This window comes from Cricetulus griseus, chromosome 2 (genome assembly GCF_003668045.3).
Source record: "Cricetulus griseus strain 17A/GY chromosome 2, alternate assembly CriGri-PICRH-1.0, whole genome shotgun sequence".
Taxonomy (NCBI): domain Eukaryota; kingdom Metazoa; phylum Chordata; class Mammalia; order Rodentia; family Cricetidae; genus Cricetulus; species Cricetulus griseus.
In genome coordinates this window covers 81,590,403-81,662,491 of record NC_048595.1, presented here as the reverse complement: position 1 = coordinate 81,662,491, position 72,089 = coordinate 81,590,403, and the positions used below count along the sequence as shown (strand labels likewise).

Here is a 72,089-nt window from a genome sequence, read left to right as displayed (position 1 = left end):
ATAAAAGTTAACCTACCAAACACCACTGTGTGTTCATGTGAGAGGCAGTGTCTAGTAGAAATACCACCATTGTCTCTGTTCATCTTCTGGTATAAGCAGATTGAATGAAAAAATACACGGAATGTAATTAGAAGATTAATGTGAGTCTGATATGAGAACCCATGTTTTTAATCCCAATTTCTAAGACAAAGAGACAGAGGATCATGTATTAGATAGTGTTTCTATTGCTGCAACAAAACACCATGACCAAAAACCAAGTTGGGTGAAAATGATTTATTAAACTTACATTTCCACATTGCTGTTCATCACTGAAGGAAGTCAGGGCAGGAACCTGGAGGCAGGAGCTGATGCACAGGCCCTGGTGGTGTGAGGGGTGCTGCCAACTTGCTTGCTTCCCCAGGATTGCTCAGCCTGCTGTCTTATAGAACTCAGGACTACTACCAGCCGAGGGATGGCACCATCCATAATGGGCTGGTCTCTCTTCCATTGATCACTAATTAAGAAAATGTCTTAGCTGGATCTAGCAGAGGCATTTCCTGTCCTGTCTAAAGATTCTAGCTTGTGTCAAGGTGTCATACAAAACCAGCCAGGACAAATCAGCAGTTAAAAGCCATCCTTACCTACATAGTGAGTTTGAGGTCATCCTATCGCAAACAAACAAAAAACTATACAGAAAACACAAAAGAAAAACACTTTTAAAATTATCATTTCTTCTCTTCTGGACCTAAAGAGAATTCTTTATCTTGAGATTTTTCACTACATTTTTTTATTCAGTTTAAGCCAGGTGGTGGTGGTGCACAACTTTAATCACAAGATGTGAGTTTGAGGCTAGCCTGGTCTACAGAACTAGTTCTAGGACAGACTTCAAAGCTACATAGAGAAACCCTGTCTCAAAAAGAAAACAAAATATTCCAATTATTTATTCAGTTTGTGTTGGGGGATGAAGAATTCATGTTCCATAGAGCACACATGGAAGTCAGCAGACAACTTTGGAAAATTCTTTCTGTCCTTCAGCAATGAGGTTCCTGAGGATAGAACTCAGATTGTTGAGTTCGGCAGCAGGTTTAGCAATCTTGTCAGGCTCCAATAGATTCCTCTAACCTTGTATTATTGAGTAATGATTCTCTGGCCACTTAATACCTGATGTGTTATCTCTTATGAAAAATATGCCTTGTGCCCATTTCAAACTATAATATAATTTTTGTTTTGGTGATTATACTCAACCTAAAAAACTTCATCATCCACTACATTTTCTCCTTTCTTTGCTTCATGGAGCCTTTTGTAGGTAAACTGTGAGAGTGTTTTCATTCCTTGATCAGTTGCTATTCTTTTCCTTTCCACACTTTACAATTCAGAGGTGTAGAAAGCTGATTCATTAGGGAGTAAAATAGAGTGAAAGATGAGGAAAATGAGCTGCATGGACAAAGGTCTTAAGATGAAGATGATTTTGATCTTATGTGAGTATCTTCTGCATTGGAAGATACTTAAATGTAATTCCCTGTGCCCAGGAAGAGCCCTCTCCCATCTTACTGTTGGAAGATTGGCCTTATGCATGAGGCTTGGATGAATGTACTGTCTCTGGCTGGTCACTCACAGGGCCACCAGCCCTGAACAATCTCTTTGGTTGCCATTAGCCTTCCTGGCGCCTCTCTCAATAAACCCTATTCAGTTGACTGCTGCTTAGCCAGATTGCTCTGGCACTTGGCTCTGTTGTCAGTGGGCATGCAGTGACTTCCAAATAGGTTCCACTTAGCTGCCTGAATAAACCCCCTTCTCTTTGGATTTCTCAGGCATGTTGAGCTGGTCATTAACAAGTCACTCAAGTATTTCCCATATTCATAATGTGGCTTTTTGATTTGTTGGTTTGGAACTCTTATGGGAGATTAAGGTAGGACTCAAAACCTACATCAAACACAATTCTCTAATGTGCATCTTAAATAATTTTGGAATTAAGCTAATACTTGACAAATCAGTATGCCACCTCCTTTGTCAATAATGTTTAGATAGACAAGTATCCTTTTGAAATGTCCCAGAAACACCCATCAAACACTTCTATAATCTTACTTTTCCTTATTTGATCACTTAATGTTCTAAGCTGTGCAAGATTCTGGAGCTACTAAAATTCAACAGGCGTAGTCAACAATTAAATGTACCTTTATCAACAGAGTGTGACAGAAAGTCATTCTGTAAAGAGGCAATGTGGGTTAATTCATCAAGAAGTCAGATGCTTTCTCAGAGGCCTAGTTGAAAGGATAAAGAGAATGTTAGCTCTGCATCCTTGCCTGGGAAGACTTGGCAAGGTCTGGTCTGGGACCAGAGTGGGGCCTGGGCCTCTAAGAAGTTAAGGTTTGCTCCTGGGAACCTAGCTTACTCCCTTGAAGAGCTGGGATTATCAGTTCCAAGTATCTGAAGTATCCAGTGTTCTCCTTGCCAACACTGTCTGACTTAGTTCTCTGCTGACTTTGGTCCTGCAAATAGAGTATAAGATTCTATATATCTTAATAAACTTCCTTGGCATAGATATCAGCTATCTGTCTTCTTTATTTCTCATTCCCAGTCCTCCTAGGATACCTAGCTGTTCAGGACCTATATTCCTATGTGTTCAAGTCAGGGTCCTGTGGCAATTCTATGGAAAGTGTGTATAACTCTTTCTTGTAGAATTAGCTGAGGCTTTTCCAACAGAAGGTTTGTGTAAACTAAGATATAAAAAACAATAGAAGTTGATAATTCTGAAGAGTTTGCATAGGGGGAAGAATTGATTGGTGGTAGGTATTTGAATAGCTAAGAAGGAAGAAGTCCTGATGATGCAATTCTTAAATCCCAGCACTTGGGAAGCAGAGGTGGGTGGATCTCTATGAGTTCAAGGCCAGCCTGCTCTACAAAGTGAGTTCCCCGACAGCTTCAGCTGTTACACAGAGAAACCTTGTCTCAGAAAAAAAAAAGAATAAAAGAAAAGAAAATACGGGAAAGAATACAATCTATTCTAAACACTAAAAGGAATCTACTTTGGTGAAATATTTACTAAGAGTGTTGAGGCTGGAGGGTCTAATGAGATTAGAAGGGAGATTTAAACCAAACCATAAATGTCTTGGAGAAATAAAATGACATGCTATTTTTACAGAAGTGAATACTCATAACCCACGTACCATCTGAGGAAGATCTGTCTGTATTCACTCTCAGAGGCACCATCATCTTAGAATAGTTAGAATTCGAAGGGATTTTTGAGGGTGGAAAGGCTTCTTAAGCATATCTATCACCTATTTTTTCATTCATCCATTCATTTGACAATCATATAGTGAGTCTGAACCCCTAGACAAGTCCTATGCAAGTCCAAATGGATCCGTTTATTAATGAGATATGGTCTGTGCATCAATTCTTGTGGGAAGAGACAGAGAAGGAAATCAATGTTTATAATTTAAATTCTTTTTTATTAATCTCTATTATAGCTGGACATAAATATTGTATAACTGCCTTTCTTTTTTCTCCATTTTTTATTTAAATTAGAAACAAGATTGTTTTACATGTCAATTCAAGTCCTCTCTCCCTCCCCTCCTCCCCTTCCCCCACTAACACACTACATATCCCATACCCATTCGGCTCCCCAGGGAAAGTGAGGCCTTCCGTGTGGGGGGGTGGTCTCTGGAGTCTGTTGTATCCTTTGAGATAGGGCCTAGACCCTCCCCATGTGTCTAGGCTAAGGGACTATCCCTCTATGTGAAGTGTACTCCCAAAGTCCATTCTAATACTAGGGATAAGTACTGATCTACTACAAGAAGCCCCATAGATTTCTGAGACCTCCTCACTGACACCCACATTCATGGGGTCTGGATCATTTCCATGCTGGTTTCCCAGTGATCAGTCTGGGGGCCAAGAACTCCCCCTTGTTCAGGTCGGCTGTTTCTGTGGGGTTCACCAGCCTGGTCTTGACTCATCACTCCTCCTTCTCTTCAACAATTTAAATTCTAATTTTAAAAGAGTCTGGTATTCTAAATTCTGTAGTAAATGGTTCCTATGGGAAGATAAAGGAGGGAAATGGAGAACATGCAAGAATAAGATAAAACATATTTGTTGTAATATGGAAGAAAATTACTTCAAAGAGAAGGTAATATGTTGGAAGTGGATGGGGAGTAGGTGATAAGAAAATGGGTGATGGGCTAAGAAAAATACTGTGGGCAAAGGGCACATTTATGAAGAGATAGTAAGCACATGAAGATATGGTATGCAATATTATGTAAAGCATATGATGTTTTTATTAACCAAAGACAGAATGGCTTTATGTGTGAGTTATAAGAGATATGGATGGGAGGGGCTGGAGAGATGGCTCAGAGGTTAAGAGCACTGGCTGCTCTTCTGGAGGTCCTGAGTTCAATTCCCAGCAACCACATGGTGGCTCATGACCATCTGTTATGAGATCTGGTGCCCTCTTCTGGTGTGCAGATATGGAAGCAGAATGTTGTATACATAATAAATAAATAAAATCTTTAAAGAGAGATATGGATGGAAAGGTAATCAACAATGGGTGATTGATCAGGAAACTCCCTGTTTCTTACTAATAAGTATAGACAGTCTTAGTTAAATTCTGTGAGGTTGATAGACTCTGTGATTATAGGAGGTATCTTCCTGGATATATTCTGTATTTAGTTGCAGGAACTTGTAAGGAACATTTAGCTTGTGGAAGATTGGCAGTGATGCGATGCTAGGACCCCTAGGAGCATAGTGAACTCAAAATTTTTCAGGAGTAACTTGCTATATAAAGGGATGTAGTGGGAGGACAGAACATGTTCACTACCAAGAGATGTAGCTCACTGAACTTAAAGTTAGCTAACACTAAAATGAGTGAGGCTTTTGAAGACAAGGAGAAACAAGAAACTAGAAAAAATATATTGAATTTCTCACATTTGTTCTTTCAAGAGTTGATGTAGGAAGGGTTAGCTCTGAGTTGTAAACCCAATGGTTTGTTAACCAACTCAGTGGTCTCCAAACATTCTCTCTTAGTTCATGGCTGCTGCAACAGAAACTTCACTTTGGGGAGGTTTTTTTTTTAATTTAATATTCTCTTGGATTCCAGAATAATATCAAGTGTTTTAAAGGGGAAGGCCTTGGTGGATTTGATTCTACCTTTTAATTATATGTACTTCAGTGTGTAACTATATGTATATATGTATATATATATGTATATATATATATATATATATATATATATATATGTGTGTGTGTGTGTACATAAATTGTGTGTATACATATACTTAGATTACTATGGAGGTGGATAGATAGATAGATGTGTGTAATATTTAAAAAGAGGAAGATTACCGTTCTATCTTTTCAATTCTATACAAGAAATATAGTTGGTGAAGACTCACTTAAGTGTCATGTTGACCTGTTTTATCTTAACTTTCTATTTTATGATTCACGATCTTAAATGACTATACACAGGTTTCTGAGAATGACTACAGTGGGTTAAGTTCCAGACATTTGGATTTACATTTCCCATTAAAGGCAGGTTTATCCCATTATGAAATGAAATATATATAATACTTTAATGATGAGTTGAAAAATAGAGTTCTTAACATCTCACAACCTTCCTCTTCTTGTGTCAGTTTCCCAGTCCAGATTTTCTGAGCTTTCTTTTCTGTGCCTTTCCTTTGACAACACTTCAAGTAAGCCTCCACATTGGGAAGTGATAAAGTGAAATCCGATGGATGGCTGACAAGCCTTTTCATGATGTCTGTCCCTGAAAGCTTTTATCCTTGCCATAGAGAGGGCCAAACTCACTTGAAAGTGATGAGAAATATCTATCTAAAACATGAAATTGACTTTAGAGGCCCTGTCATTTTCCTAAAATAAGTCAAGGCTACCACGGTTCATGTTGACAGAATGTGACAATAACTGTTATGTGGCCTGATAGAATTTCTCAGTGGTTTCTCTCTATTCAATCTTATACTTTCATTTTTCCAGACAGGGTTTCAGGATTTCTCTGTGTAACACTGTTGTTTGTCCTGGAACTTTATACTTCGATTTTGATCCATGTTTAGCTGGCAGAATTCTTTGCTGTTGTACCAGAAGACTAAATGCTATATGCTACCTCATGGTGATCTTTGATTTTGTTATTAAACAAAATTCCACACTACTCTGAGAAATAGTTTAAGTGGTATATGTTAAGAACTCAGCACAGACTAAGTCCCCTTTTGAACCCAGGCACCTAAGAATGCTCAGCTGGAGACAGCCTGGACTGTGGAAGCATGATCAAAGAATGGATATATGGTGGGCAGAGGGACACACAGCAGTGCTAGCCATGAAGACTAGGAGAGGATGGTGGACACTAGGCAGGATAGTCCCAAGCTGAGATTCTCCACACCCTTCTCAGAATCTCCAGAATAGGTGTATATGTTTTCTTAAAAGAATGGGGAACCATCTGGAGCCTGAGGGTCATGCCATCAGAGCCATGTTGATCTGAGCGGCCTGTGCTGCTATGGGGGAACATAGGCTAATGCTAGGCTAATGCTGAGGGTCATGTCTGGGTCCATGGGCTTTCAGCACTCAGGGTCTGTGTTAACTTCCATGGCTTCAGCAACCACTGACTGCTGTGTCAATGATCAGGCTCAGGTCAGACACTTGAGTCCATGTTGGTGTCTGAAAGTCCTAATGCTGCAGCACTATGCTAATCTGAAAGGCCTCTGTTGTTATCTAGGGCCATGGTGATATCCAAGCATGGAATGTTATATAGGGCCATTCTGGGTTTGTAGCCCTGCCACAGCCAGGGGCAGGATTGATGTATGTGGTTCCTGATACCATTGAAGGCCATGCCAATGCCAGTGATGTGGGCCACCACCTGGTGCCCTGTTGGTATCTGAGGACCATGCTGGCATGGGTGCCATGTCAATCTGAGTGGTCTGGGCTGCTAGCTGGGGCCAAGCCTAGGCTGCTACTGAGGACTGTGTCTGGGTGTGTGGTCCTACCGCAGCCAGATTCTGCACTGGTATCTGTGGCCCATGGTACCAACAAACACCACCCCTATGCCCAGGGTATGGATAGCTACCTGAGACCGTGTTGATGTCCATGTTGCTGTTGCTGTGGGCATACTGATCTGGGGAGCCTATATTGCAATTTGGTTCATGGTGATATTCAAGCCCAAGCTGCTGCTGAGGAAATGTCTAGGTCCATGTTCCTGCTGCAGCTGGGGTCTCTGATGGTGTCCCAGTTACCACTGGGGGTAATAGGAGCCATGAATGTTGAAATCCAAGGTTAATCATGCTGAACAGGTCCTGCCCCTCTCTGACCCTGGTATAGCTGGCCTTGCCCCTCTGTGACTCTGGGATAGCTGGCCTTGCCCATAGTGGATACTGCTGCAAAAGACCTGCCCCCCCCATGGGACAGTAGGTCCCTGCACTCAGTACAGATGTCCCCATCCTTCACTACAAGGGAGAGAAAGAGCTGGCTCTGCCCATTGCCTGAGGGGTGGTCACAGTGGCCTGGACTAGCCAGCTCTGCTACCAACCAGACTCACATCCTGGGCCTTGGGTTTGCCCACGCTAACATCTACCCCATCTATGACCTTCTGCAGTGGGTTAAGGGACTGGTTCTGCAGAATAACTGCAGGTTCTCCATGACTTGGGACAACAGCAGGATATCTGAGAGCAGTTTCAATGAGGGTCCAGTGATGATGATGTGCTAGAGGGGGGTGGGATAGGGGGGGTCGGTGGGGGGCATTGTAGGATGGGAGGGAGAAGGAACTGTGATTGGTATGTAAAATAAGATTGTTTCTAAATTAAATAAAAAAGATTTCAAAAAAGGGAATACATCTTCAATAAACAAGATCAAGAAGAAAAAATAATTTCAAAGGTGGAAGACATGATATGGACAATAATATATCCTGGCATGAATAAAAAAATAATAACTATGACAAAAGCCTTCAAGAACTCTAAGATATAGTCAAGAGACAAGAGTTAAGATTTCACAGGATAGCAGCTGTTGCTGCTATTGATGCATAGTATACTGCTATTATTGGTCTTTTTATATAAATATATACACATACATAATTTAAATTTTTGGAAACTTTAACTGTGCTGTCAACTTTGGAAAAAAGTATCCCAGTTTACCGTGTTGAGTTGGTATTATACAGAAATTAACAGCCATATTGGTCTAGAAATGTTGAACTTAATATTTTTCCATTTGTAGAGGGAAATATGTAAGGATTTATCTACGTGGATTTGATTACAAAAACTAATAAAGTATTCTCTGAACAAAAAAAAGATTTCACAGGATAAAAGAAGTATTAGATAATGTCCAAAGTCATAGATAATTCATTCAAAGAAATTATAGGATAAATTTACCAACTCCCAAGAAGGGAGGTTAGTAATAATGAGACATTTAGTATTTGAGAAAATAACCTTTTAAAATCATATTCCAGTAAAGGTGAAAATGGTAAAGCAAATAAACAATATTAAATCTATAAGGAGAAATAACCAATTTGTCTGCAAAGGCAAACTCATCAGAATAATAGCACAAGTCTTGTCGGCATACTTAAATGTTGGAAAAGCAAGCGGTGGTCTGTCTTAAGCCTTTAAAGGAAATGACTCACAACCAAGAGTGTTATATCAAGCAGAGTTATGTTTTGAAATTGATGGAGAAATAAGAACACTCCAAGGAAAAAAAATCAATTCATAATAGTCAAGCCAACACTACAGAAAACACATAAAGACGTGCTGTACACAGAGAACTAGAAAGACAATCTCATGATAGAACAGGGATAAAGCATTTCATGAGAGAGATAGATAAAGGACACTTGCTCAATCATGCTCAATGGAGTAAATCAGCAAAAACAAAAGGAAAGGAGAAAACATGAATAGTAATCCAACAAATCAGACCAACCATAAAACCATAGCAGTAAGCAAACCATTCTCAGTTGTAATCTTAAATACAAATGGCCTCTATCCATCATTTAAAAGATTCAGACTAGCTGGCTATTTTCAAAAGTACATCTGATTTTTCGTCTCCCCCCCAAAAAAAAACCCCACTTTACTGACAAAGACATTCACAAGCTGCGAGTTCAATTACAAAGTTAATAATATTGAGTAAGTAGAAATGAAAATCATTCTAATATCTGAAAAAGTAGACTAAAAGCCAAAACTAACCAGAAGAGATAAAGAAGTCCACTGCATATTCACGGAGGGAATTATTCATCAAGAATAAATAACAACTAGCTATATATGCATACCAAAATTTGGTGATTCCAATTTTATAAAGCAAATGCTAAATGCTCAAAATATGGCAGATTGTGATACAGCAATTGTAGATGGCTTTAATAACCCACCTTCATCTTGAAATAAGTCTTCCAAACCAAAAGGCATTGAAGGAACTGCAGACTTAAGTGATATCATAGAGTAACTGGATTTAACAGGTATCTACAAAGGATTCAATCTAATAGGTATGGGCTAGTCTCACCTCTAAGAAGCTCAAAGAACTTTCTGTAAAATCAGCCACATTCACTGGGGAAAAAAAGACAACTATTTCAACAAAATGTGCTGGGAAAGATAGGTATTTACATGTAGAAGAACAAAATTAGATATGCATTCCTCACTCTGAACAAAAATCAATTAAAACGGATCAAAGTCCTAATCTAAGATCCTCTCTCCATTGTCTGTCCTTTTCCCCTCTATGCCCTCTTCATGTTTTATCAAATTAGGTGTGATTCTTCAACTTTCCTACAAAAGGAATGTTATCAGATTCAGAAAATTATAAAGCTCACCTGCATTTAGTAACTATTTTTTCAAATTTCTTAAGGTCGGACAGGTGTTTATAATACTTATAATAAAATTAGAGGGATCAAACACAAACTTTTGATATATTTTAAGGTTACATTATTTCAAGAGTGCAAAACTTGCTTTGTGATTACAAACACAAAGGGATCTAATTTCAGGTTCTGTTACAAAAATCAATGTGGAATGGTTCTTATACCCTGATGCTAAAAGAGTTGCAGACTTTATGGTTTTCTTTAAGATTTAATTGTACAAACCTTCTGAATTATCTGTAGTTACTATTCTTCAGATTTAACAATGCTGGCAGTAATAAACCATGGGCAAACAGCATGGGAACCTGAGTAAATTCCTGCACTAGAAGTAGAATGAACTGATAGCATTTTCCCCATTATATAATTCAAAAGGAAAAATTCACAGATCTCATTCATTAACAAATAATTGCACAATGATCAGTGATGCTATTTTAGCCTATTGTTTATTGTAACATACACTGTCTGAGATTGGTTACTTTGCAAAGAAAAGTTTATTTCATTTACTTTCTTAAGACCAGAAGTCCAAAATTTAACTGTCACTTTTGCACAAAAAGTGCAACTGCACAAAACTGCACAAAACTGCACAAAAAGATTTTGTGCAGGACAGAGGAAGACCAATGATCACAGGGAGAGAGAAGGAAAAGCAGAGAAGCAATTGTGCTGTATGACAATTCATTCTTAAGAAAATACGTCCTCCCAGAAGAGTGTTGGCAGCTCATCTCATCATTTAAATCTTTTGTGTCTTAACATCACCATTGTAATTGATTTTTAACATGGCTTTCCAGGGGCACAAAGCATATTCAAACCCTAACAGATACTATCAAATATCTAACCAGGAATGAAGTGTTGGTACATGGAGATTAGCCAGATACTGCCCCTCTTATTTTAATGGATCTGAAAATTCATGTAAATTGGGTGACAGAACAGTCCCAGTGAGTGAACTATTTTGCTCAAGGTCTAAGGGTTCATGCACAGGAGATGCAATTTCATAGCAAATTCTCCTAATCATAATTTTAATACTGAGCAAGGTCAGGGCTTATTTCATAAAAGTCAATGGCAACTTCAGTTATGACAAAGAAACACTAAAAATGTCATCTTGGAAAATTCAAAATCTGTGAAAGGGAAATTTGGTTGAATGACACCTCTCTTTTTTCTTCTCTTTCAAGTTCCTATGTCTACTTCTTTCTCTTAGATCTCCAAGTCTCCATGGCCACTCAAAATTTGATTATATTGTTGAGACTTTGGACCTAGTGAAGGGAATTTCTCCTGTCTGTGAACATAATTGTGGCAGAACAGTACATCTCCTCTTCATTGGGGACAGACTTGGAATCTTTCACTTCTTGTCATCCACAACCCACATTGGACTTGCCTAGAATTTTGTGGAGGCAAAAGGTTACCACAGAAAGAACACTATAGAATTCAACTGGGAGCCATTCAAATCTCCTCATTCTTAGATCCACCTCCAAAGAGACCCAGACATCAAGGGTATGACGTAGTCTTGCTTGTCTGCCAAATCAGAGAAAAAATGATGAGGAAGAAGTTTTAGTTGGAAAGAGACTGCTTGAAGAATCAATTTTTAACTTTGTGAAGCAGAGTTCTGAGACAAAGCCTTGTTGGATTGTAGCTTGATGTAGGAATGTCCAACTCTATTCAGACAAGGCACAATAATAAAGAAAATAAAACTAATTCTTGGAATTTTGGAAGGGATGAGGGAATTTTTGTGCCTATTGCCTTATCATTTATATTTGAAGTAAATGCTGGAAGGAAGAGCTTGGGCTAAGAAACAAGCACATGTGTTATACATTGAAACTGGCCTACAGATTTGTACTGAATAATTGAAGATGTAGGAAGTTTGTAATTCCAGAATATCTGATGATTATTTGTATTGATAACAATGAAGATGATTTAGCTGAGGCTTTTTTTAGGGAAACAGATTTCCTCTATGATCCATCTGTTGTGCCAGAAATTGCTATTGCTGATTAAGATAAAAGTGTCCTTGATACTTCCCAGCATCACTTGCACTTAGCTGGACCATGTGGCCTTTGACAATGGTTTGTGAGTACAGGTCTTGCGGCAACTTCCAAGGGAGGCATTTAAGTATCTGATGTGTCTGTCTGTACTCTTCAGCTCCCTCCCTCATCCCTAATGGTTAGAAAGGAATACATATGGTGGAGGGGAAAGAAAGGATAGAGATCTGTAGTTTATGAATTATTAAAGCTTGACTGAGGATTCAGACAAGCAAAGTCAGTCACAAGCCTTAGAAACCAGGCACACACCTTTAATCCCAGAAGTCAGAAGTTAGGAGGCTGTGGTACACTCATTTAATCCTAGGACTCAGGGTTAAGAGATAGACTGATCTCTCTGAGTTCAAGACCACACAGATCTACCCAAGATTAAATCAGTTTAAAAGAGAGGTATAGCTCAAACCTTTAATCCTAACATTAGGGAAGCATATAAGACAGAAGCAATGTCTCAGGGGAGACATTCATTCTCCACCCACACTGAGAAAAGGTTACAGCCTGAAGCTTGGTGAGAGCTCATGGAAACAGGACCAGCTCATTCAGCCTGAGGTAGAGGTAAGAAGTTAGTGACCAGCTGCTTTGCTTTTCTAATATTCAGCTTAAAGCTTGAACCCCAATATCAGTCTCTGGGTCATTTATTCACTCGTGTTATAGAGATACTTCCTTGGATCATGCCTGGGAAGAATCATCCAATAGAGCTCCCTGCTCTGTGGCACAGCCTCAGAGAAGAATAGACTGTGGGATAAATGAATGTTTAATTGTTAGAGGAAGCAGACTTTTATCCATGAAAATGAAGTGTCTGAAATATGTATTTATCAAATTATATTAGAATTTATAATTTGCACATTATAGATACATATAATCCTGCCATATTCCTTTGGTGAATTGCTTCATTGAACATATAAATATGGAAATATATGCACGGTTGAAAATAATACTGAACAGCAGCAAAATCCAAACTACCACCATTTGTGGTTAGATATGGCAGCTAATGACAATATGGGACCACTTATCACTTTGTCCCTTTTTTGTATACACCTTTAAGGTCTTCAGCAGATGTTGTCTTCTTCCCATTGGTCCCTCCTTATACACTTCTTTTACTAGTTACTAGTTGAGGGGTGGACATGGACTTGATGATGAAGCTCTAAACAAGTTTGTTTGTATTTAGGGAGATGTTATAGTTTTAACTTGTTTTCTTTGAGTACAGATTGGCAGTTGAAGGGAGAGGAGAATGCGACAAAGGACTTTAAAGTGATGAAAAGGATTAGGCCATCTTATTTGTCTAGACAAAATTTTACAGTACTGAATGCAGTTGATTGGAGACCTAGACATGAAAATAAAATGAAAGAAAGATGGAGAGGTCTCCCCCAGTATGCTATTGCGTGAAGGGTTAAGCTGTAACTATTCCTGAAGGATAAAGACTTATGACCTTTTAGGACAGCAATATCTGACCCTTAATCTTATCTGACCCTTGTGCTAATAAAGATCTCTGTGCCTTAGGTAGACTTGAGTGTGACAACAGGAAGATGAGACACCATAGTAAGCTAGAAAAGGACAAGAAGCTGTCAGGTTAAGAGTCATTAATGGAAACCTGAGAGCCGTGAAATCCCTGAGTGAAAAACAAAAGGAATATTATTCTTGTAGGTCTCAAAATTTTGTCAGGCATGGCACCTAATACTATTTGTAAATATAACAAAAATGACTGTGGAGAACGCTATCACAGCCTTTTATGCCTGACTTAGTTTGAAGCCATGGGTTTGCTCTTACAGGTTTCTTTTCCTGAAATGATTTATTCTACAGATGTTCTGAGTTCCTGAGGATTCTTATAGTAGTTTTCTTAAACATATTTTTATCATTTTTTCAGCTTGCTAAGCAACATACATGTTTATAATATCTTTTCTAGGATTTGGAAATATATTACTTATTTACTATGACTTTCAAGTGTGGGCCAAGTTGCCTAATATATAAGATGAAGAAGATGCTCACGCCAAAGTCTCCAGATTCTCGGGATGGATGATTGACACAAGCCCTTTATCACTGTTCTTCAGATATGCTTATTAGTACAGGAACATTTGCACCAGGACAGTATGATGGCCCTATGTTAGGGGACAAGGCACTCTTGCACTTTGAGCAGTCACGCTTCATCAGTATTTAGATGAAAAGTGGCAAAGGCAACTTTATCTCCCAGAAAAATCTGCATCAGTTTTACTTAATCTTGAATTAGACTGATTCTGTGAGCTTAAGAGCTGAGAGACAACACTGTTGGAAACCCCAAGAGAGTCACCCACACAGACTTGTCGTTTCTGTACTTGCAGCTACTCGCCCACAATTCCCATCTGGCTGAGGCTTTGGTCAGTGTGGGAGAAGAGAGATGACTCTGTCCAGCTGAGTCATGATTTAAGGCTAAAATGGGAATAAAGCCAGTTATGGCCCTTTTATCTGTGGTGTGGTCTATGACACAGAGGGACTGCAGGGCATGGAATCCCAGTTTCACTTCTCTTGTCAGTTCCAAGGCATTGGAAAGAAAAGAAGTGGGGTTTAGGTTATGGAAGAATTAGGCACAGGCAAAGGGCTAGCTGACTTAACTTCAAATTCAGTCTCCACCAGAAACATTCTATTGCCAAACAAAATGACAGGATTCCCAGAAAGTCCACTCTACCCAAAGCCAAAAGCATGTCCCACCTTCCTGTCACCACTTACTGTCCCCAAAGGTCTATCTAGCAAATCTGGTCAGGAAGCTTAAAAATAGTTGAGTGTGTGGTGACAAGCTGTGTGAATTCCATTAGAAAAAATATCCTGAGCAAAGAAATAGGACTTTCAGAGGTTTATTTTTCCTCTCCCCCAGAGTACAGCTCCCACTTTATGCTGCCATAAGCATCCATGGGTACCTTGTAAATGGTGGGAGGGCTGTGCTGTGCAGGAAGGTCAGGAACTCAAAGATTGGATATGGATTGCTCAATGTAAAATAAACATATATTGGTTGGTGGATCAAAGGCAATGTGGGTGGTAACTCAGCATCAGAGAGACACAGTCCTCACATGTTTGCACAACCTGTATTCAGAAGGAAGCATGACTCAAAGCTTGAGTGGTTTGACACCAAGGACTCTTGCAAGCCACAAAAAGGTATGATATAGATTAGATCTTGGTTGCATCCAGGTTGGACTTGCTATGGCATAATAAAGTTCATTACTAGGTTTGGTCCTGTCACTTCAGGTGATTCTTCATGCCTTTACAATGCTCCTACTTCTAGGATAGGTCTTGTAAGTCTAGACTCTCATTACATCAACCTCCCATACAATGTATTTAGTTATTAAAATACAGCTACAGGGTCTGATGAGATGGTTTAGGAGCTAAAATCTTCACTGTGCAAAAGACAGTAAGTCCAGCATGACTGTACACACCTGTAATCCCAATGCAGGAGAGTTAGAGGCAGGAGAATCCCTGAATCCTCATCTAGCCAAATCTTGTCTGAAAACTGTGTAAAGCAACAGAAGAAGGCACGAAGCTCTGGCCTACAGCACACACACACACACACACACACACACACACACACACACACACACACACACACACACATACACACACACACACACACCTTCAGCCTAGAAGCCTTTTTTTTTCATAAAAACACTTCCTCATTTCTCTACTGTGATGGTTCTTAAACAACCATTGTGCCATCGCTGAATTTACCACATGGTGCAATGTTCACTCTCAAGGCTTGTGTTTTAGCCATCTTACTTTTTATAGACTAAGGCAGCATCTGGCAGGGGTAATTACTGCCTAAAAAACTAATGAATGAATTTAAGATGGCAATATTTCTGCTACAGAAGAGAAAAAGCCCAAATCGCCAGGATTCTGGCATGTTGCATAAATCCAGGTCCCTGTAGAGTTGATTTTATGAAATGCTCTGCACCATCCTCACTGTTACTATGACATTACTGATAGCTGTCATCCATGAAGAGCCACTACCAATAGGTATGGCAGCATGGTGACTCAGAGATCAAGCTCTGGATTCAAATCTTAGGTCTCAATTAGTTGCTACATGGCCAGCACTTATAACTTACAAGTGCCTCAGTTACCTGTCCTTAAATGAATGGCATAAGAATTATACATAACTCATAGATTTCAATAAGCTAATACCAAGGAAGATATTTTCTGATTATTGTTAAATATTGCATGCTAGTTACTTCCCCTTGAACCACCATTGCAATACTAACTCAAATAGATACCAGCCATGTTTTACCTGCAAAACAGCTCCATCTTACACATACATATTTTTTCTAGTGGGTGCTTTGAATTCACATCTTTCTGGATTTAGAGTTTGATGTGTATTTTTTCTTTTGATAGAAAAATACCTAACTAAAGCTTTTCCTCTGTGGCTAATGAAAGCAGTGTTTCCTTGAGATTTGCTGGGGTTCATCATGTGACTAAAGCGATCTATGGGTTGTAGATGGCAAGATTGAAGAGCTGGGGTTCCTTGAGCTTTTGTCAGCTTCCTGAGTCAGAAGTGATGCCTGCTGCTGAATGGGACAAGGGTGCATCTGAGGGACATACAAAAGCTTGGGAGGTAGAATGAAAACATTTAGAGCCAATACATCTGGTTTATTAATGAGTACTTGGGAGACATTTCCAAAGCTGACAGGCCTATTGAAATTGCATAGTGATATTACTTATTGGTTTGAAAGCAGAGTATGCTTGTAGGGTAAGAGGTGTACAGATTTACATGGTATCATCTGGCAGTGTGGTGAGGGTGCCATCACTTTCAGTTGGGAGGGAGCAAATGGGTAGGGAGTGAGGCCAGGAGTATCTGAACCTCAACCTTGTAGAATAGAAACTTGGCTTTGTGGAAAAAATAGAGTCACCCTAAGTCTTGTCAGCATCCTGTTCAGAAGGAAAAGTTCTTGCTGGACCACCCATCGAGTGTGAGTGTGTTAGATGCCTGTGCCCTGAGCTGAATCAGGCAAAGTGGGGGAAATGTGGTTAGTGCTTCCCTTCCCTGAAGGGTAAGTCACGGCCATAAATGGGAGAAAAATGAACCCTGAGCTCAGAGAAAGAAACCATATACAACCTGTCAGGAAATAGAGTCCCCTGTAGGTCTCAAGTGGCTCTGAGAAGGGAGTGATGAATGAAGTGAGGGCCTGGCAGCTCTGAGCACAGCATGCCTGCTGCTCAGTGTGGCATGACCTGGTCCCTAGAAGGTTCCCTTCGCCTTCACAAACTTCACATCTTCTGAGCCTCTCCAGGTGTATCTTTCCATGGCATGCTCCTGGAGTTTCTCTTAGCAAAAGTAGGGATTGTGGGTAGGGAAGGGAAGAGACTCCCTTTGGAAGAACATCTCAGTCAGACCATTGGTGCCTACACCATCCAGTTCAGTGGCCAATGCATTTCTTTACATTTTCCACCAGTGTCTTATCTGAAATATAAGGAAGGGAATGAAAATGTTACCTATGCTTTATTCTCAGGTGGCAATTTTCCATAATTTGCCAAACTGATACACCCTCTCATTTGTCCCATGGTTGCCTTTCCTGGTATGCATACAAATACAAGCAAACATTTCTCTGCCTACATTCATGTTTGAATCCCACACAGCCAATGAAGAACTGCCTGACAGCAACCCCTGGACACTCCGAAAAGAAAATATACCACACCTTATCGAGTACACTGGATCCAACTTGCTTTGTTTCAACTGACACTCTGGCCAGAGCTTAGAGTACTGACTTCAATCAACACAAGGACTTCAACTAAGTTAAGGACTTCAACCTAGATCTTTAATCAAGCAAAATCCCATCAAACACGGACTAGATGCAATCCACTCAAATTTTTCATTATACTAACATTTCTTCCTACAGGACCCCACGAGGCTGTCATTGTTCCATTTCAGCAAGAAGTAACCTAGAGGATTGATGGGGAATTTACTGTGTATGTTTATCTTATTGATTGTTAAATAAAATACTGTTTGGCCAATGAGACAGCAAGTAGACGGGACTAGGAGTCAAAGAGGATTCTGGGAAATGTAGTAGAGAAGTGTGATCCAGGCAGGAAATGACATAGCAAGGAAACTCATATTTAAGTGAAGAAGAAACAGGAAGGGGCTCTCTTTTCTTCTCTGCTCCTGCTCCAGCAGCACGATGTGATCCACCAGCAAGGAGGGACGCCAATAAGGCATCTGATCAGATAAGTCTTATAAAATATATAAATGTATGATAGTTAAGACTGAGCTAACAGATGAGAATCCTAGTCATTGGCCAAGCAGCTTTGAACCTAATACAAGTTTCTGTGTATTCATTTGGGCCCTAAGTCGGGCGGGCAGCTTGCATAAAGCTCACACGTGGCGGTGGGGCTAAGGTGGCTTTTGGCAGAAAGATTTATCATAACAGAGGATACTAAGCCCCCTTTCCCCATTGTTGTCACTAAGGATAATGTACATCTAGTTAAGGCTACTTTTCTATTGTTTAGGGTTGGGATTGGAAGTAGGTGTTCAGGTTTGGTCACTTCTTTCAGATGACTTTAGGGTTTAGTTAAAATAGACATAGTTAGGATGTGTCATAGCAGATTATTGTATCTTCTTGTATTTCACCCTTATGATTGTTAATTATGGATACTTTACACATTTAAGTTTTAATCCTCTTTTAGACAAAAGGGGGATTGTAGGGGACACCCTAACCACGCCTCCTTGGGGCTGGCTACAGGTGTACCTGGCCACGCCCCTAGGGCATGGTCAGGGTGACATGTGAGGGAGTTTTAAGAGTGAGAGGCATGTGGGACCCCCTTCTTCCCTTCATCTGCTTGCTCTACTTACCTCATTCCTGCTGGCTGGCTAGGTTGCTCTGAGTAAGGAAGGCACTCCCTAATAAAATCCTAATATCTTTACCTGACTCCATATTGGTAATTCACCCTTTACCTAGACCTGGAGAAGAAGAGACAGGCAGGTCTTTGGGACTTGCTGGCTAGCAAGTTTAGCTTGCTAGGTAAGCTCCAGAGTAAACAGAGACCTCGACTCAAAAAAAAAAATGAAGAAAGGAAGGAAGAAAGAGAGAGAGAGAGAGAGAGAGAGAAAGAGAGAGACAGAGACAGAGACAGAGACAGAGAGAGAGAGGAGGGAAATGAAAGGAAGGAAAGGTCCACTTGTACCAAAGGAATGATGATACTCAAGATTTTCCTTTGATCTCCATGGATGAATGCACACTTGTGGTGAACACATACCCACACGCATGAGTACACACACACACACACACACACACACACACACACACACACACACAAATAAAATTTGTGAACTAAGCTTTATCTTATTTTTAAATACATTAATACATTTATTGGTATTTTCAACTGTAAAGTGAATACATGTATAGCAGAGTACAATTAAAAATAAATTACTTTTATTTTTCCTTCTGAGGATAAAAGAACCAGAAGCTATTCCGATTATTTTTTGAAGAAATGTTTGGGGCAGAAGTTTTGCTCCCTTTCAAATTATGGAAACCTATCATGTTGTCTACTGGGACTCACTGTTAGGAGGAAGGAGCCTCCTAAGCGTGTACCTTTGTGGAAGTGGTCTGGATTCTCCAAGAGCTGTGGGGATGCCCTAGGCTGGAGAGGAAGGGTGTATATCATCTGCGGGCAGATGCTGAGATAGGAATGAATTCTGACAAGACACAGCTGGGTGGGTTGTCCTTGACTTTGGATGGGGCTGAGCAAATTGAACTTGTTGGTCTCTGGTCCTGGAAACTCAAGGACATTGTGACCTCAAGCTCAGCACTCAGTAAATAGCCTGTGTGTGGACACTGGATCAGTAGCAGCCTACATTAATTTCCTTAGCTCAGTGGCAATAATCAGTAAACATTCTGGGAAGGTCATGCTAGAAGAATTCTTTGGGCTTTGTGGGGTGGGCCACATGGTCTTTGTCAAATGACTCAGCTTTGCTACTGTGGGATGCTAATACACAACAGAATGGATGTGACTGCTCCTAAATACTGTTTAAAAATAATTAACTCTTTGGATGACTTGTTGACAGTTGGCTTAGGTATTCACAGGAGCAGAGTTACTATGTTAACAAGTATACACACATTTCTAGACTTTTTTATATGCTATCAAGTTACTCTCCAGAGTCTTATTGTCCTTGCATGTGAATTACCTGTTTCAGTCCATGGTCCTAAATATTATGTGTTTCTATTAAAAAACAAAAACAATACAAGGAGGGATATTTGAAGCATAATTTTCCATATGGAAAATATGAAAACAATGTTATTTGTTTCTCAGCGAAGTCCTAAAAGTAAGAAATTGGCAAAATTATCTTTAGTACCTAGAACTTTTAAATTCAAATTATATTAATATCATTGGGTGGATATTCTCTGAAACTACATGTCTTCCACTGTTTGTGAATGAGGTGTGTGTGTATGTGTTTGGTATGTATAAATATGTGAGTGTCTGTTTGTGTGAGTGATATATGTGTATGTAAGTGAGGTGTGTGTGTGTGTGTGTGTGTGTGTGTGTGTGTGTGTGTGTGTGTGTATGGTGAGGTATGGGTGTGTATATGAGTGAGGTATTTGTATGTGAGTGAGGTGTGTATATGAATATAAGTGAGGTGTATGTGTGTGTGAGAGAGAGAGTGAGGTGTGTGTGGCGCATCTGAGTGAGGTGTGTGTATTTATGTGAGTGAGGTGTATGTATGTGAGTGAAGTATGTGTGTATGTGAGTGAGGTGCGTGTGTGTGTGTGTGTGTGTGTGTGTGTGTGTGTGTGTGTGTGTGTGAGTGAGGTGTGTGTGTGAGAGAGTGAGGTGTGTGTTTGTGAGTGAGGTTAGTGTGTGTGTATGTGTGTCCCAATAATAGAGGGGCTGCTCACAAAATTATGTTGATAATAACATCTGACTTCAAGCTCCAAAGCTACAGAGAAATACTGTCTCAAAAGCTTCCCCTCCCAGGAGAAGGGGAAAGGGACAAGATCTGAGGAAATTGGGAGCATGGGGAAGGGTGGAGGGAGTTTGGAGAATGAGGAGGGGAGGAAAGGAGGGAAGAGGAGTACATGAGGGACCAGAAAGATTGAGTCCTGGGGATGAAAAGAGGAGAGCAAGAATAGAAATACTTTAATAGAGGGAGCCATTATAAATTTAAAGAGAAATCTGACACTAGGGAAATGTACAGAGACCCACAAGGATGAACCCAACTAAAAATCTAAACAAGAGTGGACAGACTGTCTTAAATGCCCTTCCCTTATAATGAGATTGATGACTACCTTAAATGTCATCCTAGAACCTTCATCCAGTAGCATATGGAAGCAGAAGCAGACATCCACAGCTAAACACTGAGCCAAACTCCTGGAATCCAGTTGTAGAGAGGAAGGAATGATGAGCAAAGGGGTCAAGACCATGCTGGGGAAACTCCACAGAAACAGCTGACCTGACCAAGTGAGAGCACACAGACCCCAGTCTAACAGCTGGGGAATCAGCATAAGACCAAACCAGGCTCCCTGAACATTGGTGTCAGTTAGAAGGCCTGGGCAGTCTATGAGGCCTCTGGCAGTGGAACCAGTATTTATCCCTAGTGCACAAATGGACTTTGGGAGCCCATTCCCCCTAGAGGGATACTCTCTCTCAGCCTAGGGGAGGGGCTAGACCCTGCTCCAAATGATGTGACAGTCTTTAATGATCCCCCATGGAAGGCCTCACCCTCCCTGGGGAGTGAATGGGGATAGAATGGGGGTTTGTGGGGGGCACAGGAGCATAGGAGAGATAGAGAACTGGGATTGATATGTAAAATAAGATTGTTTCTAAATTAAATAAAAATATAATAACAATAAAAAAGAAAAGCCCCCCCCCCAAAAAAAATAATACCTCTGACTTTTTCCAAATTTAATGAGCAGGTAGTTGGTTAAGACACATCAGAGGACTATGACTTGGGACTCTAATTAATAACTGTCTCCACCTTAAGTGAATTCTCTGAGCTGTTAAGAGAGTTATGCTGCCTGGTTAATGTGTGAAAATCTTGTCTTGGATTTAGTTGTCCATTTCATCTACTCCATATCTGATCCATAAGAAAATAGGGTTTTTCACTGAACCTTTCAGGATATATGATAATGGGAGGAATATTGGCTCAACATTTATGATTCTTTTGTACTTCTAGTTTCAGCTATGACTAGCTGTAGTTGTGTAATATCATATAATAGTTTGTGCCCCTTGGAAGCATACAAATCTGGTTTGAATCCTGTATTTGTCATCTATGGTCTTAGATATGTTCTCTCTGCTGGTCTTCTAGAATATAAAATAAAGTAATATCCTCCACATATTATGTTTACAAAGTGTGAATCATTGCACATTTTTATCTAATTAAATGAGGTATATCATTTGTCTAACCCCAGGACATTGATCATTATTCTGCTATCTCGGTTATAAACAGTAGGCTAGCAGGGCGATCAGAAGGCCTGGTTTGCACTGAGCTATTTCAAGAAGCCAGTGATTGAGTCTCTGAAATAGAGTTCTATAGGAAACAACCTGCTTAGAGGAACTGCTTCTATTTCAAAAAAAGTAGTATGATTCAACAAACAAGCTTCAGTACTTGGGATGACAGGGCCTGTTGTTTTATTCATGAAGTGAAAACATTAATTAGAACTTAATTATAATGCCTGGGAGTCATTTAAAATAAAGATCCAGGCAATGATGTGAAATATTTTTAGTATTTTAGTATTTCAATATTTAAAATATAATATGACAAAATGTTCAACGGGGAAAATGATAGGTGTGCCAAAGAGGAAAGTGAAACATATCTGTGACCTGGATAGCTGGTATTGGGAAGAGCTCCTTTTGTGGGTATTTTAGACTTTAAGTTTTTGAGAATTAATATATAGGGTTTATTTGAGTTTAGAGGCATGTAACAGACAGCATATACAATGAAGCATTTTTTGCATCATAGGAGACGTAAGGTGGAAGTTAGAAAATAGCAACAGATGCTAATGAAGGGTAATAGGAGACAGTGATATGATCAGGTTCCTACTTCCAGTAATTCATCAGAGCAGTGGTGTCAGTTGAACTATGGAACTGACAGTAAGAAACAGAAAGGGAATCTTTGCAAACTACAATAATTAGTAAATCTGTTGACGTTGGACAAGGGCAGAAGTTAGTATATAGCAACAGTCATGTGCCAGAGACTGATCTGATGACCAGGTGGGTTGGTGCAGTTATTCCTTGATCTAGGAATTGAGAATATATATTAGGTGTTTAGAAAGAATAGAGACTCCAACCAAGGAGTTCTGAATTGGGACTCAGGCTCTCTAGCTTCTAACTCTGGCTGAATCCAACTCATTCTTCCTCTTCATGTTTAATATACCCACTTCTATCATAGGTACAATGTCCCCAAGGGAACTGTACATACATGCATCATGGTCTCAGAATTGTATAGTCTGATTCAAATGACCAACATCAAATCCAAGAATCTGTGCTTTCAAAAATTTCTAGAATGGCCAACAAGCTTGGAGACCCATGGAACACAACATCTCCGTGGGTTTTATATCTAAAATATCTCTGAATGCACTCTCCCAAAACTCTGTCCTTCATCCTGGTTCTGCAAATGGGACCTGGCACACAGTATGTCTTCCATAGTCACTTCCAGAACGAACTAGTATCCACAGTATATCTCCACTGTTCTTTGCTTCCCTCTTCACTCACCACACAGGTTAGGTTGGCAGAAGAAGCCAAGATAGCTGCCCTGTATAAAGTGGGCTTTGGAGGTGACTCTCTGCTGTGCCTCCTATACTCCCAAGAATATGTGGCTGACCTTTCTCCAAAATATCCTGTAATAAATTTGTAACAGCTTATGGAGATGGAGGGTTGCTTTATATTTCAATGTGGTAGTCTATCATGAATAAAATGTGGCATTCTTAAACTCAAAATTTTAGTAGACAGAAGCAACCCAAGAACTGAGCTTTGTTTTCTTTTTCCTTCCCAGCTCTGCTGGGAGGACACGTTACATACTCTGTCTCTTGGTGTTTCCACAGATCCCACTTCCTGATTCAGATGAGCTCAACAGACCCTGCATGTAGACACATGCAGAGAAATCATCCAATATGTCTGCAAAACACATCAGTGCTTGGCCGTCAACACTGAGGCATTAGGTGTGACTTCTTACAACTTGCAAGCAGCATTAATTGCACTGAGACCTCCAGGCTGGACCAAGAAGGGGATCCACTTACACCACACATGAGGACTCTTGGCTGGAGTTAGACAGTGCTGGCCTTTCCCTTGCTGCAGGGCTATGATCAGTTCTTGGCACCCAGATATAGAAGGGATGTGGAAATCTGGTAGGACTGCAAAGGCCTGGAATAGAAGACTTATGTGCAGAGATGAAAGGCAGCAGGCTTTTTCAGCCTCGAGGGATTGTGGGATGGCTTAATTATAACTTCCCACTGGTTCTTATATCTCTGATGAGGATGAGGTAAAGCTGCTTCTGGAGCCCAAGACATTCTATAACAGACACATCTTGTTTATCTTTCACAATCTCCACTGTGTCTGGGATAGATCTGTGAATGAGAGGTATTTGGGGAAGCTGATTCAGCAACTGTATTCCCACATCTTCTTACTATAGAAAGAGATGAACTGAGATCATTCAAACCTGGGTTTGAATTTCAGATAAAGTGATTAGAATCCTTGGGTAAGGCACTTCAACTTGAGCATTTTAATTTCTTATAAATTAAGTGAAGTTAGAACACTTGCCACATAAGACACTTTTGGGGAATAAGAGATGGAATTACCTTGCACTTCTAGAGGACTTCCTGGTACAGTTTTAAAAATTTGTTGGATGAAGAAATAAATGAAACTTTGGAGTATATTTGAATGAACTATTGCAAACAACTAAGTGGGGTTATTTGAAGCCTTCCCAACAGTGCTGACTTAAAGTCAAGCAGATAAGAAAAGATTGAGGGTTGAAGGGACAAGGTAAATAGGTGATTCATCTCTGCACTTGGAAGAATCTAGCCCTAAAGGTTTGGCAAATTAGTGCTATGGGTAATGTACTCTGTCTCTGTTTCTGTCTCTTTCTCTCTCTCTCTCTCTCTCTCTCTCTCTCTCTCTCTCTCTCTCTCTCTCTGTGTGTGTGGGGGGGTACATGATTTTATGCAAGTCTGCACATGTGTGATACCCTATAGCTACTATCCTGTTGGTAAATTTTGATGTCTCTAGCAATGGCTAATATTTGATTCATCTCTGTGGTTTTCATTCTCTCTTTAATAGTAGACTGGTGCAGGGAACCAACAATGATTAATACCTTCTGTAATCTAAGAAGGGAAAGGAAAAAGACAACCAAGCAAAGACCAAAGAATTTTCCCTTTCTCCTACTTGAATTCTAGTAGAGTCAGATTTTCACGTTAGAACCTTCTGGTAACTATACATTTTGAAATTAATTTATAATGCAATTTATTTATTTAAAAATATTGATCATTGTGAGCAATGATGAAATCTTTTTACTTCTACTATTCTCCCTTCCCCAGAACCAACTAGCAGCAATAATTTGAGGCCCCTAATTCTATATTTATTATTAGATGTAGCCATAGTAACACATATAGTTTCAGGGATTTAAAAAAAATACTTTTATACACTAATCTCTTACTGTGTGTTGTTAAATAAATTTCTTTGCAACACCAGGCATGGTTTCTCTGTTGTTGAGATGATTTTAAGTTTAATTAGAGAGCTGTGGGTTGCTTCCAAGTTATGAGTGCCACTACTACACTCTTAGGGTTATTATGCCATGCTGTTCATTGATGTGGTTTATAGGCATCACAGCTGGATAGGACTGTTGTTTGCTTCCTTTCTTTGGAGTTTTACATGTTGCTTCTAGTATTATGAAAACTAGTCCCGAGGGAGGAAGCATTCATGGTAGTTTCAGATCAAGGGCCTTTGGATTCTAGATCTGAAGTGCATGGTGTCGACAGGTCTCAATCTATACAAAAGAGCTACAGGCAACTAAGAAATTCTGAGAGTGGGAAAATTCATCTTTCCTAGAGGAATGGCATGCCAATTGGTTGTCCAATACCAAATACTGCTGGAAACATGCATACAAGTAACATTATATTGACTGAGTGGGTTATATCAAGAATATGCATGTATATTCATATAAATATGAAATAAAATATATTGATGTAGCAGCAACTAATGAAAAAAAGACTATGAATTTGAAAGAGAGCAAGGAGGTGTATGTGGGAGGTTTTGGATGGAGGAAAGGGAAGGGAAGATGATATAATTTTATTTTAATTTCAAAAATAAAACAAATAAATCTAACAAATGATTTTCTTTTTCTTTAAAGCTCAATATTGTGTTCTTGAGATTTACCTGTAGCTAATTTATCTTGCAATCTCTTCTACTATAATAAATTGGATGAATACATGACGATTTATTTTACCATTCCCTGATGAAGACATAAAATTGGTTCCCATTTTTTTCTCCATTGTAGACAGTGCTAGAGTGGGCAGTCAGTTCCCTTGGCACACATAGGACTTTTCTAGAGTATAATTGTAAGTCATTGGTAGGCACATTTTAAATTTCACCGCCTTCAGACAAATTGTTTTCCCATGTGATTACACTGATCCACACTCCCACCAGCAGAGTCTGGGGTCCAGCTTTCCCAGGGCTTTACCAATAGTTGGCAATGACAGATTCCTTAATTCCTGTCAAATGATTTTGTGTGGAATGTTGGTCCATTGTTTCTCGAGTTGCACTTCTATTATTCTGGTGACGATAATGGTCCTTTCATTTGCTCCTTGGCCCTTCTTCATTGTTTGACTACACCCTTCTTCAACATTTACCTTATGTTGTTTGTTGCCTTCCCTACTCATTAAGGAGCCTAATCTCTGTGGGTCTTCCATATAATAAATATCTTTCCTAAGCCTGTCCTTTTCTTCTATTCAGTAGTTCTATGTTGTGTTTTGTAATGGAGAGCTTTTTATACTGGTGCCATTTTATCAATGATCCCTGTAAATTATTGACTTCCGAAAGAAAAGATGCTATTTTTCTCATAAATATAGTCTCCCCATTTTGAAAACTAATTCTCTGAGAATTTAATACACTGTTTTAAATTTATACCAAAATAAGACACAAACCGATGTGTCCAAATTCCTTGACTTCCCATGGAAAGCCTTACTCTCTCTGAGGAATGGAAGGTGGAGTGGGGTAGGGGGAAGGGGGGAGAGCTGGGGGAGGGGAGGGAGTGGGAACTGGGATTGGTATGTGAAATGATAAAATATTGTTCAGACCTTTTCACTTATTTATAATAAAATCATTCAAAGGTTTTTCTTCTAGGCTTTTGAGAGATACAGCATACCATTTGTAAAAAACTGGGCAGGAGAACATTTTTAATCTTTGTAACTTAAACTTAGTGTTTCTTTCTTTACTCTGGTAACCATTATTCTCTTCTCAACTCCTGTAACATGAAATGTTTTACACAAGCAAGAGATCATGTGGCACTTTTCTTCGTGTGTCTGGCTTATGACAGTTAACACCGTGATCTCCAATGCTGCCCAGCTTGTCATCAATGGTAGCATTTCATTCTTCTCTGCAGCTGAACAGAAGCCCATTTGTGCATATGTGCCATTAATTTGGGTATTAATTTGTTCCTTTGTCTTGGCTGGTTTAAAGAATACAATTTTATTGTAATGTGGGGAATAGCTCTGAAGCACACTGGTTGTCTTTGGTTTGGATGCATGCATAGAGTGAGATTGAAGTGGTGATTTTGACATTTGAGAAACCTCTGCATTGGTTTCCATAACCGTCACATGGTTTCCCATGAACTGCATGCAACTGTTCCCTTGTTTTTTATTAGCTCTTTGTATCTTTTGTGTTTTGATTCATTATTTCATATGCATGTGTGAACAAATATCTGGAGGTCAGAGAACAACTCTTGGGATTTTGGTCTTCTCCTGCCACCTGTGGGATTCAGGGATAGAAATCAGGGCTTCAGGCCTGAGTGCAAGTGTCTCTATCATAAGGATCACATTGATGGCACCATCCTTCATACTGTAGATAGCACCCAGTTTCCCTATTATGAAATGATCTATCATTATTATGTCTATGTTCCTCTAATGAACCTCACAAATGTAAATACACATCTTCACTGTTAAGCAGGCTTGCTCCCCATCCCCATGTATTTGGACTATTGTGCTCCCATGCTAGGAAGCTTGATTCTTTGATACCCATGAGGTCTTGTCTAGTGGTTTTTGCAGTGAGAGAACAAGAGGCTATGACCTGCCTGGGATGCATCTTCATCCTCATCTTTTCTAACAGGCAATGTGCCTAATGTTGTCAGCAAGTTGTAGTTTCCTTGGCTGGGTAGCTATAAAACAGAACACAAAAGATGAGCTGCTTGCTGACTGGTGAATGTTTTTTCTGTTTCTGTAATTTATTTTCTGTCAATTCTCTGTTTTCCTTTGTGATGCTTAATTGAAATCACAGCCTAATGAGGTCTGGTCTATTTCTCCCTTTGGTTCAAGGCTTGATGTTACTGCCAGCATGTCCAAAATGGGAAGAGAGCAACTTCTGGAGAAAAACAAAACTTGACAACAATTAAAGGTCACCAGAAATCTGTTTATGTGATGGGTTCTTTGCTTAGCTTTTAACAGATTAATTTGCCACTAAGCTGATGTTTTCTTCATCAATAATGAGTTTTATGTGACACTCTTGGAACTTCTCTGGGAAAACAAATGCAGACAATGAGTTTAGATATTTGTTGGTTAAAGTTCAGATCTGTGATCTCACCTGAATTTGCTCATGGGAGTATGCTCAGAAAAATTTAAATTGTGCTTTTACATTTCATTTTCTCTTTCCAGCTCAATTTATATACCATGCCTTTATGAATCATCCTCTAATTTCCAAATTGCAATCTTTTTCCATCACTTGGACATTGGTGGCAATTCTATTTGGGCTGTTTCAGTCTTGGCTGTCTGCAAGGAGACACAAGGTGGCTAAAGGAGAGGATGGAATGTCAGACCTGAACAGAAAAGGTTTTCTGTTCTGTGTTATGTGTTTACTGGTTGAGTTTGGCACTCCATGCTTTCCTGTTCTATGAAATTTGATAAGACCAATCTAACTGCTATTAGAATTTAATAAATACTTATGTACATTAAACTTGATGTCCAGAAGTAATCAATAACAATTATATTCCCACTCTTCTTTCTTATTCCTGCTATGGTAATTACAAGTCAAGAACAGTACTGTACAACTATGAGTCTGTCTTTTTATAATCTAAATATCTATCCTAAGACTGTTCATCCAAAATTTCCTTATCATCTCATATTCTTGTTTCTGATACATAGCTCAACCAGTAGACTTTATTAAAGTTAACTGTATGAAATATTGCTTTGTCTCACACAGGAGACTCTTTCAAAAAGTTACCTAATGACATATTTTTAGAACTAAATCTTATTTTATAGACATCTGGGGAGCTCATTATTAAAGTGAATAATGAGTTTAGGCTTTTGGTACTGGGCCTGAGGATGTGGAATTGAGGGTTTGTTAGTTATATTTTAGACCTGATAGTGATCCTTAGTTAAACAAATAAGCAAACATATCATACCACATACTCATACACACATTCACACACATTTACATACACACATGACACACACATACTCACACACATGCATACTCATATACCCACACCACATCACACACACACACACACACACACACACACACACACACACACACACACACACTCTATACATTCACATATATACCACATACACACACCCTCACACACATACATACTCAGACAGACATATGTACTCTCTCACACACAATTATACTTACACAAAACCAAATTACAACAGCAATAACAACAACAACAACAACAACAACAACAACAAAATGAAGTAAATAGTGTTTGCAGAAACTGAGGAACCTCCTGGTAGTTACCATATTAATACTCCCTCTTTCTGAGGGAGGTGCCCAATTCATGTTCATATACATAATAAATACTCTGTACAGTCTTTTGGTGCAACACTATCCACTGACTTAAGTCAGGATTTGAATTAAACTGTTGGATATCAATTTCTTCTTCATAGTACTGGAAGGTGCTATACACATTTCTGGAGAATAAAAGTAATCACCTATCTTACCCAAATATAAACCCTGAGAGCTACAGTAGTAACTGGTATGGAAAGACATTTCCACTTGTACAATAGTGGCAAATCATCAGAGAAGTAACCAACCACTTTCTGATTGGATTTAAGATCCACAGTAATTACTATAGCTGGACAGGTCATAGTCCCTAGGAGAGAGTCTACTGTTAATATTTTGCTAAATGGACCTAGCATTAAGCCAACTTCTCATGGCTTATCATCATTTTGACCATAGATTAATGGATTTCCCAACTTTCATTAGAGAGCCTTCTATGTATTATAGATGCTATATAATACCCACAACTGGTCACAGTGTAGAAAACAGGAAACTGCAGATCTCTCAGCCTTAAAGGCAGCATTCATCAAACACACACACACACACACACACACACACACACACACACACACCACATCCCTTCCTTCCAAGGATAGGGATCATTGTAGAAGAGCACTCAGGAAGAGTATAAAAGCCAGAGATGGCAAATGACTACAAGGTAACAGTGTCTTCTAGATATAGCAGGACAGCAGCACATGTCACCTCATATTGGTTGTGATAGCGTTCACATGACCTGTGCAAGCCAAAGTCAGATCAAATCTGAGTCTAGAGAGGGGAGTTAGGTGTGAAGTATCACTCTTGCCCAACTATGTGTAGTTGGTGGATTCAGGGAAAGGAATAATCAGTTTTCTCTGGGAGTATACCCTGGTAAGTTAACCATGTTCCTGAGAAAGGCTATACATTCAAAAATAATTGGTCCTTACAAAAATTGATTTTTATAAGTTTGCAAACAAGCAAAAGGACACAAAACTGGGTGTGTGGATAATGGGAACAGTCAGAAAAGAGTTGGGAGAGGACAGTGAAAATCATAAAATCACATTGTATGAAATTCTCACAGACTTAGAAAATTACAAAATACTAATTCCAGTAAAATAGTCTTTCTCGGGAACAGAATATTAAATTTAGGCATGTAGTGAAAGATAAGAATTGTGTAGCATTTACATTAGTTTTTTTTTAACAAAACATCTTTTCAGGCATTTTCTTGATGTCTTGTATTTACTTTAGTGAGAACATGGATTTACACCTTTGCTCTGAGGCTAGCTTCTTTGACAGGTTGAAGGCATTTAATACTTTCCCTTTTTTGATGGAAGATGAAACATGGACTGTAGTTGAAACCCACAAAGCTGAGTATTTATTAAATACACTAATTTCTCTTTCATCTAGCAGTCCAAATGTTTCCAGGCATAATCTAATTTCCATTAAAAACTTTCCATGGATCAGGATGGTGGTTCCAAATCTAAAATGCTGAGGGAATCACTTAATGGCCAGTGGTGAGTTCCTATGAGCTCATCCCAGAATTGGAAATGAGTGTTTGGAGAAGACTCATGGGCAGGATCCAAGCCTCCCCAAAATAACTCTGTGGGCTATACTAGGGGATGTGAGGCTGTGCTGGGAGGATGGGTAAGCTTTAGAGAATCTTCTCCCCCTGCCTTTCTCTTTGTATATGCATACATGCACATGCAAGGGTGCAGACAGATACACATGAATGTGAGCACATGGAGACCAGAAGTCTATGCCAGGTGTCTTTCTTAATCATTGTCTTCCTTATTTTCTTAGATAAGGCCTGTCACTGAATCCAATTTCACAGCTACATGCAGACTGGCAGGCCTTGTAGTTTCAGAGAACTGCCTGTCTCCATCTTCCCAACTCTGAGTTTGCAGTTGTATGCATTACACTCAAGGTTTTAGTCAAGGGCTGGGGATCTCAACCTGGGTTTTAATGATTGCATAGTAGGTAATCAATATACCAAGCCATCACTTAAGGCTTTCTAGGTCACTTAAAAATTGTTTTACTGTGTGTGTGTGTGTGTGTGTGTGTGTGTGTGTGTGTGTGTGTGTGTGTATGTGTGAACATTATGCATACAGGAGCCCACAGAGAGCATACTAGATATTGTATGGATGTAAGCTGCTGTGTGAGTGCTGAGAACTGAATCTGGGCCACTTTTAAGAGACGTAAGAACTCTTAACTACTGAGTCACCTCTTCAGCTCCCTGCTCCTCTTTTCTAGGTGACTTTTAAAGGAGTCTATCCTTTGTAAGAATTTGTTGCTATTAAGACCAATGGTTTGAGCAGTCTGCCCCATTCTAGTACTCATGATGCTATAATTATTATTCTAGTCACATACCTAGCAAGCAAATGATATAATTTGTAAATTATCAGGAAAAAGACTTGGGAAAGCTTAGCATGCATTATTGAGTCTGCATCTATACAACTTTAAATTAATATGAATACAATGTGGTTAGGCTGTAGTATTTGACAGTAAATTTAAATAAGGATTTGTCTGATATTAAGTCATAAAGTTAGGGTGAAATATAAGCAAATAATTGTGACATAATATGATGAGTACCATGGTATCTGTTAGTAAATATGAATGACATCTTTAGGAATAACAGAGGAAGAGAGTTGATTAATGAATGGAGTTATTAATTTGTCATAAAACTAATTATAGTGATAATTATGACTGTCACCACATGCACACCCGACATAGTATTATATTCAGTGTAATAATCTTGACATTTGTATGAAGACTTTGATGATAATAAAAAATGAGAAATAAAATATGCTTGAATTTTTTTCTTATTTTCAAGACAGTGTGCAAGGTATAAGAAGATATTGTCTAATTGAATCTCTCAAGTAACTTTATGTGGTCAGTTCTCTTATCACCATACACAAAAGGAAGAGTCCAATGCTAAAGAAATCAAAACATATTCTATTGAATAGGGTTGATAAGACATGGTGAAAGTTGATGGAAGAAATTAGTCTCTGAAAAATGCTTAAATGATCTAGCCTCCTACTCATACACACAAGTGTCCACGTGCCCCACTTCTACAAGACAGTCTCGGGAAATAGCATAAGACTTCTCTGTCACAAATGAGACCTTTGAAGCATTCAAAAGCTGACAGTCCAGTAGTCCCATCATAATAACTATTCTTGTTGTGCACACTCATCTCAGGACCACCAGTGTAAAGGAGTTTTCTAATGCCAAGAAAGTTTACCCAGTGTGACCCTATCTGTAATGAAGAACCACATTTACAGAGCCTTGCACTTTGCTGAAGCTGGTTCCTTCTGAATAGAAAGAGCAAAGGCCAACTTTCTTCCAATTCTTTCCATTCTTTCTCTCTCTTCAATCTTCCTTTATCCTTCCTCTCTCTCTCACCTCCTTTCCTCATCCTTCATTATTTCATTTCTTTTTCTCTCTATTTTGAATTTTAATATTTATTTTCTGTTTCAATTTGATATATTATTCTCATATTTTGATTTTTGAAACTCATGAATACGCAATGAAAAATAATAAATGAGTCTTAATCTCACATATTATACAAAGATTAAGCAGAAACATATCACAGATCCATACACTGAAACTCAAAGTTAAAGAGTTCTAGAAGAGGCCATGACTTGAACAAATTGTAAGGTGTTTTAGAAGAAAATTTATGAATAATATCTTCACTACCTCAATAGAAAAATACCTTAGATGTGATACAAAAGTTATGAATCACATAAGAAAAGAAATTGATGCATCATTTTCAACATATGTATTTTACACAATATATTATTATAAAAATGGAAAAGCTACCGATGGTGAGAAAATACTTGCTTGTATATGGCAGACAAGATTTGAGTCTTTAGAGCATAAGGGATCTTCACAACATAAAGATGAATAGGCCAATAAATTTGTCAGAAAGATGCCATAGGTAATTTTAAAAAGACAGCCAACATCTTTGACAAACTTCCAGAAATGTGTTCAGCATAATTAGACATCATCAAAACACAGACTAAAGCCAGTGAGATGTCCCAGAATCACTATTCTAATGATTATAGATAAAAGACAAACAACAAGCTAATAGTGCTAATGGAAATATATAATATTTTGAAAGTTAGTTTGGCAACAAGACCTATCCAAGACAAGGAACAGAATGAGTAGCCAGACAGCTAGGAGAATAACAAAAGGGATATGTTCCAGAATCTTCCTAAGAAAATGGTTTAAGCAATAACATTAGCTTCTAGAGAAGTCATGTGAGGCAAAGTTGAAAAGTGCACATGTAGCCTGGCAAGAAGGAGGTCAGGGGTCAGTTTTTTCTAGTGTAGCTTCAATGTATATGGTATGAGAGACCCAGATAGAAATATCTAAGTATTGATAAAATAAGATATATTATATAGGTTTCCAGAGAATCTTCTCAGTCAAACAAGAGAATGTGTGAGTCTGAAAAGGATCTGGGTCTTGGACAGAAGATAATACCCTGTCTAGTCTATGTTACCATATTAATGAAATGAAGGCACTCAATGGGGGGATGTAGATGTAATGACATACTTCAGAAGGAGAGAAGGGACAGGATCTAGAGCATGAGGTCTAATTTTTAGTGAAATGAAGAATATTCTTAAACAATCAAGAGAAGGCCTGGTGGGTAAGAGCATTTGCTGGTCTTTTGTTCAGTTCCTAGAACAAGTATCAGGAAGCTTACAACCTCCAATAACTCCAGCTCTCTGGATCCAACACCATTTTCTGGCCTCTGTGGGCCTACACATACCTACTCATGGACACAACACATACATACATATAAGTAAAAATAAATAAATGGCTAAAAATATTATTTATACTCCATCAAGATGAAAGGAAGAAGAAATGGCAAAGATGAAAATATGCATGTGAATTTTATGACAGGGATTTGAGGGGGTTTGATCAAGTTTTCCTTCATTTTCTGAGAGTCGAGGGCAAATGGACCCCAAGGGAGAAGTGGAATTATGACTTTGAGTGAAGAAAAGACAGGTTGACATACATGGCCTCAGACAAGAGGAAAATACCAACCATGAAAGCATAATGGTCCTTTTGAGAATTGTTGTAGACCCATTTAAATATTGAAGACCACGAACTAAGGACTTTCCCAATTCAGAGTGGTTTTTGTTATTCTTCTGCTGCAAATACCTAGCAATTGAAGTACAAGACTGAGAAGGTCACAAGCTCAGTTCACTCACATCTGCAGTTTTAGAAAGGACTTACAATTAGATAATTATAGTACAAGATATATAGGAAATGTAGAGATGTGATCAACATGACAGCTAATGAAAGCTTACCTGGATAATGAAGTATGAGCAGGCTGTTTTGAGCAAAGAGGAGGAAATAGAGGAGTCTGTAAACTAGCACCTCCTAAAAGGTCAATGAAGTGGTTTATTGGAGTTAACTGAATTGTGATAAAATGGCTAAAGTAGAGAGAGGGAGAAAATCATGGATGAGTAAAAGATCAAAGAAACCACAAAAAAAAACAGGATGATAGAAAGATTACTCAGTGCTAAAGTCACCAAGGGTTTCACATATATTTGATAGGTAGAAAGGTGTGGTGTTAAGTTTCTGTCATCTTGACACATGGAAGGGTCATCTTTAAAGAGAAAACCTCAAATGAGAAAATGTCTCCATAAAATTCATCTCTAGGGAAGTCTGTGAGATATTTTCTTGTTTAATAATTGTCAGGCCAGGAAAGGAGGGGAAGGAGAGGGAACAGGGATTAACATGTAAAAGAAGCTTGTTTCTAATTTAAAATTGGTCTAATTACAATTATAAAAATAAAAAATAAATAAAAATAATTGACATGAAAGAGCCCATCTTACTGTGGACAGTGCCATCCCTGGGCAGGTGGTCATGAGTTTTATTTTTTTAAGCAAATTTAAAAAGCCATTGGAAGCAAGCCAGTAAGAAAAACTTTTTCATAGTCTTTGTTTCAGTTCCTGGTTCCAGGATCCTGTCTTGAGTTTCTGTCCTGCCTTCCCCTGATAATGGACTGTATACCATAAGGTGAAATAAACTCTTTCCTACCCAAGCTGTTTTTTTTATTAATTAATTTTTTATTAGTTCAAATTAGGAACAAGCTTGCTTCACATGTCAATCCTTCTCTCTCTCTCTCTCTCTCTCTCTCTCTCTCTCTCTCTCTCTCTCTCTCTCTCTCTGTCTCCCTCCCCTTCCCCCAACCTCCCACCTGTCCCCCACTCCATCCACCCTCCACTCCCCAGGCAGGGTAGGGCCCTAGACGGGGGCTCCCCAAAGTCGAGCACATCATCCTGGACTGGGCCTAAGCCCTCCCCCATGTGTCCAGGGCAAGAGTGCATCCCTTCACATGGGATGGGCTCTCAAAGTCCCTTCTTACACCAGGGAAAAATACTAATCCACTACCAGGGGCCCCCTAGAGTGCAGAGACCTCCACATTGACATCCATGTTCAGGGGTCTGGATCAGTCCTATACTGGCCTCCCAGACAACAGTCTGGGGTTCATGTACTCCCCCTTGTTCAGGCCAGCTGTTTCTGTGGGTTTCACTAGCCTGGTACCAACCCCTTTTATCTTCATTCCTCCCTCTCTGCAACTAGGTTCCAGAGTTCAGTTCAGGGTATATCTGTGGATGTCTGCCTCTGCTTCCATCAGCCACTGGATGAGGGCTCTAGGATGGCATAAAAAGTCATCAGTCTCATTATAGGGGAAGGGCATTTAGGTTATCCTTTCCACCATTGCCTAGATTGTCAGTTCGTGTCATCCTTGAGACAATGTAAAATGTCAAAGATCCCGAGGATCAGAGTCTTTCTGTTATTCTACAAGTTGGTCTCCAAATACACAATGAGTTCTCTTTTCCTTTGTTGACAAGAGTGAAAAGTTTTTAGAAATGAGAGCCTGAAGAAAGCGTTGTAACCCCTTTTTATATTGAGGGGACCCGTTCTGCTTGCTCAGTCTACTCCCGATGAGAGGCTGCATTCTTACAACAGGCAGCACTGTGCAGATGAACAGGGAATGCCTTTTTTTTCCAAGAAGGAAACAAAGATGCTGTGGATATGGAAACTTTACTAAATGTTTGGCTCTTCTCTTGCAGCAGCAGAGCCTTCATGAAACTGAGAGTTAATTTCTTTTCCCTCTTGAAACCCTTTATCTCCCCCAAAGGAAGTGGCCTGCTTGATGGCCACAGTTCTTTTGTGGGAAGTATGGGAGATAGATTAGACCATTAAAACGAAGTTGCTGTGCGGAACCAAACTTAACCCTTGCACATAACTGCTTAAAGCCTGGTCTACTCTCTTCATGATTGTTCTACCTAGGGGCTACTTTTGTGCTTCTGAAAATACTCTCCTAGGTTCTGCTTTCATTTTACTTTGAACCCTGATATTTTGTTCTTTATCTTTTGTTGTTTACAACTTTTATATTTTTCCAGACCTCAAAGTTTTGACATAAATTTTACTTCACCCTTTTGTAAACAACTAGATTCATTTCCCTTTGTAGTGAGTTAGGAGAAGGAACATATCAACATATCTTTTTATCTGTCTTATGAGTACAGAGAAGCCCTAGCAGACTCTCAGGTCAGAGTAAATCATGAGACCATTACAATATGTGTGACTGTAATGAAGGTACTTCATTTCTTCATGCTACAGCTCTCATGAGGGAAGTGGGGATATACTCACTTGCTAGAGCTGGTGTAGAGATGAGAATAATTTATAAGCACAAAATGTTTAAAATAGCACCTCTTGTGTCTTAAGAGCTATAGGCCTCATGGTTATTTATTTAATATGCTGTTCCCTACCATAGGAATGTCCTCTGGAGAGATGAGTGGGGATGAATAAATACTCCTGAGGCAGCTTAGAGCATCAAGACATGGATGCAGAGAGATGTCAGACATCAGTATGTGAGTCTCAGCTTTCTGTGGGTCAGGAACATGATTTATGATGTTTGCTCCATAAGGTGAAAGAATGAGGGCTGAGTGTAAGATGAAACAATCAAGATGGACAGAAGCTGACACCAGCACTATAAAAATGTAGTGAGGTGGCTCATATACATTTCTACTGGACTAGAATTCTCAATATTGATATCTCTCCACTGAATTCTCTTTTCCAATTGTTGCATCAAGGTGTGTATGTAAGTGTGTGTGTAAAAGTACATAGATATTTATAGACTCAAAGAAAAAAGTGTTCTCTGAGTTTGTTCTTTCGGGACTAGAACAGAGGTACCTATTTAGAAACAAGATATTAAGAGCAAAGAATCTCTGGAATTTACAGAATGATAGATCAGGATGCACAGTTGGGTGAGGTGTTAAGCTAATTATTCTGTGATCTCAGATGCAGGGAGACTCTAGCTAATATCTCAACAAATATCTACAATCTATGTTTATAACCAACATTTACAACCACATAGTTTTATAGCTCTCATTAACCAGAAGTCTGAGAATCCAAGTCTGCCACAATGCTCCTGTGATGTGTTATAGAGTGACATGACAGAATCTTTACCGTATATTAAGGTGAGAGTGGTAGGTAGTGGGGGAGAGCTCTATCCATGCTCTGTTATTTTGTACTTTTCCAGATGCAGAAGGATTCAGACTCTATGCTGGTAGAGATTGGTATACAACCACACACAAGGCACATGGAATAGATTATACTGTGTGTGTGTGTGTGTGTGTGTGTGTGTGTGTGTGTGTGTGTGTGTGTAAGAGCATGCACATCTGCATATGGTAGTTAAATGACAACCTCAGATGTCATTTATCAGCTGTTATCTACCTTTTTATGAGGATGAGCTTGTACATCACCAAGGAAACTACGCAATGTCACCCTCAGATGTCATTTCTCAGTTGTTATCTATCTTTTTATGACGATGAGCTTGTACATCACCAAGGAAACTACACTGGTCAGCAAGCTCCAGGCAGGGAACTGTTTGTCTTTGCCTCCCTAATACTGCAATTCAAGCATATACCAGTACACCTAGCTATCTAAAAAATGTATTCTTTGATAATTCCATACACAGTATTTTGATCCTATCCCTTCTTTCTACCCTTTTACTTTTCCCAGACTCTTTTCCTCATGTCCCCCAACAAAACTTTTTAATTAATTGATTTATTGATTTGATTTTCATCTTTGGGAAACTATTTGTTTTGTTCCATGCCTCCTTTTTTTATTGATTCTTTGGGAATTCCACATCATGCACCTCAATCCCACTCTTCTCCCATTCCCTGTGTATCCACCCCTCCCTCTTGCAGTGCCTCTCTGGAAGGAAAGCTAAAAAAGAATAAAAACAAGGTAAAAAGAAATAATTAAGGAAAAAAAGAAAGCACTTTGCTCCTTGTCTTTTCCACCTTTATTCATCTTAGTGACACAGTGAGCTGCACTGTATCATTCAGTATACCCTTTTGTCCAAACAGATTTACTTGCAACTGTCCATTGCAAGTAATGAGTTGTTGGTCAGGTTCAAGGCCTCTGGCTTCATTATACCATCATTACTAGACCCCTACTGACATTCCTTTCAGTTATTCTGCTGTTATCCCAGTCATGAATTTCCTGTGGCTATGGTTCTGCAGGAGCAGTCCCTTCACATACTTCAGAAGGTTATAGATAGGCTGGATGTGAGAATGTGCCTACTCCAAGCCCTGGATCTGTGCCTGGGTCACTACTGAGTTATCAATCCAGGCTTCTGGGGCCACTACTCTCAGGTGATGGGCAGGGCCAGCTTTACCAGGCTAGGGTCATCAGGGTCCATTATCCTGTTGAGGGTCAGCTTTGCAGGAGAGGCTGTGGTGAAGGTCACTCTGGGCTGGTAAGAGTTGGGGCAAGCTCAGCAGGGCCCTCATATTTTAACACATGTTTCAGCACATGGTTTTCTTGGGCCCCTGTGGTAATACAGGCTTTTGAAATCCACAGTCACTTATTCTCTGTACTTTAAGAAGTTGTAGCTATCTGGGTTAACCAGTGTCTAATGCAAAAGGAAGCTTCCCTTTTGAGGACTAAGAGGTACACTAATTTCTAGTATGAAGATAATTATTTAAAAGGAAGTTTAATATTATGTCCAGTTAGCAAAATAATAGTAGTAGGTTTTATTCTAGGATCTATGACCTCCCTGGTCACAAGATCTTGACCAAGTTTACAGTTAACAGGCAATGAGTTTCCTCCTGTGGAGTGGGTCTTTTACCAAATGTGAAAGCTGTTGGTTATACCATAGCCTAAATGCCATTGTTGCACCAATGGTATTGCTAGCCTGGCTGGTCATATTAATAGCTCTCAAGGTTCACAACTGGGCAAGACTGTTGATAGATATTTTCTCCCGTGACAGTTTGCATATCACCTTCTGGAACTATGAAAGCCAGCAGGAAGGAAGTTCGGGGGAATCGAACAGGGTCTGGTGCTTACAAGGTATACACTGTACTGACTAACGACTCTTCCCAGACTGTGTTTGTGTGTGTGTGTGTGTGTGTGTGTGTGTGTGTGTGTGTGTGTGTGATGTCCAAGAGGTAGGCCACATTGTTATTCTAAAGAGGAGGAGACTACACTTTTAGGTATGAATGAAGTGGTAGGGTCTGATAAGCCAGAACTTGATTCTTTTACCTATGAGTCCTTGATTGAAGAACATGATTTCTTATGTAGAATTATATTCCCCTGAAGGAAGAACTTCACAGAACAATTTGAGAACGCCAATGAAGAGCCAGTCTTGTAGAACAATATCAACAGAATGGGGTGTTATTTATTCTCTTGGAAATCCTTCCCAAATACTTTTGATCTTCCATAATTATTAAATGCCTGATAGTATAAACAGGAACAAGTAAGTGAGATTATGTGAGTTTGGGCACTAGAGTCATGTTAACTCCTGTAAATGGTTTACAGTGAATCTTAAGTTCCTCATTTGGAAAAAATTGCTTCATTTATCAAGCCTGCCAAATTCTTACAAAAACACAGAAAGGTGAAGAGGCAGGAGAGATGGGGAAAAAAAGGAAGAAAAATATTCTCTTTGTAGGCATTTGCTTTTGACATTACAATGTCCCTGTGTAAAACAGGGAGCTGAAGCCTTAAACCAGCATGCTTCATAGTCAGGAGGACTTGGAGCTAGTCTGGAGAGGTGAAATCATCACAGAGCTTTCTGTGGGCCAGTGGAAGTGAGGTCTTCTGCCTTATTATTGTCCTTTGAAAGAAGTTTCAGGTGACAAATAAGGAAGTGCCTCCAAAATTTTCTGGCTTTGGGCTCCTGCCCTGGTCATGTTAGGAAAGATGATAGGAAGTGAATATCCCCTTTTCTAATGTGTGAGCAGAGAAGAAAGAGCAACTGGGAACCTTGATGGAGAAACCTTCTGTACACTGTAGATGAAGTTCTATTTCTGTCCTCCTGGGGCTGAAATAGAGAATCTGGGAGAGCCTCACCCAGGACCGACCTGGATAAAGAGTTTCTGTGAAGGGAAGGCCATTTATCAATGGCAGGACCATTTTAGGAAATGATTTAACTACGCCCTCTCTGCTTCTTTTTTAGCAACTTTACATCCAAACCTACATTCCTGCCAAGAGTTTGCACACATGCATACTTGTGCTGACCTGGTGGGTTGTTTTCTTTGGAGGGGTGGGCGTTCTTTGGATTTCCATATGTTTAATTATTATTATTATTTTGCATTTGAGGAACTAGAGAGGAGGAAGGGGGAAGCTTAAAAAAAGAAAACCTTTTACATGGATTTAGGCCAATGTTCCAAAGAGCATGTTGATGAAATAAAGCAGTTCAAGTGAAAACATATTGAGTTTGGAAAAGAAAATTCCCTCCACCCAGTGGCAGTTGGAGCTTCCCTTCTGTGCTACTTCTGACTTCCTGGAGCCACGTTTACTTTACTGAGCAGACTAAATCATTTAATTTGTCAGCTTCTCTTTGCCACCAGCAGTACTCCATCAAGGAACCCTTCCAAGGCAATGGGAAGTCACCAGGGCCTCAGACTGCCTGAGTCACTCACTCCCTGAGGGTCACATGCTGTCAGAGTGAGGTTCTCTGTCCTAATGCAGGGCTTCTCAAGGTCAGAGCAAGGCATTTATCTTTCCATCTACAAAAAGAGGCAATAAGTGTTTGATACTCCAAATAGTGTTTTATTGAATATTGCTTGTGTGTGGCAAGCATGATGCCAGAAGCTTTACATCCATTAATTTATGAATTCTTCTCAACCACATGATAGAGGCAGCTAATATTCCTCTGGATTTACAGATGAGGCTCCTGAGATTCAGAAAAACAAAAAAGCAGTTTGGTTAAAGTTATGGAATAGTACACCATTTCAAAAGCAGGTGGTCTGGCTTGACTTTAAACTTGGCTTTTAATGTTCAGCCCTCTATTTTGGGTATGTTGAAAATTATTACTTGCTCCCACTGAATGCCCACCTCAGTACTGGAGTGTGATCTGCTTGATGAGAACATAGTGGTACATTAGTTGTGTAGAGAGTTTGTGTTCAGAAAGAGCTAAAAGTTCAGAAAGTACACAAGCATGCAGATAAACTCACCAGGACAAAGTCTAGATATACTGCAGAGGAACGAGCTATAGGATCTCCAAAACGAGCAGATAATAGTTGGCTAAGCACTGAAGGTAAACAAGATGCCTATCTAAGACATTAACATAGAGACCAGCAGGGGCAAACACACAGGGATTTGGGTCCGAATGGTGTGCAGAGAAGAAAAAGGAGCCTGGAGCTGAACTAGTGTATCAGTGGGAAAGGAAAATGGTTGAGAATACGAATTGATATCTAATTCTGCAGGGTTTTTAGACATTAAGTAAAATGTTATTCTGATTTCATTTTTGGACAATAAAAGGAGACAGGAAAATTATATGCATGTTTTCTGGGTCAGAAGAATAAACTTGTGGTTGAGCTACCATTTTTTTTTTCTGAATATACAGGACATAGAACTCTGGGAATCTGGAAGAGCATGAAACAAAAGGTCAGAGGAAACAAGGATTTCCCCAGGGCAATTACGCTCCCCCAGCTCCCCACATTACTTGGAGACATGAACACATTTTTGTTGTATCATGTTGCATATTTTTGTAATTCCAGTCCCTAGTCTACCTTAACTCATTTTCATAAGTCAGAGGAAAGAAAATGACCACTTAGTCACAGATAGCTTTATACATGGGACGAAGTTTACGATTATCCATAAAATGACCGACAATTACTGCAGAGTTTTCAGTAGGAAAGTGGCTCTCACCTCTGGTTCTGAATTAGGCAACATGACTTGGAGTTAGATTCAGGGAGAAATGGAGACAAGGGATGACAGGGAGAAGACGCTACTGCTGCCCTTTAGGTTATGCCCAACTACTTTCCTCCTGTTTCAATTTGGTACACTGTTGACTTTATATATAGCAAGGTCTCATGGAAACCTCAATACATACAGTAGCATGGATGAATAAAGGGTTTCTGCACTGCCGATGTATTTTATGGCTATCATTTTGATTCATATTAACACTCAACAATGTCTGACTCAAAGCTTATGCTAAACCAGGAAGCAGATACTGCTTTTCTATGGAGCAGTAGATGAAAGAGGAGATGCATGTTGAGTCACATTCTCTGAGAAATCTAGCTGCATAGGAGAACTGAGGTTTGAATGAAGTCCTCTTGACCACGGAGATGTATTCCTCATACCACTCCTTGCTTTCTAGGTAGCCATTATGGTTCAGGGACACTTTTATGTTTTATGTTGTATTGGCTTCAGAGAATCTTTTTTGCCCGCCCCCATTGATCACATATCTTCTGCTTGGTATATGCAAGAACAAGTAATGACTTCCCTTGTCATAGGTTCAATAATATTTAGGGTCACTGAGTCTTCAGATATATTAAGAAAACTTTGTATTTCACAGATGAAGAAATGCCATGCTTAAGAGGAAGTAAGGAAAAGGTTGGTCTGGGGAAGAAATGTGAGCAAGTCAAATCTCCTTTTAAACATGGTGAATGCCAGGGTAAATCATGGATGGCTGGTACCGTCTTTTTCTTTGGACTCTCGAAGCAGCTTGTGCTTTATCAGTAGAGGATAACATGATAAACAAGTCTGGAATCTAAGGACTCTGGATTGAGTCCTGTAATATATGTAATTACTGGCATATACATTGAAGATATTTATGATCAAAACAGTTGCCTTTCATCTAGATTAGATAAATGAAAACAACATCTGCAATAAATGACTTAAAGAATGCCATTGGCTACTTGGAACTCTTACCTATTTTCCCTTTGCCTTACAGAAACTGTGGAATAATTGGTAGAGCTTGAAACTTTGTGAGATATTTGATTCTAATTTCAAAATCCAAAGGATACAACCTTATCTAAGATCATGCAGTTTTACAGCAGTGTAGACTCTCATCTAAAATCCATTGTCTTCCATATTCTAAACTTGGTAGGAGGTTGCCTCTACTAATTCTTCCTTGTCTTCTACATCTTCTTAGGTAGCATAGAATGGTGAGGAGGATGGTGATGCTGCTGATTCTTGAGATGACAGTGGGTGTTGATCACAACAGTGCTAGAAACAGCAACTGTTCTGTTTCTTAATGTGCCAAATGTAGTGGCCCACAGTATGTAAAAGCAATGTGAACAACATAGATGGACAGAATATCATATTTCACATAAAACAGTAGCACCGGACATTTAATTAAACCTTATGTACTTTCTACATTTACCCCTTAAGTCAGTACTTTCATGTGACTCAACAAAATAGCATAATAGTATATCAGATGCTTTAAATTATGGGGCCAAGGAAGACTTCTCTGAGGATTTGAGATTTAAATGGCAAAGAAGCTGGGTTTATAAGAATCAAGATGGGTAAAAGGGTTAGCTGGAAAGATGGCTCAGCAGTTAAGAACATTGGCTGCTCTTCTTGAGGATGTGTATTCAATTCCCAATAATCATATGACAGCTAACAACCATGTGTAATTCCAGTTCCATGATATTCAATGATCACTTTCTGTATCTGTAGTAAGTGTACATATGTGGTGCATACATATAGGCAAGACATACATATAAGCAAAACACCTGTACAATCTGCTACAAGGACTTTGAGGATGGAATTCCATGAGCAACCAAACACTGGAAGAGGTATGTTAGAGCTGAGGGAGAGGGGTAATATGAGAAAGAGGGGCTTGGTCAGGAAAGCTTGGGTTTGTAAACAAGAACAGAGTTAGAATTTTTAGATTGAATTTTGGCTGGAGCAGAAGAGGAAAACGAGAGATAGGACATGTTTAGTAGGTTTCTCTAGCTTCAAAATACAGGATAGATTATAGTATTTTAAAAGTAAATACAATGAATCAGGTTAAGAGATAATAGTGGCCTACTCTAGAGGGAAAGCAATGAGATGGAGATATAGAGATAATTCTACAGATGTGGAGATTCCTTTTGATTGATTATTGTAGAGATCTTGGAAATGTTCCACAATAGTCACTTTATGTATGCTTTTACTGGAATTTTAGAAAATATTTGCCAACAATTGTTCAGTTTGGAGATTGTGGAAACAGGTTAGAGTATGAATATACTGTGATGCATACTTTGCATATTTGTCATTAAGATTGATTGAAATCATTCTTTCATTTTAGGGAAAGGTTTACACTGGGTGGATGAGAATGTTTGGTAGGAGATTCTTATAGCATCCCTGTTACTCAATGGGCCTGACTTTGGTATAGTGAAAGCTGGAGACCAAATCTTGTACATTCTTCTCCAGAAAATGAAACTGTTTGCAGAAACAGAGATAATTAGACAAAAGTGTCCCAGCTGAAGTGAGCAGAAGAGAAGGGCTATTATGGGCAGATTCTTGGCATAGTTCTTCAGGATACACAGGGTTTGCCCAGTGACCAGGAGAACAGGGGTCACAGAGGAACACAAGCTAGGAATTAATTGACTGATGGGGAGGAAGGCAAGGAGTAGGAGGGGAAAGGGAGATTGGAATCTGGGACAGTGCCCAGGCTGCCTTTGTAGACAAGTTTCCTAACAACACTTTCTCGGGGGAAGTCAAGGACTGATTGAAGCTTAATTCAGATTCTCTGAATGTGCCTTAAGGAGACAGACTAAGAAATAATTTGATGAAATGCACAGGAAGCAAAACTTGGCAAGGGCAAAGTGGCAAATGAGCTAAGAATATGGGGGAAGACCCTGCCAAGATCCCCTTCCTCAGGACCACCCTTGATGTCTCCGGAGAAATCAATCAATTTGACAGGGCAGGATGGCTCCCACAGAAGAGCAATGGGGGACCCCTGTGAAGGTTGGGGGTCTTCCATTTACAGACAGGATATGGGACTCATCAGAGCATTAAGATGGTCATTGAAGGCATGGGATTGGCGCTCAGTGTCTCTCAATAGCCTGTGGGTGACTTGATGGTGCCAAATGTTATGCTCATTCCAGGATGGTGCCCAGGGAATAATAGCCCTGCCCCCTACTTTGTGTGAAGGTCGTGGAACAGGAAATGTGACATGACTTCAATGTCTTTCCACACTGAGAAAATTAACAGTCTTGTAGAATCCACAGAAATCATCAAGTCCACAAGCCCTTCCCACCCTTGCTTTTAAGCAGCTTTCATTCTCTGTGCTTTCTGTCCTTTATAGAAAGGGACATCCTTAGCTGAATATATTCATGCTTGCATGTGGGCAAGCATAGCTTCATTGTCTTTCAGTGGGGTGTACATGAGGTCATCTACCAGGTATTTTACAATTAAATATTGGAAATTATCTGACATATATAAATTCTTTGTTTATGTGTGAGTTATTTATTGCATCTTTAATAAATTTGATAACAAATTATTTTTCATAATTTCTTTTAAATCCATAATGATTTATCTTGTAGATGTCCATACCTCATGCTCTGTCTGTGAAGTAGGTATCACTATTCCTACCACAAAGAGAAGAATCCATGGCTGAAGTCACACAATAGGTTTTGAGAAAGAGAATGACCTGGAATCTCCTAGTCTCCAGATGGCCAGCAACCCCACCCTTGTACACACTGCCTTCATCATCTTTCCATGTTCTGCCATGCCAAGGTGTAAAACAAGACAAACAGGCTGCCCTGACCCCCAAAATGTGGATATAGTATCTGCTCCACATTTCATTTAACTAGGCTAAGGCAATCTCTCATCAAGAAAAAAACAAAACAAAACAAACAAAAAAAAAACATTTCCAGCCTTAATGGTTTCTCTCTCCAACCTTGTACTTGTAGACTAGTATCCAACATTCTCAGTTCTTCCACAACCACTCATATTAAAAAACCTTATTTTATGGCACTGACTATTTCTTTGTTAAATAGCTACCCCACTCTAGCTGTCCTCATCTGGATGGAAAAGTTCTACCCTTCTTTCAAGCTTCTGCAATTTATCTTTGCTTCTAAAGTGAGTTGAACATGCCATCTTTGGTTGCATCTAGCATTTCTATCAGGTACCTTTCATAGCACTTACTGCTGTCTGCTTATAGTAATGCCCAGTCACATGCCTGTCTCTTCCCCTGACCCCAGAGCCTCTGGGAGGAAGGAACTTTCTATCTCCAGCATCCAACAGTATCAGCCACATAATAAAAGATGATCAGAAATATTTGAGCCCTGACCTCACATCACAAGTTATAGAGATATAATTAGTTTTTTCAACAACTGGTCTTAATAACCATTTTCTTACATCCAGAAAGAATTTCACTGCAGTTTCCTTATGGTCTTATATGTAATGATGTTTGTAGTTCTTGTAAGGTAGAATTACAAATGTTGAGATTTGGGTACCCTTGATAACTACCACTTACAAGTCATAGATTAGTCCCACCCATTTTTCTCTTTGCATCCAGATTGCAAGAACATTTTCTGAACATTTGGCCAAGGCCAAGAATGCTAGTTTTAAATAATATCTTAAAGTACGCCACCTCTTTCAAGTACAGAACTTAGATTGGGGGTCCATAAAGTCTGTAGCCAACTGGCAAGATTATAACCAATGATGCATAGGAGGATAGGGGGATAAAAGGTCCTACCAGTGATGTATCACTAGTTAAATGACATTTTGTGTCCCTGTCCTTCATGGGCATTGGTCAGTTCAAAGCCCTCCTTTTTGGTGCCCCAAGCATAGAAGTTCCAAGGAATTCAAATCAGCCAGGGACAAGAAAGGAAGCCCAGGGTCTTAAATCATTCTTAGGCTTATGGCCTGGTTTTCATTTGGTCCTGAAGGATATCTTTTCCTCTCAAGGACTGTGAGCCAATGTTTCTTTTCCTGCTGATTTATGACCTCATATAAATTAACAAGGGCCTTTCAACTGGGACCAGTAAATCCCAAAGGCATGAATCTTCCATATGTAATTCTTCCCTGAGGAAGCTGGAGTTAGCTCTCAATTACATACAGTGATGGAGACACACGGTGGCTAAAAGGAGACAAATGCTGCTTATGTTCAAGACAGAATTGCTGCACAGAGGCCAGGGAAGAATGTAGCCAAATTTGAATGTCTGAATCATAAAATCTTTGCCTGTTCATGACATAGGAAGAATGTTCATGCCGTCTTTGTAGTTTATTTACAGATCTTTAGTGAGAGGAGAGATAACAGAGTAAATGACAATGTCTCTCCTCAAGCATTCTTAGCTAGAGGTAAGGCAGCCCACCTATAACTGTAATATGACCTAATGTTTTCCATTTGTTGGGAAATCATTTTTATCAATATTTTAGTGTCTCAGGAATCCAGGGTCATAATGACAGGAGGAAAAACACTAAATCACAAATTTTACTAAGTCTGATACTAAATTTCTTTGATTTATTTCTTCTTTTACTTATTCAAATACTCAGGAAGTATTGCCAGGGTCTAGGGAAAATTTAACAAAGAGCAGATGGGTTTCACCTTCAAGGATTTCACAATTGTAGTGGCTGTGTCCCTGCCAGAAGTTCATCAGCTAGATACAGATGCAGAGTGAAAATCAGTTACACTCTTTGAGGTAGAAAATTTAAGTATGGACTTTATCATACCTTCAATACCTTATTTATTTTTCCTAATGGAGTAAAGAGAATGGACTTTATATGCAAAAAGGCTCAGAATCAGGCATGTGGAATCCCAATGTGTATATCCAATGCTTTGTGCGAGTGAATTTAAAAGATCACCTCCACTCAGAGTGTTTTCATAGATGCATAGGGCATGTTTAACTTGGAAGCTGTACATGGGTTTAGTAACAATCATCCACCACAGAGTCCATTTATTCTATACATCCCTTACTTCTTCATTCTTCCATATAAGTATTCATTCATAAATGAATTGGTTTCTTCCCTTGTGGCTGCTAGGACAAATGTCTAAAGATTTTATGGATTCAAACACTGAAATTTATTCCATTTCATTTCTTGGAGGGCCAAAGTCCAAAATCAGTACCATTGAGTTGAAATCAAAGCCAGTGATGTCTCTGAAGGCTCTGGGCATTCATCTATTCATGTCTATTAGTTTCTGGGCCGACTATCCTTCCTTAACTATTAATATATCACACTAGCATCTGCTTCTGTGGATATACTACTTTTCATTCTGTATTTAAACATTCCTTCTACTTCTTCTAAAGACACATGTGTGTACTTACTGTGACCCAGGAAGCCTAGGCTCATCCCCTTGTGTACTAATCATTAACATTCACATTTGCAAATTTGATGTTACCACATAAGGTAACATTCATAAGGCCCCAAACACTGCAATATCATTTTTCAGGTCATTCAACATATCACATCTTACATTCATGCACTTTCCTGAAGTTTGAGAATGGACAAAGTATGTTGACTAAGAATGTAGGGTTTGTAGTTAAAAGAATTCAACCCTGAGTACTATATCTGTCATTTTCGAGCTGTGATCTTGTGCAAGCTATTACATCTATATTCACATGTGTATTTGTATTTTTTATTTATTTATTTTTGCTGTTGCAAAATACCTGAAACTAGATACTCCATAAAGAAAAGAGGCTCAATTTGCTCCCTGACTTGAAGGCTAAAATTATAAGACTGGGATGCCTTATCTGTTCAGCCTCTGCATGAGCATCTCATGTCCCTGGCATCAAGAGGGAGGTGTAGTAAGAACAAGATACCACAGGGTGAGAAGAAGAAACAAGAGGGCAAACTAAGCAGGGTCTCATCAGGACCACATATATCCTTTCTGAGTGTGATACATCTAATACTCTAATTCAGTGGTTTTCAATTGGTGGGTCACAACCCCTTTGGGGTTGCATATCAGATATCCTTCATTGTAGACATTTACACTGCAATTAGTAACAATATCTAAATTATAGCTATGAAGTAGCAATGGACATAATTTTATGGTTGTAGGACACCACAACATGAAGAACTGTATTAAAAGGTCACAGCATTAAGAAGGTTGAGAACCACTGTTCTAATTATTTCACATTAAACTTTACTTTGGATTAAAGGTTTCAATTGCCTCTTAATTCTGCCATATTGGAGATTAAGTATTCAGTACAAGCATCCTTAGAGATATTACATAGCCAAACCATAGAAATATGTGGATTATGTGGATATATTATGTAACACATAAAATTAAGTGAGTATTTATATAAACATAGAAAAGCATCAACCATAGGTCTATGGTTCTAACTCTATAGTTTAGAGTTAGAACATCTTGTCTTTGTCATTCTAGAATGCAAGATCTGGTTAAGAAAAAAGGAAAATAAACACTGTCAACGAAATTCAGTGGGCAGAAGAAAGGTCAGAACTTTGGTAATCCAAAGCCGGAGCCTATGTCTGTGAGTATCCATGGAAAAAGGGGGGTTTTGGATAGAACTAGTTGAGACCAGAAGAAGTGGTCTTAGAAGGAGTCACTTATGCAGAGAAAGGTCATGATAGCATACAAAGCTGACTGTACCTGATGGTGGGTGTGTTCCTGAGAAATGCAGAGGAACAATGTATACATGGCCTTGTAACTTGGTCTGGAAAAGGCACATGGTATACTTGCACTTTGTGCTTGCCTGTGTATTTCCATTTGCCATATAGAGCAAAATTGTGTTATTTTCAGGAAAATGGAAGGAACTGAAGGTCATCATGGTAAGTAACATAAATCAGACTATGATACACTAGTGTTGCATGTTTTTTCTTGTATATGCAATATAGAATAATATAGGTTATATGTCTCAGATAATATATATGCATATGTATTATAACACACTCTATTATCTATCTATCATCTGTCTATCTATCTAAAATGTTAAAGCAGGGGGAATAATTTGAAAACAAAAAGATCACCAGGAGGCAATGAGGGTCAAGAAGGAGTAATGAGGAGATCAATGTGAGCAAAATGATATATATATATATATATATATATATATATATAAAATCTATGTATATATTTATGAAAATGTCATAATGATTCCCATTTTTTCTTATACAGTTTTTCAAAATTAATTTAAAAGCTTATGTTTTACTAAATATTCTGCTCTCCTTCTCTTGAAATTCTTAATGTTTTTCACAATTGGCACTGAGCCATGAAAATGAAATGGCCAATCCTGCTGAGAAGAAAAGAATTTTAGGCTGTTTTGTTCATGACAACAAATTTCCATTACATGACTTTAATCAAAGAGAACATGATCTGAGTCAGAGTTCAGAATCACTGATCTCAGCTTGTTTCTGGAGAGAATGATGTATGGTAGTCTATGGAGAAACCCTCACAATCTCCTATATACAGGGCATCCAGTGTCTGCTCTGAGGCAGAAAGAACAATTGGTAGGAACTGGACTGGACCAGACTTAATACATTCAGTGAATGGATGTGGAGAGAACTGAAAGTTAAGATGCTGAGATAACTCCATCATTGAGGTCTGAAAGAGAGTGAATCAGGCTTGGTGAAGATTAATACTCACCACTTGCAAGGAGTACTTCAGCTTTCTCCTCCTTATCACCATGATTCTTCCAGTCCTCTGTTCTCTTTTTCTTGTTTCTCATTCTTTTCTTCATTCCCATACCTGGGAGAATTGATTTGAGTCACAGGTAAAAATAACACAGAATTAAGTGATGGGGAATGTACTGTGTATATTTATCTTATTGATTGTTAAATAAAATACTGTTTGGCAAATGAGACAGCAAGTAGAAGGGACTAGGAGTTAAAGAGGATTCTGGGAAATGTAGTAGAGAAGTGATGATCCAGGCAGGAAATGACATAGCAAGGAGACTCATATTTAAGAGAAGGAGAAACAGGAAGGGTTCCTTTTTTCCCCTTCCTCCTCCAGCGGCAAGATGTGATCCACTGGCAAGGAGGGACGCCAATTAGGCGTCCAATAAGATAAGTAAGTCTTATAAAACATATAGATATATGATAGTTAAGACTGAGTTAGCAGATGAGAAGTCATAGTCATTGGCCAAGCAGCTTTGAACCTAATACAAGTTTCTGTGTATTCATTTGGGCCCTAACTCAGGTGGGTGGCTTGCATAAATCACACACGTGTCAGTGGGGCTCAGGCAGCTTTTGGCGGAAAGATTTATTGTAACAATTAAGACCTTATAAAAAAAGTCATTTAAAAGCCTGTCCTCCAAGCAGCTTTTAGGGTAGCAAGTTCTTCTGGACCCTGGTGTTATTTATCCAGAAGATCTGTGTCCTTCAGGGAGACCTTTGTCTGTCTTCCTTCCCTTCAGCAATGGTTCCATTTACGCATTACACAGATGTACATCTAACCTGCTTATGTCTCATTTATTCTTTAAGCTGTTTAATTGACTCCTATTCAGGAAAGACCTCATTATTTTGAAACATTGTGCCTCCACTCAACTATCATGGAAACACACACACACACACACACACACACACACACACACACACACACACACACACACTGTTATATGCTCCCTGATTTCATGTATTTTCCACATATTTATTCAATAAAATAATTAAATGCTGATTTGTAAATGGCCTTCCCTCACATTAATTCATAAGTATCAAGAGACAAAATTCTCTTACAGCTTTCCCCACTATGGCATTTTTAGAATTTACTTTAAATTCTTGCCAATCAAAAGAGATGGACATTTTCTGAGTGAAATATAAATGAGTGAATGAATGTAAGAGATTACAGCAATTTCGTAAAGAGCCATTTCAAAGCTCATAGTAATCGTAAGGTGACTTTTGGGAGGCAGTACACCCAGAGCCTCTAAAATGTTCTTCAATCAGAATTGCAGCTCCAACAGAGGGACATTAGGTTTATATATAACCACAGAGGATTCCACTGGTCACCAGTTTATAGCTTGTAATCTTTTCCCTGGATAATTTCATGTGATCTACACAGCAATATTGACTCAGACAAATTACTGTTATTTCCAATAGGAGATAATGAAGTGACACCATTTGGGGGAAATGACATCACTTCCGAAGGTGTCACCATGACTAAGTGGCAGGGTTTGTCCTCAGCTCCATTTGGAGTTGATTCTAAGGCTTATGTATTTCTCTCCATACCTATGTGCTTCTCAAACAAATTAGCAGTTACTACGCACCACGTCTGAGTCAGGCCTTGAGTTATGGGCTGCCTGGCCTACAGAGATAGTTTTGATTCTTTGCAGGAAAGCAAATAGAGCAGGAGACAGATGGTCATATACCCGTTGTGCAAGCAGATCTGTGGAGGCAAAAGCTGTGTCAGCTCAAAGCATGGCTCTGTGTTTGGGAACAGATGATACAGAGCCAATCAAAGGCAGTGTACTTTTGAGTTAATCTCTGGCTAGCCAAGACAGTAGAATGGTTGGGAAATGGCCTTAGAGACAGACAGGGAGGGTCCTGGCTTTGCCTGCTTAACTGCTGACAGCCTAGCTCCTGGCACTGCCAACTAACAGCCGAGGATGGCAGAACTAAGTCTTAAATTGTTCCATGGCCCTTTGCCTTCCTTCCACATTTCTCTCTTTTCCTGGCATCTTTTCTTCCTAGACATCCAAATCCGTCCTCACTGCTTGTCCTCTTCCATTTTAATTAAAGTATCCATTAATGAAGACTTACATTTCCTGTAAAAGAACAGAAAAAGAACATAAACATGTTAGGAGAAGTCACAATGACTCTAAGAAGCAAGTCTATTTCTGATTACAGAGTATTATTCAGTGTGATTTTGCTTTTCCGTGTACAAGAGGATTTTGAAGTGGGTGATAAAATATGTTAAAGAGGAAGCTAATTGCTTCATTCAGTATGGAGACATAGAGAAGGGGGGTTGGAATAGGTTTGCCATTTCATGGACACCTCTGCTTGGCTGCTTGGCCAATATGGGATTTACCACATAAATTTCCCTTTATAAATCTGGTGATAGGGATATATCAGGGACCTCAAATTGGGCTGACAGAGGCTAATCTGAAATAAAGCACTCAGAGCATGTAAGAATACATGAGTCAGAGATTCGAACACAAGCACCATTGAATAGTTTTCTGATTGTATTTCTTGGATAGGAAATGTGACAGCTCTGTCTCATTTCATCCAATGGTTATAGAAAGATTTATATTCACAAATACTGTCACAAATAGACAGCATGGTGTGGAGTGAGGAGAGGAGAGGAGGGGTGATGGAGATAGAGATTCTGTGCATACTAGTGGGCATGTATTGAGTATTTGTATTCTGATGTAGACACCATGCTAACACCCTGCATGGCAAATTATATGAAATAAGTTTATTAGTTTTACATTAAGATAAAAATATGCAGCCTTAGAGGTTAAGCAATTTATTTTAGGAAATATGGCTAGCAAATGCCAGAGTGCAGACTTGAAGTTTGTATCAGTTTTTTTTAATACACAAGCAAGTATGTATTGGTTGTCTTAATACCTAGCCAGGAGCAAACTGTCTTTCTTGATCTTGAGTCACTCTGTGAAACAAAATTTCCAGTTGACGTCAGAATTAGTTCCTTTGAGGCATAAGGTCCCCGAAATAGAAGGCTCTGTCCCTCTGGGTGTAGAAGTGCCCCACCTAAGTCTTATTGCAGAGTCTGGAAGAGGGGGAAAAAAAGAGAGATGGCTTTAAAAAAAAAGTGACACATGCTTTCCACAGGGGACCTACAGAAATGGCAAAATGATCTTGAGTTCAATGACTTTAATCTTTTCACTTAATATTTCATTTTTACTTCAAGCCTGTGCTGAATAAGAGTCTGGGCTCTTGAATTTTATATAAAGATGGGAATGAAAATATTTAACTTTTAGTTAAGGAAACTATTTCATCATGCCCAAGTCACTTCTTCTAGACATCTCTTTCATCATACTTAGTGGACTTTTTCAATTGGTGTCTACTCATTGCTACTTGGTGTTGCCTGCATGAACACAGCAAAGCTGAGTATGCTGCCTTGTGTATACCAGAAAGAGAATTTGTAGTGGGAAACTTCAAGGATGAAGGTTATTTTCTGGGAAAAGATGGAGTTTAGTTTATGAAAATAGAGCTTGCTAATCAGATTGGTGAATACCCCAAATATCATCATAGAGCCTTCATCCAGTATTTGAAGGAAACTGACAGAAATCTACAACCAAGTACCAGGCTGAGCTCTGGGGATCCCGATGAAGAGAGGGAGGAGGGCATACACAAGCAAGGGAGGTCAAGATCATAATTGATAATTCTACAGAGACAGCTTAACCAAACTCGTGGAAATTCATGAACTCTACACTGACTTCTATGGAGACTCCAGTGAACCAAACTAGGCCCTCTGTATATGAGAGACAGTTGTGAAGCTTGAACTAGCTGAGGGGCCACTGGGAGTAGGACAATGATACAAACCTGGTACATAAGCTAGCTTGTTGGAGACCATTCCATATGGTGGGATGCCATGCTCAACCTTAATGCATGGGAGAGCGACTTGGCCATGCCCCAACCTATTGTGCCAAACTTTGTTGACTCCTCGTGGGAGCCCTTACTTTTGAGGAGGAGTGAACTGGGGGTGGGCTGGGGGTGAAATAGGGGGGAGAACTGTGGTTGGAATCTGAAATGAAATTTAAAAGAAAAAAAAACAGTTTACTTTGCTCAACTACTGTCTTAAATGATTCGATATGCTTTTGTACCTCTTGAACAGGGCTACTCTCCATGCTTTGTGCTAGAAAACTTTTGAGGCTCAAACTGTCTCCATATGACACGGTCAAAGCATTTGTACTAGGAAAAACTAATTACAGAACTGTTTTCTCCTCTTGAGTGTTTTGAGAAAGTGTCTTTCAAAACAGTTCTCTTTCATTACAGGTGACTGAGTAAATACAGTGATTCCTAACAAGGTGGATTGTGTCAGGACAACTGGCAGAATGTCCAAGCTTCTGTATTCTGTTGTCACAGGTACATCCTTCACACTGCCCTCCGTGCTCATTCTGGCTTACTGAAGTTGGAAGAAGAACAAAGGAAATTATGCAGGCACTGTGGGTGATAATTAACATAAGAAGGATGCACATTCTAAGAAGAGAATTTGGTTTACAAACTCACATAAAGATGCAAAATTCTTTCTATGTGTCTTCCAAAAATGACCAAAAGAAAAAAGTTAAAGAGAAAATGAACAAACAAGCAAAAAACAAAACAAACAAACATAAAACAGGAAATATGGAGTCTATCTTAAGCAAAAATAGAAATGGTTGCCAATGGTTACCATGAGCTTGGATATATTTCTTTGTCATATGGTAAGGTTGGGTTGAGGGAGTGATACCAAAGCTCACTTGATGTGGAAATGGGTACAGAGTTTCATGGAGTTCCACAAGCCTGAAAGGAGTGTTCAGCAACACATCAGTTAAAAAAGGAGACTCTAAGGTTGCTAGCAGCTCTAGAAAAAAGGTGAGGTGATGTACATGGAAACCACTGGTCCAGAGACCTGGTCTCTTTAATAGCATTTGTGACTTTTTGTAGTTTAAGCCGCCAAATTCATTCTCTCCACCTACTCTGACCATTTAATGTCTGGCAAAGAGGAAAGTAAAGAGTGAAGATGGCATTCACTGGTTCATAAATCAAAAGGCTGACATGTGGAGTCTGTATGAGACAAACTAATCTTCCAAATTCTCAAAACAGAAGGAATGGGCATATGCTCCAAGGAGTGGAAATGTTAAATTTGGTGAATGTGTTTTGGAAAACAATACCCAAATCAAGATGAATACTTCTTCAAAGAACTTCAGAGAACTTTTCCTGGAACTTTTGCTTCTTCATCTTTCACTGTATGAAGCAACACTCAGCAAGTACTTTGTCACATTTTTAAGAAAATTAGTTAAGACTGGATCACAGACTTGATGCAAAAACATTAACTAACAGAGTAATACAAGAACAATAAAAAATGCATATTACAGAGGGGTAGTGGAGAGGAATATTTTCCACTTACCCCAGACATTTAGGGCATTAGTCATCTTGATTACACTTGCATGGAAATATTGAGCACAAAGACAATGAGGAGTTCTAGTAAAAATTACATGATAATAGAAGGTGAGAAGGGTTCGATAAATGACAAAAATATCCTAAGTGAAAGCCCTACGGAAAGTTCTTAACACAGATAGGTGAATTCCAAAAGAAGGTAACACTTGTCTTCTACAGAAGATCATTTCCAGAAATGACACAGAGATCATGAGTGTGGTGACTTTCAACTTTTCCCTCTCTATCTCATTCTTATCTGAGAGTCCTGAGATGTGTAGGAGACTGGGCTCTTGGGTATTGTATAAAATTGAAATAAAATCCTTTAACTTTTAGCTAAGGAAATAACCATGCTTAGGCTATTTTTGGACTCTACAAATATTTCTTTGTGATCAGTGGATTAATTTTTAAATTTGTTCAAGGTTAATCTCCACTATAGAGATTAATCTCATGGTAAATGCCATGAGATGGTAAGTGCCATGGCTAATTCCCTTCTCTCTAAGGCCACTGTGTGTCTGCCACATGACTGCTGAAAATTATGCCTTGCAGACTCCAGTATTATAAGAGGGTTTCTTTGTTACAGACCAGTTTTTTTTTTTTTCTTTTTGGAGGGGGCAGGAAATGAAGAAGCATTTCCACTACCTGCAATAAGCTCTCTTGCTGGCATTACTCCCATTGTAAATTAATTTAGATAAAACATTCAAGTTCATATTCTACTTCCTCAAAGCAACATGAAAAGGTAGAAGATAGAAGAGCAGTGTCTACAAGATCTGTAGAGGACATTACACCCATGAATTTTATACCCAGCATAGATTGTTCTAAATATTTTTTCTTTTTTTTTATTAGCAAGAAAATTATTTTACATGTCAATCCCAGGTCCCTCTCCCTCCCCTCCGCCCCTGCCCCCCAAACTAACACCTTACCCATCCCACACCCTTTCTGCTCCCAAGGAAGGGTGAGACCTTCCGTAGTGGGTCTTCAAAGTCTGTCATATTCTTTGGGATAGGGCCTAGGCCAACCCCCTTGTGACTAGGCTCAGGGAGTATCCCCCCATGTGGGATGGGCTCCTAAAGTCCATTCCTATGGTAGCGATAAGTACTGATTCACTACAAGAGGCCCCATAGATTTCCAAGGTCTCCTTCCTGACACCCACATTCAGGGGGTATGGACCCTTTGCTTATAAGGCCTCCTTCTCTGCATCTGGATTTCAGTTCAGTTCAAGGGTTAGCTGCGGGTGTCTGCTTCTACTTCCACCAGCTGCTGGATGAGGGCTATACAATGGCATATGAATTAGTCATCATTCTCATTATCAGGAGAAGGCATTTAAGGTAGCCTCTCCTTTGTTGCTTAGATTGTTAGTTGGTGTCATCTTTGTAGCTCTCCAGACATTTTCCTAGTCCCTGATTTCTCTTTGAACTTATAATGTCTCCCTCTATTATATTGGCTCTTATCTTGCTCTCTTCTGTTCTCCCCCCAACTCAACCTCCCTGTCCCATCATGTCTTCGTCACCCCTCCTGTTCTATCCTTCTCATTCTCCTAGTTCTCTCTCCCCTCCCCACATGCTCCCAATTTGCTCAAGAGATCTTCCCCCTTTCCCCTTCTCCAGGGAAACATGTATGTTTCTCTTAGGATCCTCCTTGTTTACCAGCCTCTCCAGCAGCCTGGGTTGCAGGCTGGCAATCTGTTACTCTATGTCTAAAATCCACATATGAGTGAGTACAGACAATGCCTGTTTTTTTGTGACTTGATTACCTCTCTCAGAATGGTTTCTTCTAGTTCCATCCATTTGCCTTGGAATTTCAAGATTCCATTGCCTTTTTTTTTTTTCTGCCGAGTAGTACTCCATTGTGTAAATGTACCACATTTTTTTCTATCCATTCTTCAGTTGAGGGGCATCTAGGTTGTTTCCAGGTTCTGACTTTTACAAATAATGCTGCTATGAACATAGTTGAACAGACGTCCTTGTTGTAGGAATGTGCTTCTTTTGGGTATATGCCTAAGAGTGGAATTGCTGTATCTTGTGGTAGACTGATTCCCATTTTCCTGAGGAATTGCCATACAGATTTCCAAAGTGGCTGTACCAGTTGGCACTCCCACCAGCAGTGGAGGAATGTTCCCCATTCTCCACAACCTCTCCAGCATAAACTGTCATTGGTGTTTTTTATTTTAGCCATTCTGACAGGTGTAAGATGGTATCTCAGAGTTGTTTTGATTTGCATTTCCCTGATGGCTAAGGATGTTGAACACTTTCTTATGTGTCTTTCAGCCATTTTAGATTCCTCTATTGAGAATTCTCTATTTAGTTCTGTACCCCACTTTTTAATTCCATTTTCTGGTATCTTCTTTAATTTCTTTCTTTTAAGACTCACAATTCTTATGATACAGGTCTATTCACTTTTTTGGTTAGCATTACCCCAAGGTATTTTATGTTGTTTGTGGCAATTGTAAAGGCTGATGTTTCTCTGATTTCTTTCTGAGCACATTTATCATCCATATATAGTAGGGCTAATGATTTTTTTGAGTTAATCTTGTATCCTGCCACTTTGCTGAAGGTGTTTATCAGCTGTAGGAATTCCCTGGTGGAGTTTTTCGGGTCACTTATCTAGACTGTCATATCATCTGCAAACAGTGAAAGCTTGACTTCTTCCTTTCCAATTTGTATCCCCTTGATCTCCTTTGGTTGTCTTATTGCTCTAGCTAGAATTTCAAGGACAATATTGAAGAGATAGGAAGAGAGTGGACAGCCTTATCTTGTTCCTGATTTTAGAGGAATAGCTTTGAGTTTCTCTCCACTTAGTTTGATGTTGGATGTTGGGTTACTCTATATTGTTTTTGTTATGTTCAGCTAAGTTCTGTTATTCCTTATCTCTCCAGGACCTTTATCATTAAGGGATGTTGGATTTTTTTCAAAGGCTTTTTCAGCATCTAGTGAGATGATTATGTGGTTTTTCTTCTTCAGTTGGTTTATATGGTAGATTACATTGACAGATTTTCAAATGTTGAACCAACCCTGCATCCAGGGATGAAGCCTACTTGATCATGGTCGATGATTTTTCTGATGTTTTCTTGGATTTGGTTTGCCAGTATTTTATTGAGTATTTTTGCATCTATGTTTATGAAGGATATTGGTCTGTAGTTCTCTTTCTTAGTTGTGTCTTTGTGTGGTTTGGGTACCAAGGTAATTGTAGCCTCATAAAAAGAGTTTGGCAATGAACCTTCTGCTTCTATTGTATCTAACAATTTGAGGAGTATTGGTATTAGTTCTCCTTTGAATTTCTGGTAAGTGATATCTGTTCAGAAAATTGTCCATTTCCTTTAAATTTTCAAATTTTGTGGAGTACAGGTTTTCAAAGTATGAACTGAAGATTCTCTAGATTTCCTCAGTGTCTGTTGTTATGTCCCCCTTTTCATTTCTGATTTTGTTAATTTGTATGTTTTCTCTCTGCCTTTTGGTTAGTTTGGTAAAGGTTTGTCTATCTTGTTGATTTTCTTGAAGAACCAACTCCTTGTTACATTGATTCTTTGAATTGTTTTCTTTGTTTTGACTTTATTGATTTCTGCCCTCATTTTGATTATTTCCTGGTGTCTACTCATCTGGGTTGAATTGGCTTCCATTTGTTCTAGAGCTTTCTGCTGTGATGTCAACTCTCTGGTTTCAGTATTCTCTAGTTTCTTTGTGTGAGCACTTAGAGCTATGAACTTTCCTCTTAGTAATGCTTTCAAAGTGTCCCATAAGTTTGGGTATGTTGTGTCAACATTTTCATTGAATTCTAGGATGTCTTTAATTTTTTTCTTTATTTCTTCCTTGACCCAGGAATGGTGTGATTGCGTGTTGTTCAATTTCAATGAGTTGGTAGGTTTTCTGCAATTTGTGTTGTTTTTGAATTCTAACTATAAAGCTTGGTGGTCTGATAAGACACAGGGTGTTATTCCAATTTTTTTGTACCTGTTGAGGTTTGCTATGTTGCTATGTGGTTGATTTCTGAGAAGATTCCATGTGATGCTGAAAAGAAGATATATTCTGTTGTGTTTTGATGGAAAGTTCTATAGATGTCTGTTAATCCCAAATAGGTCATAACTTCTATTAGTTCCTTTGTATCTGTTAAGTTTCTGTCTGGTGGTCCTGTCCAGTGGTGAGAGTGGGTTGTTGAAGTCTCCCACTATAACTGTGTGAGGCCTTATTTGTGATTTGAGTATAAATAATGTTTCTTTTACGAATGTTGGTGCTTTTGTATTTGGGGCATAGATGTTTAGAATTGAGACTTCTTCCTGATGGATTTTTCCTGTGATGAATATGAAATGACCTTCTTAATCTCTTTTGATTGATTTTAGTTTGAAGTCTATCTTGTTTGATTCTAGGATAGCTACCCCAGCTCATTTCTTGGGTCCATTTGATTGGAATATCTTATCCCAGCCCTTTACTCTGAGGTAATATCTGTCTTTGAATTCGAGGTGTGTTTCTTGTATACAGCAGAAGGACAGATTATGTCTTCATATCCACTCTGTTAGCCTGTATCTTTTTATAGGCGAGTTAAGACCATTAATATTGAGGGAAATTAAGGTCCATTGAGGGTTTATTCTTATTTGTTTTTGATTTGTTGTTAGTAGTGGTATTGTATGTGGATTTACCCTGATTTTTATTTTGGGTTTTCGTAAAGTGGGATTATCTATTTCCTATGTTTTTGTGAGTGTAGTTATTTTCCTTAGGTTGGAGTTTTCCTTCCAGTAATTTCTGTAGTGCTGGATTAGTAGTTACATATTGTTTAAATATGGATTTTCCATGGAATATCTTTTTTCTCCATTTATGGTGATTGAAAGCTTTGCTGGGTATAGTAGTCTGGGCTGGCATCTGTGTTCTCTCAGGGTTGGTAGAATATCTAACCAGGTCCTTCTGGCTTTCAGAGTTTCCATGGAGAAGTCTGGTGTAATTCTGATAGGTTTGCCTTTATATGTTACTTGGCCTTTTTCCTTTGCTGCCCTTAATATTCTTTCTTTATTCTGTACATTTGGTGTTTTAATTATTATGTGACCTGGGGACTTTCTTTTGTGGCACACACTATTTGGTATTCTGTATGCTTCTTGTACTTACATTGACATGTCTTGGGAAAGTTTTCTTCTATGATTTTGTTGAATATTTTTTTCTGGACTTTTGAGTTTCTTCACCTTCTATACCTATTATACTTAGGTTTGGTATTTTCATGCTGTCCCACATTTCCTGGATATTTTGTGTTATGGATTTGTTGGACTTCAGATTTTCTTTGCTTGATGAGTTTATTTCCTCTAGTTTATCTTCAGCATCTGAGATTCTGTCTTCCATCTCTTGTAATCTGTTGGTTATGCTTGCATCTGTGGTTCCTGATTGTTTACTCAGCTTTTCCACTTCCATCATTCCCTCAGTTTGTGTTTTCTTTAGTGACTCTATTTCAGCTTTCAGGTCCTGAACTGTTTCCTTCAGCTGTTTAATTGTATTTTCTTGGCTTTCCTTTATTTCTTGCATCTTTTGGTTTGTCTTTTCTTCCATTTCTTTGAAGGATTTTCTGATTTCTTCTCATAGTGTCTCTATCTGCATCTGCATGAAGTTGTTTGTAAGGTTGCTCTCTTCTGCTTCTTCTGTGTTTGGATGTTCATGTTTTGCTGGTGTAGAGTCCCTAGACTCTGGTGGTGTCATATTGGTTTTCGAGTTGTTGGATGTGTTCTTATATTGTCATCTTTCCTACTCTTCTTCCAGTGAGTGCAGGTGGTATCACTTCCTTTCCTGGTGTGTATGGATCCAGGGATCTCTTCAGGTGGGTGCAGTTGGCTCTAATACTCCGATGGGTCTCAAGGAGGGTGCAGGCAGGTCTGAGGCACTGGCTCTCCAGATGGGGGAGAGCAGGACTGGTGCAGATATGTCAGCAGACTCTGGGTTGCTTGGTCCTCAGTGTCTGAGTTGACCTGCCTGCAGACCCCTGGGCAGGAGTTCCCAGAGTGGGCAGGTAGAAGTTGGGCCCAAGTCAGGGGCCAAAGCAGCTCACCTCTGCAATCTCTGTACTCTGCACTCTGCACTGCCTGGGGACAGAGTAGCCCAGTGATCTCAGCAGAGTCAGGGTACCTGGGTATTCAGAGACTGATTCAGTCTGCCTGCAGACCCCGTGGTGGGATTTCCCAGAGTGGTCAGGTGGAAGTTGGGCCCAAGGCAGGGTCTGAAGCAGCTCACCTCTGCACTCAGTGAGGGCCAGAATCAATTGTTTAAATATTACACTAATATACTTATATCCCTAAAAGAGCTGAGCGCCAAACCACAGAATGAAAAATAAAAAATAAAATCTTCCTCAGAATGAGAATAGCACAAACTGGGTGAAGGAATACACCAAGGAAGAGATAGAATCAAGAATTTAGCATTTGGATTTGAAGTCATTCCAGAAGGAACTGGATGTGAACACTGACTCCTTTAAAGATATGTAATTAAGGCTAATGGCCATGTTAATAGTACTTAATGGAAGAGATACAATAAAATGACAATGAGCAACATTTTAAATAAGGAAATTAGGAAAAGCAAGTATCCTAGGACTGTCTGTGGTTGAAACACATATAAAAAGTCAACAATTTCAATGTTTCATATTATCTCCATGCTAAGTTTAGAAAGTAATCCAATAAGTAAAACTTCATTTTATAAGGAAACTTCTGTACAGAATGAAGTAACTTCTTTAGTTTCATGTTGGGTTCCAATTTATATTAAAGTCAATGAAAATTAAAATGATCCTGTATATTTTAAATCACCTTCTTTCAGAAGTGGCATAAAGATAGGGACTAGTGATTTGGATAAAGATGTGATGTTTCTTGATCAGACTTACACAAAATTTACAAAGGGTACAAGAGGCAGAACCAAGTAGACAGAGCCATAGACTGAGGAAATGTCTGGGTGGGGACATTAGACTGAAGTGGTGAAGTGCATGGGAACCTACCAAGCGTAAGAAGGACATATATGATGGTTGGAAAGAGAAGAAAGGAGGAGGTAGTGTCCCTGCTCCTTAGCAGTACTAACCATCAAGAAAACTTAGCGAGGGACTACGGGTCAGTGGATACATACTTGTTGCCTAGTCTGATAATCTGAGTTAGACCTCCAGAACATGATGGCAAGGATCTGGCATCTATCTACCTCTCACTCCCCATTTCCTCAGCACTGGGGCTACATACATACACCGAGCTTTTGTGTGGATGCTAGATTTAGGTCTGCATACTTTCATGCCAGGCACTTTATTCACTGAGACACCACTACAAAACCTATTTTCAACATTTAATTTTATTTTATGGGTTTTCCTTTCTTTTTCTTTTGTTGGAGGCATGTAACTACAGGGTTTGAATTCCATCTTTTTTCCTTGTCCATGGTTGCCAGTACGGGGCTATCCTCTAATGCACTTTGAATCACTTCTGCCTATTATGTAGTACTTTTCTCATTCCTTATACTATGCCAAACACTTCTTAAGAATGAATTAACTCTGTCTTACCAGTCCAAGAAGACTCATTAGAAGACTGAGACTAAGACAGGTGAACTCCCTCACAAACACCACATGGCTAGTGGGTAGGAGACTCTAGGTTTGGTTGAAAATGAACCACCCTAAGCTATTACTATTTAACTCCATCTCAATTTTACACCGTCTAAGGAGCATGCTATAAAGATTTTTACAATAAAAGTTCTGATCCCAATGATTGAAATATTCTTCATCATCTAACTTACCCCTAATAGTACCAGTGAAATGCAACTTCCATGACACCATTGCTATTATGAGACTAGACACTGTCTCCACTATGTTCTAATTAATTTAAACATCTATATGCAATTTCGCTTTTGTGGTAAAGTCAATTGCCTGAACTGATGATTTCATAATAAACCTTTCCCTAGTCTCGATTCTGTAGACAGTTCTAATTGCAAAGGTCATACAACATTGCTATGAGTGTGTTAAGTCCTGTCTCAGCTTCACCAAGAATTTTCTATGTTTTGCTATTCTAAGAATAATGGCCTTAGTTAAAATACTCAAGCAATTTACAACTGTACCTTGCCCCTTAGTACTTTTTTCTGTGGTTTATCATTGATAAAATTGGATTCATATGCATTTTTGGCATTCTAATAGCATTCAAGATGAACTGTTTCTTACACATTTGAACATATAGAAGGGACATATTAAAAATAAAATAGTTTTTTGATATTTTCAGTGTAAAGATCATTACATTTTAAGAGGACATTTGAATAGATGAATAATGAGGCATTTGGAAGGTAGACTAAACTTAGAAACAGGGAGGGAGACAGCTAGACATTTAATTAGCAGTAATAATCCCAGTCAATACATTTACAAATGAATATCTATATTCTAGGCCTGCAAGTGTTTAGGCCTTGTTTCATCTCTCAATAAAACATTCAACTCTAGCTTTTGTTCCTTTGTTAATGAAGAATCTGTTAGACATTAAATCTGTTGCTGTAATATATAGTTTTTGAGTTATACAGGTGAGATTCAAATTGTGTTTCTTCCTTATCCAGGCTCTAGGTGAAGAAGAATGCAAAGATAGGTGCAACAATACAATCTCTGATGTAGAAAATAATTAAGGGACTGTTCCAATACCTGCATTTACTTAGAATCTAAAAGCTGGTGCAATATTCTCCAATGTTCCAACAGTGTGTAGCTGAGTAGTGGTCCTCTCTTTATATAAAGGGCTAAACATAATGCTGTCACTTTTAGGATTAAATCAGACCAGTGGCCACTCTGGTCCCTGAAGGTATTTAGCAGTGTCTTCAGACATTTTGGTCATGGCAGCTTTTGAGTAGGAGGAGAGGAAGATATAGCTGGCATCTAGGAGATGAACTGGATGATGCAAATGTCTTTGGGTGTATAGGACAACACCAAGCAACAATAGCACTGGCTGAACTTTCAGTAATCTTGATGTTGAGCAACCTTAAAATGGATTAAAAGTACTAATCTTGGTGCTTGGGAGATGGCTCAGTTAGTAAAGTGCCTTCCATACCACTACGAGACATTTAACCGATTCCTCCAAATGCCCACACTTAAAAGCCAGGCTTGAGAAGCCTATGATCCCAGTGCTGGTGGAATGAAGACAGGGAGATTTCTGACAAGCTAGATTAGTGTATTTAGTGAACTCTAGCTTGAGAGATTCTATTTCAAACAAAATATGGCCCTTCCAGAGGAGCTAAAGTTAGTTAATGGTGTGTATCTGTGTGCCTATGTGCAGGGGTGGGGGAAGGGGTGGTTATATCCTTCAGTGGAGGATCCACTCACTGGTAAGTTTCTGTTTTCTTATTTGTCTTAAATGGAAAATGTATTTTTAGTAAATAGCATGAACTTTAGGTACTTATTACAGGAGATATGATTCTTGAGTGCATATTTCTATTTTTTGTAATTTATTTTTATTTAAATTAGAAACAAGCTCTTTTACATGTCAATCTCAGGTCCCTCTACCTCCCCTCCTCCCCTGCCCCTCACTGACCTCCTATCCCAACCCCTTTCTGCTCCCCAGGAAGGGTGGGGCCTTCCATGGGGAACTTCAAAGTCTTTCATATCATTTGGAGTAGGGCCTTGGCCCTCCCCAGTGTGTCTAGGCTGAGAGAGTATCCCTGTATGTGGAGAGGGTTCCCAAAGTTCATTTGTGTACTAGGGATAAATACTGATCCACTATCAGTGGCCCCATAGTTTGTCCAGACCTCCAAACTGACTTCCTCCTTCAGAGGGTCTGACACTCCTATGCTGATTTCCCAGCTATCAGTCTGGGGTCCATGAACAACCCCTTATTCAGGTCAACTGTTTTTGTGGGTTTCTCCAGCCTGGTCCAGTTGCAGAGAGGGAAAAGTTTCTGTTTTCAAGTAAACATGTTCCTATTCATGGTCATGCAAACACCCTAAATACATGCAATGCAACACACACAAAAAGACAAAGTAGAATTAGAACTTATGAAGAATAAAAGGTTCAGTGGGAAGGGGAGAGAATAATAGGGGATAATGGGGCTACATTGTCAAAGTATACCATATGTGTGAAAATTTGAAAGTATGCATTTAAAAGAAATAAATTAAAAAGCAAATATAGTGGAGAGGTGTTAAGGAAGACACACAATGTCAATGTCTGGCTCTCACAAGTATGTGTACACATTTACATGCACAACTACACACACATGTGCATGCACAATTGACCAAGTACACAAACACAAACACAAATTTACTGGTCTGTATAAAAAATATTTTGTGTTACTAATTCAAGGAAAACTGTCATGTCTGGACGGACTGAATCCAGAGTCTGAAAGCTTACAAAAATGGACTTTCTGTGTGGGGAGAAGGGATAAAGGAATGTACTCTGTGGTGGGGCTAGTTGCCTGGCAAAGAATATGCTGACCATGATCATGTCTGTGCTAACAGCAAGCAAGTACTATGTCTATGCCAGCCATCCCTTGCATGTATGGTTTGGGACCAAGTTCTAAAGAATTGGCTTTGGAATGTCTATTCAATGATTGCACCAGATTTGCCGGTCTTTTGTGCTTTTGCTATACTTTCTGTATGAAACAAAACAAAAAAAAGCCCCCCAAACTCTATGCCTGTTGCAAGTTTCAAAAAGAGGATCTATGACCTGCTATATTTAGCATGGGAAGGGAGGAGACTCAATATTTGCTTTCCATAAAATTTCAGAAAGGTATTTTCCACTTACCCCACTCATTTCATGGTTGTCCACTGGCAGCTACATAAGTAGATATCTGAATATACATCTATGAATACAAGGAGTCATAGGAGGTATGGGCAAACCTCTGAATGGTACCATTGATTCAGATGTTCCTGGATGGGGGAGTGCTCATTGCTTTCTGGGGACCAGTTCTCCCACAGTAACTGCAAAGTGGGACACAGCCCGGGCATGGGCTTCACCTAGTAATTCGTGGCTGATTCATATTTGGGTCAGCTATGTGGTGGGCAATGTTAGCTGTTGCCCCAGGCTTCAAGGGCAATTTTCCAAGCTTGGATGCCTTACAATCAAGCCCTGTTAGTGGAGGCTGTGGGGAAAAATCTAGGGTGGGTCATTCCAGGCATGAGTGGCAGAGGAGAGGAAAAAGAAGGAAATGGTTTTGCTAAATTATTGCTATGGCTTTTGGAGAAATAAAAGCAAGCCTAAGAAGAGAAGGAGGAAATTCACCTTCATGCTATTTTCATTGCGCTATAGGCATAGTTTAAGTTGTCTAATGCACCCTAGTAGGCTTGGTCCTAAGTAGGTCCTTGTCTTCCTTGATTTTCTTTAGGTTGTCTGTAAGTCTACAGTATCTGTGGTCCAGCCATACTGACTACCTTTTAGTTCCTCTGACAAGCCCTTTGCCTCTCATGCTCTTTTCCAATGTTTTTATTTTGTCCTGGAAAGGTTTGCTCCTACTCCTTCTCCTTTTATCCCTCACTTTTATTTAATAAACACTTGATATGTAATATCTCAGATTTCCCAGACTAGGACAGATTGTCATTACATGTTCCCTAGAAACTCAAATTTCATCAATATTGTTGTACTCATTGTAATTCTGTGGCTATAACAATTTTATAATTTTCTTCATACGTTTGTGAGTTCCACAAAGATTAAGGCATGTTTAGAATAGTCACCACTGTATTCTCAATGTATAGTCCAATGTCCAGCCCATAGTAGTGCTGTTGAGTGTAGTACTAGCTAGAAAATATCAAGGAGAGAAAAAAGAAAAGAAAGGGGGAATAAAGGGAGAGACAGGGAAAGGAAGAAGAGAAAAGAAAGAGTAAAGTATAAAATTCAGTATAAATTATTAATCATACAATTCAACTTCTAGATTTGTCTGAATCTAAGGCTAAAATCCAAGCCTCCTGAATAATCTTAACCTCCAAAATAAACATGTGAATAAGGAGAGAGAAATAAAGAAAGATGGGTGGATGCATGGATGGATGGGTAGACAGAAGATAGGTAGATAGACAGATAGATAGATAGATAGATAGATAGATAGATAGATAGATTAGATTAGATTAGATAGGGAAAGATTCTAGTAGCTTGAAGGGAATAGTGAGCACTTCATCTTAGTTTGAACCTACCTAAGCATCAATGTAGTCTAACTCCTATCATTATCCATAACATAATCAGAGGCATAAGGTGAATGATTCTGAGCATCATCATTTGCCAGGAAGGAACTTGTGTCAAGGACCATGCTGGGTATATCAAATACAATTTTAGCGGCCCCCCAAAAAGACACTGAGTTACAAATTACCTGCCCATAGTGTTGATGGATAAATTGAATGTCTCTCTGTGTGTTAGGGGGAAACTTATTGCAGTGGGGGCATCTGGAAGCATTGTTGATTTATTTCCTCTCCCTTCTGTGTGCCTTCACGGTGATTTCTTCTTTTTTTCCCATTTTTATTTAAATTAGAAACAAGATTATTTCACATGTCAATCCAAGTTCCCTCTGCCTCCCCTCTTCTCCTGCACCCCCCCCCACTAAATCCCTACCTATCCCATATCCTTTCTGCTCCTCAGGGAGGATGAGGCCTTCCATGGGGGATCATCAGATTCTGGGAAAGGGCCTAGGCCCTCCCCATGTGTCTTGGCTGAGAGAGTATCCCTCTATGTGGAATGGGCTCCCAAAGTCCATTCCTATGCTAGGGATAAGTACTGATCCGCTACAAGAGGCCCCATAGATTTCCCAGTCCTCCCCACCTTCCATGGGCTCTGGATCAGTCCTATGCTAGTTTCCCAGCTATCAGTCTGGTGTCCATGAGCTCTCCCTTGTTAAGGTCAGCTGTTTCTGTGGGTTTCACCAGACTGGTCTTGATCCCCTTTCCTTATCACACCTCCCTTTCTGCAACTGGATTCCAGCTCAGTTCAGTGTTGAGCTGTGGGTGTCTGCTTTCACTTCCCCCAGCTGCTGGGTGAAGCCTGTAGGATGGCATATAAGTCAGTCATCAATCTCATTATCAGGGGAGGGCATTTAAGGTAGCCTCTCCACTGTTGTTTAGATGGTTAGTTGGAGTCATCGTTGTAGATCTACAGACATTTCCCTAGCACCTGATTTCTCTTTAAGCCCATAATGGCTCCGTATATTATGATATCTCTTATCTCACTCTCCTCTATTTCCCCAACTCAAACTTTCTGTTCCTTTATGTCCTCCTCACCTCTCCTCTTCTCCTCTTCTCATTCTCCTAACTCCCTCTCCTCTGCTCTCCCCTCATGCTCTCAATTTTCTCAGGAGATCTTGTCCCTTTCCACTTTTCTGGGGGACCATGTATGTTTCTCTTATGGTCATCCTTGTTTCCTAGCTTCTCTAGTGGTCTGGATTGTGGGTTGGTAATCCTATGTATGCTCTATGACTAAAATCCATATATGAGTGAATACATACCATGATTGTCTTTTTTGTGACTGGTTACCTCACTCAGGATAGTTTCTTCTGGTTCCATCCATTTGCCTGTGAATTTCAAGATTCCATTGTTTTTTGTTTATTTGTTTTTTTCTGCTGAGTAGTACTCCATTGTATAAATGTACCACATTTTCTTTATCCATTCTTCAGTTGAGGGACAGCTTCCAGGTTCTGGCTATTACAAATAATGCTGCTATGAACATTGTTGAACAGATGTCCTTGTTGTATGTATGTGCTACTTTTACGTATATGACTAAGAGTGGGATTTCCAGCAAATTTCCAGACAAAAATTAAGCTCTCCATAATCTCTCTGAAAGTCATACCCCATACTGAGCTGAAAGTAAGGCAAAAGTGAGGGTGCTTGACAAGAAGGGACACTGTGGAAAGAGGATACATATTGTCATGTTCTCTCTGCACACAGAGGCCACACTGTGAAGCACAGCAAAGAATCTATCTTCAACGCTCTCTAAGAAATCCATTGTGTTTTATATAACCTAGCTTTTAAAAGGCTTTTCATCTCTGGCATCATGCCAAGTGCACGTTTCTTTTATCAGCCCCCATGTGCCCCACTTCACTAGCTTTTATTTGGTGCCTATTTCTTGCTAGGCATTTTCACTAGCATTTATTAGTGTCATTCAACTTAGTCCAATTGCATGTGAGATCAGAGTCATAAAAGTTATCTTACAGATGAGAAACACGAGGTCAGAAAGTGGTCCAGCAAATACTTTGTTTCCTACAACATTTCTTGTATAGAGCTAAGTTAGGAGCACCTACTGTTTTTGCAGCAGGTTTGGGGATGTGGCTCAAAAACAGATGCAACTCCGTTCCAGAGGATGTGATAACCTCTTCAGGGCTCTATGGGCATGTTTATGTATGTGGTGCACATACTTAGAGCCAGGCACACATAATCCACTATATACATACATACATACATACATACATACATACATATGGGAGACACTGTAGCCCCCACCGGCAAGGAGGGACACCAATAAGGCATCCGATAAGATATATAGATGTATGATAATTAAGACTGAGCTAACAGATGAGAATCCTAGCCATTGGCCAAGCAACATTGTACCTAATATGTCTCTGTATTATTTTGTCCATCCACGCAGCGGGCAGAACTCGGGTGGCTGGCAGAGACTGCCCACGTGGCAGTAGGGCTTGGGCGGCTATTGGAGGAAAGGTTTATCGTAACAATATGATGAATTATTAATCTTTAGAGTCTGTCATATCCTTTGAGATATATATATATATATATATATATATATATATTCCTGATGTATTTTATTACATTAGCACTCTATTTCATTCAGATTCCATCATATCAAACAAATTAAGGCAACAGTTATTGTTTGCAATAGAATTATCTAAGGAGTATAAGCTTCCCAGTGGGCAAAAGCACCTGCTACCAAGCCTGATGACCTGAGTTTGTTGCCCCGCACCAACATGGTAGAAAGACAGAACCAATTGCTAAATATCATCCTATAACCTCCACACCCATGTACCATCGTGCATGTAGGTGTAATGAAAATTCATTTCCTTCATTTCTGTTTGGGAATCTGAAGTCCAGGAATATCCAGTGCTTAACTGGCATGCCATAGTATGTTAGTGAAAAGGTCAGGATGGAGGTCCACATCAATAAACCATGTCTTTATGACCTTTTCACTAAAAATCTATAGATTCTATAGATTCTCTTCTTTTTTCCTTCTCTCCATTTTTTATATAAATTAGAAACAAGATTAGTTTACATGTCAATCCAGTT

The 72,089-nt window shown here is 39.2% G+C and overlaps 1 long non-coding RNA gene across 1 annotated transcript; it reads left to right on the top strand.

Annotated features, from left to right (window-relative positions):
- Positions 1 to 21,395: 21,395 nt before the first annotated feature.
- LOC113833974 lies at positions 21,396 to 57,228 on the top strand. The gene is made up of 3 exons (XR_003482210.2): positions 21,396 to 23,909; positions 50,288 to 50,393; positions 55,807 to 57,228. It is a non-coding gene; the product is annotated as an uncharacterized LOC113833974 (long non-coding RNA).
- Positions 57,229 to 72,089: the final 14,861 nt, after the last annotated feature.